At 35.6% G+C, this 72,089-nt stretch overlaps 3 protein-coding genes and 3 long non-coding RNA genes across 7 annotated transcripts; all 6 read left to right on the top strand.

Annotated features, from left to right (window-relative positions):
• Window positions 1-817: 817 nt before the first annotated feature.
• LOC146913305 (uncharacterized) lies at window positions 818-2,399 on the top strand. The gene is made up of 2 exons (XR_015013383.1): window positions 818-1,471; window positions 2,146-2,399. It is a non-coding gene; the product is annotated as an uncharacterized LOC146913305 (long non-coding RNA).
• Window positions 2,400-19,246: 16,847 nt separating this feature from the next.
• LOC146913306 (uncharacterized) lies at window positions 19,247-19,993 on the top strand. Its single transcript, XR_015015552.1, has 2 exons — window positions 19,247-19,352; window positions 19,586-19,993. It is a non-coding gene; the product is annotated as an uncharacterized LOC146913306 (long non-coding RNA).
• Window positions 19,994-21,570: 1,577 nt separating this feature from the next.
• Window positions 21,571-23,790, top strand: LOC146913307 (uncharacterized). 2 transcript variants are annotated; one of them, XR_015013385.1, is made up of 4 exons: window positions 21,571-21,613; window positions 22,288-22,347; window positions 23,113-23,243; window positions 23,696-23,790. It is a non-coding gene; the product is annotated as an uncharacterized LOC146913307 (long non-coding RNA). The 2 variants fall into 2 exon arrangements; XR_015013384.1 differs by lacking the exons at window positions 21,571-21,613; window positions 22,288-22,347 and having other exon boundaries at window positions 22,723-23,243.
• Window positions 23,791-25,546: 1,756 nt separating this feature from the next.
• Window positions 25,547-26,332, top strand: LOC146913308 (uncharacterized). Its single transcript, XM_085720908.1, has one exon. It carries the CDS (start codon window positions 25,547-25,549, stop codon window positions 26,330-26,332), a length of 786 nt encoding a protein of 261 aa, XP_085577034.1.
• A 412-nt stretch (window positions 26,333-26,744) lies between these two features.
• Window positions 26,745-27,599, top strand: LOC146913309 (uncharacterized). The gene has a single exon (XM_085720909.1). The coding sequence runs from the start codon at window positions 26,745-26,747 to the stop codon at window positions 27,597-27,599; it is 855 nt and encodes a 284-aa protein (XP_085577035.1).
• An 84-nt stretch (window positions 27,600-27,683) lies between these two features.
• LOC146913310 (uncharacterized) lies at window positions 27,684-29,301 on the top strand. The gene is made up of 2 exons (XM_085720910.1): window positions 27,684-28,175; window positions 28,714-29,301. The coding sequence occupies exons 1-2, from the start codon at window positions 27,684-27,686 to the stop codon at window positions 29,299-29,301; spliced, it is 1,080 nt and encodes a 359-aa protein (XP_085577036.1).
• Window positions 29,302-72,089: the final 42,788 nt, after the last annotated feature.

The following is a 72,089-nucleotide window of genomic DNA, read 5'->3' on the forward strand; positions in this document are numbered from 1 at the left end:
TTTTCTCTTCCGTGAGCTCCCTTCTTTCTCTACTTCAATTTTTCTTATTTTCCTATAAGTAATTATAAAGAAAATTAAGTGGTGGTGTTTGGGAGTTAGAAACTATTATATTTTATGGTGACTAGAAGCTTAAATAAGGTAACAATTTCCTTCCTTTTATTTTACCTCCTCTATGATCAAACCTTTTTGTTGTCCATAGAAAAACGTTTTCATGTTTTATTCTTAAAAACAAATTGATCTAATAATAGTTTATAGTAGTAGTAGGCTCTTAAAGGAACAAAGTCCTTTCCGTGTTGGTCGAACCATATGGTTCTTTTTGACAAAAATATATTCTTTGACTTTATCATGAGTTGGCTTAAAAGTTAAAACATATTAGATTATGAATAGTTTATTTAAAAGATCAATAATTTTCTTTCATTTGGTTTAGTTGTATGAAGGCCGAACCATTTGAAATTGTTAAAAAGAATATGATTAATTTTTAAGGCTTAATTCTTTCATGAATATCATAGTTTGTGTATAGGTACTAATGGATCCAAAAGAAAAGTTTGATTTTGAAGAAAAATAATTTTGTAAAAGAATTGAGTTTTAATTATTTTGCTTTGATGATTTAACTAAGTATATGATGTAGCTGTGTGTGAGTGAGTGTGGGGAGGGTTATTTTAGAAATCATTATCTTTGAAAATGAAAAATTAAATAAAAAGAATGTAAAATAATTAAGCTCCGGATATACTTTTAAGCCAACACCCTTTCGCCATATATGGAACCTTCCCCGGAAACATTGGACATACTGGACTTTTAACGTGTATATATATATATATATATATATATATATATATATATATATATATATATATATATATATATATATATATATATGGACGATGCAAAGAAAAATGAATATATGGACATTTGGACTTTGATTTTCCTCCGAATCATGACTAACAAAGTATAACTGTGAGCACTGTATAAAACAAAAGTGTTAAGTTAATTTAGTAGACTTAAGAGTTGTTTAAAATAAGATAACTTTAATTAAAACTAGAAAAGTTTGCTTGATCAAAGATTATTTTGAAGTGTTGGTTAATTTTAGAAAAGAAAAACTTCTAATAGTGTTAACTTTCATCAAAAGAAATAAAATAAATAATAGTTATAAATCTCGATCTTATTCTTAATCTTCAAAGGGATAATCTCTTTGGTAGAAAATTGTCAAGTCGTAGTTTCTTATTTTCTCTCTCTCAGGTCTGATCATCTCTCTCTATTTGCTTCAGTTTCTTTTCCCTTATCTTAAGTGTCAGTGTCTTGAACTTTGAGAGATAAGTGAGGTTTGAGTGAAAGTAAAGTGAGATTGTGAGAGTTTGAGTGAGAGTTTAGAGAAATGAGTAAAAAGATAATTAAAAGCATTCAAATGGATTGGCTATGGATTCTTGAGGGTCTTTCATGACTAAAAGAAATAAAAAGGAAATGCTTTGCTCAGGTAAGGGCATTCTCTCGAAACACTATAATTACTTAAATGCGTGGTTGGTGTATGTGCTTATATATGTGTTGTTTGTGAATAAACATCTTGAGTAAATGTGTTTGCCCAGTTGGGGATTATATGCTATCAATATGATCTATTGATGTGCTTTGCTTTCAAAATAATTGAAATGCTTGATGAATTTATGCTTTTATGCATAAGATGAATTGTTTACATATGCTTTTGAGATATGTAAGTTGTTGCATTAGCATATAAGGGTAATCGTATGCTCATGCATTTCATAGTAAACGTGGCCACCAGAGAGGAGTCACGAGGTGCACACCGGAGAGGTGGCACGGGGTGCGTTGAAGACCACCTTATCCCGTAGTGGATCACTGAGTCTGATAGATGGGTAGATACTCATCTCCTTATGTGGAGTTGCCACAACCCTCTGCGGAGGTGTATTAATTCCGGAATCATTTGCATCTGATGTCCTGTGATAGGCTTCACACTCATGTAGAGTCTGCATTTTTAGGCTAAATGTGCATTGTTATAGTTTATATGTTGAATGTTTATTTTAATGCCATTTACAATGCCTACATGCAATGCATGTTGTATTTCTGTAATTATGTTGTTTTTAGATCGTGACCCTCTACATTAATTCGTGGATCGGGCTTTGCCCCACATCCAAATAGGGAGTCGTTAAGCGGGAGTGACAAAGACTTTGGAGGAGTAGCAGTTTGGGAAGTAAAGCTTGGGTCATCAGTAGGTCTCAAACCAATTCAGTCCAGTTTAGAGTTAAGGATCTGCTTTAGGATTCTTTTTAATTTTTAGTTAATACTTTTGATAGAAAATTCTCCCTCTGCGCAGGGATGTAATTGTGTCTTGTAAATTATTCTGTTGTCAAACAAAGCTCTATATAACTCTGACGTTCATTTTGAAAAGGAAACTTCACTTTATTTTTTTAATAAAAGTCTATGACTTGAGTATATAAAGGTTTTATTTCGTCTTCGTTAAAAAAAAAACAGACGCACAATTTTTGGTGTTAAAAAACGGGGCGTTACACCCTTGGGTAGCATCATTGCAAAATTGGTGAGTTGGTGCGCAATTTTAACTGCCATGCTTATTGCCTCCCCAGTTGGATTACCATCTAGACTTTTCCCTCTCTCGTGATGGATAACGCTTCTTACATTCCCATTGCCCTTTTTTGAAACTTTTTCATCTTGTATCCGACTATTTTTCTTATTGATAAAGATAGAATGAGACAACTGTACTTTGAAATTTGAAACCGCTCCTCATCTATTTGGCTATATGCTTACATTAGAGCTGTGTTATTTTGACGAAATGAGACAACAATTTGAATGGTTAACTTAGTTTAAATATATTATTGTTAATTATGTTTAATTGATGATTAATGCACATAACAAGGTGTTGCAACTCACTAATCGTCTATCGAACACAATTATCCATTATTTTCAAGTATATCCATTATGCATTATTTTCAGATTTATTTCTACTAAATTTTTGTGATGATATACAGGCATGCATTATTGAATTTATCCATAAATGCATTATTGTACACTTTCACGTCTATTTCTCTCTCTTAGATAGCTTGTTTAGTATATTTAACATGTGTTTATTATGTATATAATAATATTTGTCTTAGTTTGTCGGAAGATTAAGGAGTGAAGTGATACGAAAGTTGAGTATTCGATCACCACCCTCGACATAATGCTAATTAAAAATGTTTATATTTGTAGTTAAAAAATGGTTTTTCATCTTATAAGGTGAATTCTAGCCACTAGGCTATCTGACCAAAAAAAATTGTTTTTCATAGAGATCTATGCCGAGTGAGGCCAACCTTTGAACATTGATTTTCCCATAAGTTTGTTAGGTGGATTTCTACTGATTATGTACAAAATCGTTAAAACTACTTCTCCCAAGAATCTATGACGCGTATTCTTCCGTTTGAGCATACTTCTAACAATATTGACTGTGGTTCAGTTTTTCCTTAAGGCTATCACATTGTGTTGAGGTTTGTCAGTAACATTCGCATCATTACTCCTTTTTCACAAAATTGTGCAAATTCTGAGAAAATATACACGTGGTTTGGCATTTTTAGTTAAATATGCTTCTAAAATATTAATACAACAAAATGAGTAATGATATTTATATAACTATTTTTTAAACATCTTTTTTCTTCTTCATTTAGGACAAAATCAATTGAGAGGGAGAAAGAAAGAGAAAGAGAGAAACTAAAAACCCAATATAACTATGCCAGCTGTACAAAAAAATTGTCTCACAAATATTATTTTTCTGTGCTACAAACTTACACAATACACGAGGGGAAATACTTGGGTGACATAATGTCACCGTGACATTAAATCTGGGTCACACAAATGTGTTGTGTTGTGTGGCCCAGATGTGTTGTATGTGTTGTGTGGCCCAGATGTTGTGTGGCAATGTGTGTTGTGTGGCCCAGATTTAATGTCACGGTGACATTATGTCACCCAAGTGCTTCCCATACACGAGAGTGTTTGAAACAAAAAGTTAAGGAACAGATTGGATCGCAACGAACTCAGTTGTTTGTTTCATCCTCTCTTAACATGTGAAGTTAGGTTTCGTACCACTTGTCTCACATTACTCCCACTGTTGATAATATTTCATTCAAAGGCTAAGATCTGTGTGATCTCTTTTCAACCAATAACCACTCCCCTTTTTCATCTATAAATAATCTCTTTCCACCCAATTCTTCATCAATCATTTCATCAACTCATCCCTTTCACACCACTTCTTTTACTAAATTACAATCACATTTTCACCCATCTATCACATGCCAATAACACCACTTTTTGTGTCAAGTAGTCTTTGTACTCTTTCATATGAATGCTATACGTGACATTGGATTGGATTAGACCATAAAAAGTTAAGTTAAAAGTTTATAATAGTTGAAGTTTATTGTAATTATTGTTTAATTGATTTTACCATTGGCTTGTAAGTCTCTAGGGTCTTTATCCATTATCACGGTATATGTAATATATTTTAGGTATTACATATAGTGGTGATAATAGATAGTGTCTTAAATAGATCTAAAAAGCTGATTTGAAAATCAATTAAACAATAACATAACTAAATTAGAAGTTAACTATTATAACTTTGTCCAAACAAAAAAAAACTTAAAAAATCTAAAATAACTCTTAATATTTGATCCAACACTTGTTTTCATCTTGAAAGATGCAATTTTAAAGTTGAAAGTGTTGATCATCACGATACTAGGCAGTTTTACCATGAATGTTGTAAGCAAGTGACCACTAGAATGGAAGTAACGTTTTGTTGTATCTATCTACATCATTTCTGTTACCACTTATTTGAATCAACTTGTTCTCAAAGCTTTTGTTATTAGTAGTTTTTTTTGGATTTAGTTACTTGAGAAATTACATTTAAAATTCACCTTAACCCATGCATCTATACTATGGTATGGGATTCTATATCCAAGGATTTCGTTACTTGAGAAATGGTAACCTTTCTATTTAATATTTTATTTTCATTGTAATTATAACAATGGTGAAAATTATTGTTTTAGGAAACTAGTTGTTTTCTCATATTATTTTTTCTAAAATTCAGTTTAGTTTTGAAAATTATATTATTATTTTTTTTTGGAAAAGTTGACCGTACCTCCTTTGGTCTCAAATATAAACAAAAAATACGTTAAATAAAGTTGATGTATCTAGTTTAAAATTTAAATTATATACATAAATTCAATTTGACTTTTCTATGTTTATAGTTGGGATCGGATGGAGTTTATTATATGAGCTGGTGTGGTTAGAATAGCAGTGGCGCGCAACACTCAAGAGTAGGTAGGTCGATTTCATTGAATCATCACCTAATTTTTGTACTAAAATTATTCTCTAAACAATGAAGTTGTTCATGTTTTTTTAAAGAAAGTTCTTATTTTTATGTGGTTTATTGTTGTGAAATCTCGATTGAGGAGCTTTTTGGACATTCTCTTTAACACTCATGCTGGGTGAAAATCATGTGGATGTCACACATTGAAAATATATCTCACATAAAATGATGAGACCTACATGATTTTCACTTGATAAGAGATTGAGTTTTAGAGAGTATTAGAAAGAGAGTGTTTATAGTATTTCTCAATCTTGATATTGTGTTAGTTGGTGAGAAAAATAAAATTTGGTAGTGGAGTTATGAGTCAAAAACACGGGTTTTAAATAATGGTCTTTGACTCCGATATAGGCCGTGACGTAACGGTTTTGATGTTGCTGAAACCACAACGCAACTGGGATTAAGACCACATTGACCGCATTTGAATACAATTTTTTTTGTAACATAAGGTTGATGACATGACCGCAACTGATACTCCAACGGAATTTAACTATCTACTGAAAAATTTAACCCGAAATGGTTGTTTCATTAATTTTTTAATGATCTTTGTAAATTGGTGATTTCATTATGTATTGAAAGTTGAGGTCAATGCTCTATTGAACATTTCGGCAATTGGTGTAGTTGGGTCAATTGGAGTTATAAGTGTCCCCGTGAGCTTAACTTAGTGGGTAGGAAACATTGCATAATATATGCAAGGTTCGAGGTTCAAACCTCGATCACCACCAAAAAAAAAAGTTGGAGTTATATATAAACAGACTTGGTTTAATTTCGAATTTAACTTATTGTGGTAAATTAGCTTGGAATAGGACTACAACAAGAATTTAATTATTTTTTACTGCATCAGATCCGTAGTCTTGTACAAAAGTATCAAAATATCATACGAAGCATTGATACAAACATGGACACTGAAAGCGTTGACATCGATAATAATTTGAGAACATAAAAGTAAATGAATATAATCACATATATCATTGTCCGACACCGATATATGTAAGACATTGGATACACCTTTAAACTTGAATAAAATATATCTATTCTACAATCAATTTTGTTAACCAATCATTTTCTTTATGTGGAGTTAAAATATAAACACCGTTACATATAATTCAACTGTCATTGGTGGCCATATAGAAGGACTTTTTGCAGCAATTTTGCAGAAACCAAGAGTCTTAAAGAATGGAAAATCAATTTTGCAGCCATAACTAGTCCTTATTCCTAAACTTGTAGTTAACTCTGCAGGTTTAAGTGCCTCTGCACTTGCAAAAGAGTTATTCCTTCCATTGTATTACACACGCAGTTGCTACTTCATGTTGTCCAATACTAAAGCCGCTCCTTTCAGACGTTTGATATATCCAATACCGGAGGATGGTGGACTTGAACTGCATGTCACCATTCTAATGCTAACAATGTCCTAAAAGAGTAAAAGGTGCCTCTGTTTGATTCAGTTATTATTGTTGAGTGTTATATGCTTCTTCAAACCAAAGAGTATGAAGCATAGATACGGACACGGACACGGGACATGACACGGACACTGACACGCCGACACAGCTAATAATTTGAAAAAATCACATAATTCAGCGTAATTACAAGTGTCGGTGTCGAACACGACACGTGTCCGACACAGGGACACCCCCAATCCGAGGAGTGTCCGTGCTTACTAAATTACAATGAGTAAAATGTTAGACGTTAAAAAAATGTAGCCGTTTGTTAACTGCCTAGAATTAAGGTTGTCAAAATCAGGATTTTGTTTCAAGTCGAAAGAGAATAGCAAAATCGGCAATCGTAAAATCGCAGCCAAAATCGAATGATTTTACTCAACTACTTTTGTAGAATTGATATAAGCAATTGTAAAATCGCAATTCAAATCGATGGATTTTACAAAAAAAAATACAAAAAAAACTAAAATATATGCTATAAATGGTATATATATATATATATATATATATATATATATAGATGACTTAGGCCCCGTTTGGATAAATAGCTTATAGATATGCTTATAGCATTAGAGCTTATAGATTAGAGCTTACATCATAAGCCCTTATACTCGATAAGCTATTTATGTTTGGATATGTACACTAAAAGGTACTTACATAAATTGAAGTGTTTGGATATGTGTCATTACATAACCAATTATAAAATATAAAAAATATTTTTAATTTAAAAAATTAAAGAAACAAACCACGACTAAAAAGCAATAAAAAAACTATTAAATAATTTTAATATAAATAAAAAATTATCAATACTTGAATAGAAGAAATTAACATTAAACAATCAAAACATCACAATTCACAAGAATTATATATGTATATAATATATATATATATATATATATATATATATATATATATATATATATATAAAAATCAAACGTATGTAAAAGTTTAATAGTCATAGTTCATTGTTGAAAAAAATATCATGTAATTTTTTTAAATTGTGAGTTAAGTACTCTTTATACTTCTCTCGTTTCTAATAAATTTGTTTGTAAAAAAAAATATCAGCAAAAGGTAAAAAAAATATAAGAAATAATGTACAAGAGAAGAAACAAAACAACTATAAAAAATTTACCTAGTATTTGTATTTGTATTGTGTCAACTCTCTGTGTAAACTATTTTGAGAAATATTGTTGTATAAATTGAAGAGCAATGATATTTGAACAACCATTTGGTACAACCTATTTGACAACCTTCCTTTTCTTTCTTTTTATTCGTCGAAAACAATGGAGAGAGTATCGAAGGAGGCTTCACAACCTATATTTTTTTATTTTATTTATTATATACATGTCTTTTCTAGGTATTCTACTCATCATCACCAACGTATAAAAGACATGTATATAATAAATAAAATTAAAAAATATAGGCTTTGAAGAAAAATGGTAAAGCGAGTATCGAAGGAGGTCATATATATAATTGGCATAAGCTCCGTATAAGTTATGTGGTAAGCTCAAAATTTTGGCTTATTAAAATATGGTATAAGCGGCTTATGAAATTGTTATAAGCTATTTTTATTATTTATCCAAACACATTTGAAAGGGCTTATGTTAGTAGATAAACTCACATAAGCTCAAAATAAGCCAATCCAAACGGGGCCTTAGTTTATAAGAAATCGTAAAATCACAATAAAAATCGATGAATTTTGCCTATTTTGAGAATCTACTATGGATTTAAGTCGAAGGTGAAGAAAGTCATCGAAAAATCCTGAATTTCAAGATTTAAATCGGGATTTTGAGAACAATGCCTAGAATGATTATTTTCCATCTTATCACCATATTTCAGTTCTACTGTTTTTTGTGAAAAGTGGAGAAAGTAAAACGATCCAAAGACTTTCGGGTATCATAATCATATTTTGCTGGAATTCTGCCAGAATTAGTACTTATTCCTAAACCTGTAGTAAACTCTGCAAGTTTAAGTGCCTCTTCCCTTGCAAAAAAATAAATCTCGCTACATTTTTTTCCATTATCAAGCAAGTCACGTTTCTCTTTTTTAGTTGCTTTGTAACAATGCTATAATTTTTAAAGTAACATAATAACTTTCTACAAGCACAGCAGTATGCAGTGGCGGATCCAAAACCTTGAGGGTACAATTACTTTTAATTCATTAATGATTATTATATTTTGTAAAAAAAATAGTATTAAAATTATATTAATTTTGTTTAAGTAGCATAGTGCCTAATTATACTAATTTAGATGGTTAAAATGATCATAATCACTAAACAAAAGAAAAGGAATTGAAATCAAAATATAAAGACGCAAAATGAGAAAATAAGAAAAGAAATGTACGATGCAATATAGATAGAATTACACAAGCAGTGGAATGGTGTAGTGGTTGAGTCAATTGTTAAAGAGGTAGGATTGATTCATGCTTTCTTCATTTTTCTCATTTAGGTGGAAAACAAGCTTCTAGTACAAAACAAAATACTAACGTGAAAAACAAGCTTCTCGTAAAAAGAAAAATACTAACATTATTAATTAAAAAACAAAAGTCAGAGATGGTCAAATACAAATCAATCTTTAAAAACTAGTAGTAAAAAGGAACGAGTAGTAAACCCTAAAATCAAGAGTCAAGGATAGAGTCAGCCTGGGTGTTGTTAGAGTCTTGGGTTAGCAAAGGTGCTAGGTTAAAAGTTGAGGATATGCAAATTATGAATAAACTATGAAATGTGGTGTAAATTTCAAAAAATCGATTGGCACACCCTCACATATATGTGGGTTACGATTACCGCAAAGTCAACAAAGACACGTGCAAATTTTTTGAAATCATGGAATAACTCATTTAACGCAGTCGTGTGATCTAGACTATCTAATTAAAGACTAGAGAATACATTCAAACATCTGTAAATCAAATTTAAAATACAAAGTTGGAACAAGATAATGTTATTTTTAATCCAACGATTTAGATTGATGGCTGCATGATTGCGTAAAAATAGACAAACCAATCCATTTATGACTCTATCTTACAATGCAAACTACATTAGAGTGGCTCCCATTCCCTCCAAGTGCTTCCAATATTTAGACCAACAAGCCAAATTGAATTGACTTGGTTAATAAAGATTGTTTTAATCTCAAATTTTGTGTTTCATGAGAGACTCTCTATCTTTATACAACGTCCACATGGTTCCCCTCCCCATAAAATTTCGTACGTAAATGAACGTCCACATTGGTAGGAACATCCCAATTTCTGTTGATCATGAGTCAAGCGTATAATAACACTTTTCCAATCTTTAGAGAGAAATTTAGACAAATTCAATATTTATAACAATTAAGAAAACATGGAAGTAATTGTAGCTTGATCAGTAATAACCACCTTTGTATTGAGACAAAAACAATAGTAAAACGGGTATTGGAAGTAACACAACAAATTGAGTCATAAACAATAATCGAATATGCTAAGATTTTGTGTGTGATCAATCGTAATGCATGATATTGTCACTGAATAGGGGCGGTTTCACCGCCCGGCGACCCCGGACGGTCGCCCGGGCTCGATTGATAAGTTTTGCACATTAGACCCAAACCCAAAAGCCCACTAACACACTTACAAAAAGAAAAATTTGGGCAAAACCTGAAAATTCTCACACACAAATAAGCTCGGTAATTTTATTTAGCACACTATTGACGGGTTCGTCTCTCTTATTTTAACGGATTAATTGTTCAAATTGACCCTGTAATATACATTATGTCAAAAAATGACCCTGTAAAATACAAAACATATATTCTAGCATTGTAACTTGAATTTCTTCTTATTTTTGACCACCCTATAATATACGCGTAGTCTAAAAATGTGACCTACATGTGAATTTTTTCACTATTTTTTTCATACATGTTTAGCACGTTAAAATATAGCTTTACACAAAAAATTAAATTTCTTCGACCAGGGATAAATTAATTATGATTTTTTATTCCCTCATAATTATGAATTTCTTAAACAATTTATAATTAATTTGTATCTCGTTTAAAAACTACAAAATTTCATTGTGAAGGTTCTTATCATGTGAGTATACGCTTATGCGGAACTAAATTTGACTTGTGAGTATACGCTTATGCGAAACAAAATTTCAATTTTGCACGTTTTGGTTGAAAAATCAAAATAAATTTAAACGACTTCGAAATGCTATGAAACTTTACCGATCCTTTTTATGTATTTTTATAGATCTCTCTGCAAATAATGAGTTCAAAATTCGATTTATAGGTCGGGATTTCCGCTGTTTTGTTTTTTGAGTTTTTGACACTTTAAAAATTCATAATTAATTTGTCTTTTGTCGACAATTTAAAAAAAATTCTGTATAAAGCCATATTTTAACGTTCTTAATTCGCCTCTAAGAAATCATGAAAATATTCAATCTTTTGGTTGTTTTTTTGGACTTCGTGTATATTAGAGGGTTATAAATAATAAAAATCTCGAATTACATGTTCAGAATACATGTTATTTAATTACAGGTTAATTTCTCAGACTTCACTTATATTACGTGGTCAATTTTAATTAATAACCCTATTTTAAATTGTACTCTTTGTTGACAAAATGAGGAACCTCTTTTATTTCGATTTATGACTGTTTATATATTATGTCACATGTGAATTTGCCATAAATTTTTTGCCCGGGCTCCATAAATTTCCAGGCTCCACCACCGCTGAATATGTGTTCAAATAACCTGAGTTTGGAAGTTAAATTCTGTGAAATATGAAACTTATTGGTTCCTTAAAAAAAAAAAACTTATTCATTGTCAAGTTCAATAGAGAATACAAACTTTTGTAAATAAAAAAAATAAAAATGAACGGTTCATTATTGTGTTAATAACTCAATTTCCTAAATCCATGGAATCACTCATTTAACGCAGTCATGTGATCTAGACTATCTAATTAAAGACTAGAGAATACATTCAAACATCTGTAAATCAAATTTAAAGTGGCTCCCATTAGAGTGGCTCCCATTCGCTCCAAGTGCTTCCAATTGACTTGGTTAATAAAGATTGTTTTAATCTCAAATTTTGTGTTTCATGAGAGACTCTCTATCTTTATACAACGTCCACATGGTTCCCCTTCCCATAAAATTTTGTACGTAAAGGAACGTCCACATTGGTAGGAACATCCCAATTTCTGTTGATCATGAGTCAAGCGTATAATAACACTTTTCCAATCTTTAGAGAGAAATTTAGATAAATTCAATATTTATAACAATTAAGAAACTGAATAATGCTTACATTAACATGGAAGTAATTGTAGCTTGATCAGTAATAACCACCTTTGTATTGAGACAAAAACAATAGTAAAACGGGTATTGGAAGTAACACAACAAATTGAGCGATAAACAATAATCGAATATGCTAAGATTTTGTGTGTGATCAATCGTAATGCATGAAAGTGTCACTGAATATGTGTTCAAATAACCTGAGTTTGGAAGTTAAATTCTGTGAAATATGAAACTTATTGGTTCCTTAAAGAAAAAAACTTATTCATTCACTACAAGAAAAACTGCAAATTGCGACACTTCATCTGCGACCTTTACCTTGTAACTGCCTCAAAATGCACATTTGCAACGGTTGTTGCGACTGTTTGGAGCAACTATCGCAGATTTTCTTTGTTAATTGCGACTGTTGGAGCAACTGTCGCAGATTTTCTTTGTTAAATGAATTAAAATGTCACGCATTCTACCCAAAATTTCATTCCCCTCTTTGCCAAATTAGAAGGCGGGTTGTATATTTTCATTCCCCTCTTTGCCAAATATTTGTTCCCCCCCTTTCTCACTTTCCCAAAACCCCACTCTCAAATCTCACTCTCAAATCACTCTCACTCAGAATCTCCATCTCACTCTCACTCTCACTCTCACTCTCAATCAATCGGAACCCAAAACCTAACCCCCAAATTCGAAACTCAATCGGAACTCATGACAAAAACTAACCCCCAAAACCTAGATCCAAATTTGAAATTCAGAATTTCAATTTTAGGGTTTTTATACGGTGAATTGTGAACGGTGGCTCCTTCGTCGGAGGGAGTTGGCCGTGAAATGGAAGGTGGTGGTGGTGGGAGGAGAGTTAGTTCAAGTCCAAGACCTTGTTGTGGCCGGCGTGTGGTGGCGAAGAAGAAGCAAGGTCGTGGTGGTGCCGGTGATGGGTTTATCAACAGTGTTAGGAAGCTTCAAAGACGTGAAATTTCTACCAAAAGTGTTCGTGGGTTTAGTATCACTGATGCTCAAGAACGATTCCGCAATATCCATTTGAAGGTTCCTTTTCTCAATCTCAATTCTTTGTAAATTCATATTTTGAATCAAAAAAATCGTTTTTTAAATCTAAATCTATGATGTTTTTTATATGCATGTGGAATTTTGATTAATATGTTATCATTAATAATTGTCATAAGATGGGACATTATGTTTTATATTTGAATTTTTTTTATTAGGGTTTGATTGTTTAGTTTGGAGAGTTCATATTTATGTTGAAGTTTTGCTGGGTTGCCCTAGTAGAATTTCAATTGTGAATTTTTTTTGCTTGCAGAGGATTTTGTGTCTAGATTGTATGAGTAATGTTATTGGTTTATAGATTAATCTGTATATGATGACTTTTTGTATGTTAAAGGACGAGTCGGCTACATTCTTATACCTTGATGATTTCGAGCGTGATTTTAAATTGCACTCTGTAATAATTTTTCAGGTCTTCGTGTCAATGACAAAGGTTATTGTGATCTTACTGGCTGCATTTTTTGTGTAAAATGTAAATATAATCTTAATGTGATTGCAATTTAAATCTTTGCTTTAGGAGTTCCACATTTGCACATGAGACTTTGGGAATAGAAAGCTTGTTTAATGTGGATCTGTAATTGCTTAGGTGTGAATTAGTGTTGCTGAGTTCGACCTAACCTAATCCCGTACTTTGATTGCAGTACCTGATCCCTCTGAAGATAAGAATAGTGGGTGAGATTCACAGTGCTCACTCATAATCACAAAACCTAACCCTCAAAATCACAATCGGTTCTCACCCAAAACCCTCAGAATTCAAATTCAATTTTGACCTAACCTAAATTTAGGGTTTTTCTTACTTTCAATTTTGACTTTTTTTTCAATTTTGACTTTTTTGAATTTGACGTTGTGTACTAATGTTTGGTTGTTTTGTTGTTGTTGTTGGGTTTCTTTGTGTTTTTTAAGGTTTTGAAGAAGTGTAGGAGGAAGAAGTGTCATTGGTGTCAGAGTAGTGATTCTTTGAATTTGATCAAGTGTAACAACTGCCAGAAAGAGTTTTTCTGCATGGATTGCATTAAACAACGGGTGGAACTTAATTTGTTGTGTTTATTTACTCTTAATTTTGAGTATGAATTAGATTTTCTGGACATTATTGTCTGTTGTGCATATATGGTTATTTTGTTGCTTGATTTTGTGCTTAGAGTACATGTTGCATTATTATCAACATTGTAGAGTGTAGATTATACTATATTTTGGCAAACTGTGATGCTTGAATATTTATTAAGTGTGTTTTGATTTGTAAGTGTTTTATCTTGGTTTTTCGGGTGTCAAACATGGATTAAGTTTGAACCTTTTTAACCGGTGATATCTTATTTTTTCTTGGGAAGGGAAAAAGTAAGCAAAACCCTTGAGAATCGAGGTCCGGGAGTTGTTTTCGCTACGGGAAGGTGTTAGGCACCCATAACGACTATAGTATCCTATAGGAACCGTCTTTACTTTCTACGCGCGCGCTTTATTTTTAAATGATATTTACACCTAAAAGTTTACTAGGTCAAGAATTGGAGGGAGAAGAAAGTGTTTGAATTTTTATTTTATTTGAATTGAAGGAATTTTGATTCCTTGCCTACGTACCCGTTTAAGGGATCAAATCCACCGTAGTTCTCTTCCAAAAATGTTTTTTTGTTTTTTGTTGATTGATTTTAAGTTTGAAAACTGGAATTTTGAAGAATGGAGATTGAGGCCTTAAAGGCACGAGACTTAAGAAAAAGTGAGGTTTGATTAGTTATTTTGAAAAAAGGGTCAAGTATGATTAAAATTCATTGAAATTTTGATTAAGAAAATAAAGAGAAAATTACAATGGGATTTTGATCCCAAGGTTTATTTGGAAAATGGTTTGAATGATATTGTTCAAGTTTTTTGGAAAAAAGAATTTTGGCTAAGTTTTAAAGCTCCTAGACATACATCTAAACATACATTCCCTAAACATACATCTAAGGCATCCATGTGATGTGTGTGCATGTGTCGGTGCTTGTGTCGGTGTACATTATTAGAGTCCATTGTCCTTTACATCATTGGCCTAGATACATTCTATGGTCTTGCAAGAAATTAAAAAGCATGAGAAAAATATTACAAAATTCCTAAGTTTTACATTCTAACCTTTGCATGAATTTAAATGGCAAGAAATTAAAGTGCAAGAAATAAGAGATAAAATATGATGTGAAATGCTATGGGAATGAGACATGAAACAAGAAAGGTTAGTAGCATGGGTGAAATAGAAACAACATACTAAAGGCATAGTAAAAGAAATGTGACTTGAATGTGAAGTAACAAGCAAAATTAACCAAAAGTGATAAAAGAAACTTGACATTTTAACACAATTCTAAAGCAAGGTTAAAGGCCTAAATCCTCATGATATTAGAGAAGTTTTGAGTGACTTAGTTCAAGAAGAAAAAAAAACATGAGAATTGAGGTCATTAACTATACCAAAGATCATAAAGGTTGCAAGTTCTTTATACACCTTATTTCACAAGATAGCTTCACATTATTTACTAACATAAAATTCACAAAAGACTATACCAAGACAGCAAGCACACACCACATTTTAATAGGTAAATTCACTCCAAAGACTACATGGTCAAGGCCACATTTATGCACCAAATTTCAAGAATAAAATCCCATCACAACTTCCACAAGAAACATAACAAAAAGTACACGAATTAACGAGACACGAACACATATATTTTGAAGCAAGTTTCAACATGTAAAACAAACATTCAATGCCAATAATTGATCACAACAACTCCACGCAAAAGCTTTAGAAATTTTATCATGATTTGAACAAAAATTGACATAAAGCATTAATCAAGAATTAAAATATTCTTCACATGTTGTGACCAAGATTTAGCATACAAGATACACCAAAATTCATCAAAGGGACACAAGAAAATTATAGGAATTTTTGTGGAATTTTCAAGAGGCTTTGAACATGAGCAAAGGTGTGAAAATCAGTTTGCAGCGTACGAATAGCAAGAAAATTCACAAAAAATGAAATCAACAACACACAAAAGGCCCAAGCCCATACCTGAGAGGGAAAACCGGGTCATATGGAATTGATAGTCATGGTAGCAGCTTCAGTTCTACATTTGGCTGAACCATCATCACCACGTGAGGAAATTTCATTCCCAATCTCCATGAATTTTTCAATTTCTTGTTTGAAGTGCATCCTGCGAAAGCTCAAGGTTATGAATAGACTTCAGTAGAGGATCATCAACATCGAGCTTCAATTCTGAGTCACGCGCATCACTAAACGAATCTTGATCTCTATCTTGATCGTTTTTCACTTTCTGGTTCGGATCCGCTCAAGTACGATTCATTCTTTTCTTTCTTGAAGCTTCCAAACTGATGTTGAAATGGCGCCAATTGGTACTGTGAGATGAAAAGAGTGGTTCCGATCTTCTTCCTCCCTTGCTGCAATCTGGTTCGTCTTTCCCTCCATGAATCCGATCGGTTTGTTTCTTGGCTTGTTCCTCTACGTTTTGGTTATGGTGACAGATTCAAAGCCGGACTAGATTGATTTCGTATTCGAGTTGGTTTGAACGTTTGGTGAATGCAATTCGGTTTTGACAGTGGTGAATTGATTGTGGTTGTTGATTCACTGTGTTGTGTTGATCCGAAAATGTGGGTGTTATGAGATGGGTTGTGAATTGAATTTTGATGATGATTGTAGTGGTTATGGAGGTTGGAGAGAGGTTGAAGATGAAATTGGATTGGAGCTTTTGGTTATGGAGGTTTTTGGTGGTGAATGTGGTGGTTAGGGATGAAGATTGAAGGTGGTTAAAGGTGGTTAGAGTGGTGGAGAAAGTTAGTTACGGTGGCTTTTTAGAGGTTGTTGAAGATGAGAGAAAAATGGGAGGAAAAAGAAAATAAAAAAACTTTTGTGAATTTTTTGTGAAAATAATTAGTGAAAAATGATTAGTTCCTTGACCTTGACCATGACTCATCTATTTATAGGTGATGTGGGAATGCTTGGACCAATGATGTGATGCCATGTGGCACTTGACTTGTAACAAACCTTGACTTTGACTTTAACAAACTTAAAAAGGGATTAAAGTGCAAATAACAAAAGTACAAGGACCAAAATGAAAATTAAAACTAAAATTGAATTGAAAAAGTAAATTGAAAATTAACGTAAAGCGAGACGATTAAAAGCAACAAAGCAGATTAAAATGAATCAGAAATTTTATGTGAAATGACCAAAATGCCCCCAGGGACTAAAACGACTCAAAATGACTCAGATGCAATTTTAAAATGATTTTTTAACAGAGAACTAAAGCAAGAACTTATACAAGCAAATTAATAGACTCAGAGACAATTTTCAAAGATTAAACAGAGATTTGACCCTGGAAATGACTAAAATGCCCCTAGGGGCTAAACTGGCTCAATAATGACTCCAAATGCAATTTTTGACATGGATTTTGACATGGCATTAAAAAAACTCATTTAAACCAATTGAAATGACCCAGGGACAATTTCTCAAGGATTGAAGGAAATTTTAGCATGGGAAATGACTAAAATGCCCCTAGGGGCTAAACTGACTCAGAATGACTTCAAATGCAATTTTTGAAATGGATTTTGACGTAGAATTGAAATAAGGACTTATACAGACCAAATGAAAAGACTCAAACAATTTTTAAAGACTAAAATGAGCTTGAATGCAGGAAATGACTAAAATACACTTTTTCCATGAATTTTGCAAGTAATATTGAAATAAGATGCAGAGAAAGATGCAATTGATCAAAGACAAATTCAAATGACTTAAAATGCAAGAAAAGAAGAATTGAGCTAGTATTTTTGGGTCCAAAATTCGGGTATAACAGTAAGCACGGACACTTCTCGGATTTATAGTATCTAATAAATCGCACTACTGTTATCCCTTCTCTCCTCCTTCCCATCAGATTCAAACTCCCTATTTTTCCCAAAATTGTCAAAATCATCCAATCTCTTCTCTTAGATCTCTTCTCTTAGATCTAATATATCGTACTATCGGCCACAACTAACTAGCTAGCTACAATACAAATACAACATAGTTGGTTGGTTTCTAGGTTCGTAGAGGCTCGCAGCTGATGCCTCATTTGATAAGCTCACTTCTCACAGAAACACAATCGTGTCTATAGTCCACAGTTTTAGTCATCTCAATTTGATTGATTTGGGTTTTTTAATCATCGCAGCTTAGCTTAGCTTATTAGTATGGAATATTCTGAGGCCAAACCTGTGCTTCTGCTGCAAATCACCAAACTCAACAAGAAGGTACTTGCATTATTATGTTCCTCTGCATTTTATTTTATTTTTGTACTGTTAATTTACTTACTTACTACGTGTTTGTTTGTTTGTATGTTGTTCTTCAGTGTGTGGTTTGTTTAAGAAGGTTGTCAACAAGAATAACAAGAGTAAGAAGAATTTCATAGATGTTTAAATTGAATTTTATAAAAATTGACTTATAATTGGCACGCTATATTGTTTATCTACCACTCAGTTTTATATGACTAAAGAACTGGATTTCAATTTAGACTTCAGGTCAATGTTCAATTGCAATGCACATGCTAGAGATTTATTTAAGATTCCTTGAGCTAACACTAATTGACCTTCAAATTAGATTAAGCCATGAGAATATGAGACCATGCAGTTGGGGACAATATCAGTGAACCTTTAGGCCAAAACAATGACACTTTCAATTTTCAAGCTTATGTCTATTAGTCATCTCTATTTTTGTGATGGATGTGTTTGTGGCTTACTGATCCAACAATTTTGTATCTTGCGCTGAATAATTGAAGGACATGTCTAAGAGGCTACCTGTTGGGGAAGCTAGGAGTGTCAAATCACCTTCTATTGCTTCTTTTAGTTCCAATAAACTTAGCTTTGCTGTTGTTGATCGATTAAATATTTAAGCAACAAGGCCCACCCAGAAGCAGATTCTGTTGTTGATCGATTAAATATTTAAGCAACAAGGCCCACCCAGAAGCAGATTCAATTGATCAAATAACCAGTTACCTGCAAATGGATCAAGCACGTTCAGTAATCGCAGCATAGATCAGCTTTCCTTTTTTTTTGCTGTTGTTTTGGCGTGGAAATAGGTAATTGCAGATCAGCTTTCCTTGTTTTGTCTATTATTGTATGGCTGCTTGTTATGGGACTCTTAACAACTCAAGTTCTTGTCTTTATTTCATCACAGCTTTTACTTGTGGCTGCTTGCTAAGACTGTGTTTGAAGCTATTATATTTGTTTTTGTGATGCATCCGTTCGATGTCGGTGATCGATGTGTCATTGATGGTGTTCAGGTAGTTTTCAATTGTTAATGACATGGTTTTAAATTGTGGTTGCAATTACATTACAATCCTTTATATTGCGGGAAAATATAGTCGAAATTGCAATTGTGATGCCGTTGTAGAGACCTCAAAATCCTTTACACTGCAGACTGCGATTTAAAACCATGGCTAGTCGATATAACCTTTATATCATTAATATAGCAGATCAAGAAGTACCTAATACATTTATTATATGTATTTCACAGATGATTGTCGAAGAGATGAACATATTGACTACGATCTTTTTGAGATATGACAATGAAAACATATTCTATCCAAATTCAGTTCTTGCAACTAAGCCAATCAGTAACTTCTACTGGAGTCCCAAAATGAGCGATTCTGTTGAATTTGCTGTTGATGTTTCTACTTCAATAGAAAGTATTGGAGCCTTGAAGAGTAGATTAAAAGCGTAAACTTTTACTATGCTCTAGCTCTAAATTTTGATATTAGAATTCTTTAGTTGGATCTATTATGAATTTCTTTCGCTTGCAAAGTGACATATAGCGACTGTGCTTGTATAAACAACATAATGAATTATTTTAGCACTTATCGAATATGTTTTTCGTATAAACACTGATCTGCTATGTACTATAGAGATGACAAATTACTTTGTGCATTATGTCCTTATTCATTGTGTATTTCAACTTAATGTTTATATTTTTATACATCATTCAGATACTTGGAGAGTATATTTTAAGTCTTTAGTCATATATTTTGAGATTGTCTTCAAATTGTAGAGAAAAAAAATTCTAAATCAGGGCATATCAATTTCAAAAATAAATAAATTTGTGATTTTAAAAAAAAAAACATTTGCGGCTGTTCAAACAGTCGCATTTGTGATTTTAAAAAAAAAATATATACATTTGCGTCTGTTCAAACAGTCGCAGCCATAATAAAATAAATTTTTAATTAGACATTTGCGACTGTTCGCAAATGTCGCAAGTCCCTTAAATTCCATATAAATCTCCTCATTTGCGACTGTTAGCAACTGTCGCAGCACCTTTGCGGCTGTTGGTGCGTCTGTTCCACGAAGGGTCGCAAAAGACAGTTGCAACCCCAACAAATGTGACTGTTGGGGAACAGTCGCAAATGTACATTTGCGACCCTTCTAACAGTCGCAATCAGCGTTTTTAAAAGTCGCAAAATGCAGTTTTTCTTGTAGTGATTGTCAAGTTCAATAGAGAATACAAACTTTTGTAAATAAAATAAAAATAAAAATGAATGGTTCATTATTGTGTTAATAACTCAATTTCCTAAATCCATAAGAAATATGTCCCTCCTCCAAATATAAATAAATGCTGGTAATATAATGTTGTTTCACTCCTAATAGATTCCTAAGAGTTGTTTGTTTTATCCTCTTTTAACATGTGATGTTGGGATCCATGCCTCTTGAGTCAGGTTATCCACCGTTGATAATGTTTCATCCAAAGGCGAAGATCCTTTCTTCACATGTAAAAGATGGTGATCCATGTGATCTCTTTTCAACCAATACCCATTCACATTTTTCATCTATAAATAATCTCTTCCAACCACTTCCTCATCAGACATCAAATCATCTTATTAAATCTTCCCTTTCTCACCATTTTTTTTACTAAATTGAAGAGCCACATTTTCACCACACTATCACCTGACAGTAACGTCATTGTGTTGTATCAAGCTGTCTTTGTTGCTAAGTTATTGTGAATACTACAAGTGCCAACGTCCTAATCTTCAAAACATTGAACCTTAAATCTGTTTTCATTCTTGAAAGTGTAAGTCTAAGGTTAAAAATGTTGATGATAACGATAGTATACCACTTGCAACATTCAAAACTTTGCCGCAAAGAGAGTATTATATAAGGCGGTTTTACGATGTTGCAAGCAAGTGGTTCACAGTTCTATTTTGTTGTGATCGATGGATTTAGAATGGAAGAGTAGTTTTTGTCACCCTTTGTTTCACTACAAGAGAATATCGGATATGCTAAGATAACTTTGCTATCAAAGCTGTTTCTAGTGAATCTGAAGTTAATTAGTTGCCATTTGACTAAAACTCATTTTTTATTGGTTACTTTAACTAAACGCTCCCAAACTATAAAAAAAAAAGAGAGAGGAAAAACACGTTCACTAAACAAACGCGATTTCAAAACAGGATCGATTTGTGACCCCCCCCCCCCCCCCCCCCCCCCCCCCCCGCTCTCTCATCGCTCAGCGATTTCAAATCCAAACTCACCGATTCGTCGCACTCTTCTCTCAAAGGTAATTCAATTCGATTTGATCCATTCTAATTCCTATTTCAATCAATTTTGTAATTCAATTCGTTTTTTTAGGGTTTCGTAATTGTTACTTACTCGCTTTGTTTGGATCTGTTTTGAATCTGAATTCGTGATTTGTGAAACATGTTAATTGAATGCTTGTTCATATTTTTTTGATTAATTTTTAGGTTGACTTTAGTTTCCATTTGAAGGTTGATCTATTTTTGTTTAGTGATTTTTTAGGTTTTTTTGTTAATGCCTGTTAAGTGATTTATGCTTGTTAAGTGAATGTGATTTTTCAACTCTGTTTGTTTTGATGAATATTGTGAAGTTTAGTTTATGGTTAATCTGAATCTGAGATTGTCATTATTTTTTGAATTTTTCAAGTTTAGTGAATAATATTTTGATGTTAAATTGATTTCATTTGATTTACTTGATGTTTATTTATTTACTTATTTAGATTTAATTTAATTTAATTGTAATTAGTGGAGGATAATGATGATTTCGTTAAGCATTTATGTGAGAAATAGTTTTTATTGAAAACGCAATACTTTCCAGGTTTTTGAAAGAATCAAAACTTTGGTTGTTGTTTCGATTTCTTCTAAAGAGACCTAATTAATTATCTATTGACATTTTTAACCGCGAAGCGGCTAATTGCTTGCTTTTTGGTTGTGTTAGATGAAGCATACGGAGGACATGGGGAGAAAGGTATTGCGGAACTACTCGATGACTCGAAAGGTAGTTTGTTTATGTGTATAGAAACAATGTTATTATTAAAAAATAGCGGCTATTGCATAGTAGAATTTGAACAATCCGTTATTGTTCTGTGACACGCTATTTGGTACAAATTACTGTGAAATAGCAGATTCAGCGGCACTATAGCACTGCGTAGCAGAAGTTGAACTAATCAATGTTTTCTGCTATCTGCAATTGACAACACGCTGTATAGAGATGATGTTGAAACTAAAATTTAGTTGGATTTTCCTCATTTTTGCATATATTGTGACTGTTAGTTGATGAAACTGTTTTTATTTTCAGCATACCGTTATCCCCTCAGTGGCTTTATTCCAAACCTGTTGATGCAAAGCCAACTGGAAATCCAGTGGGGGGTATGTAACTCTCGCAATTTTGTTACGCTTCTTGCATCTTCATAGTGTTTGTTTACTTTTGAAGAAATCAATCTATATGTCTGTTTGGGCGCTCTGTTGCTATTTATTATTTTAGAGAGTGTAGTATTTAACATTGTTTTGATGATATTCATGTGCTCATTATCTTATTTGGTGCTTTGATTTGACAATAATGCATTCATCTTCCTTTTGAAGTGTGCTCTGTGGCTTTTCTTTATTATTTTGGAGATGGTAGTCTTTAACATGGTTCTGATGATATTCCTGTGCTTATAATCTTATCTGGTGTTTCGATTTTACAAAAATGCATTCATCTTCTTTTTTGAAGCAAGTGATAGAAAGTCATAGGACACTAACCCTGTTTGAGTATTATTTGCAGTTTAAGATTGTGGTTTATGTTTGCAATTTGTCAAGGAGGCTATGGTTATAATTCAAAGCAGTGACGTGTGTCACGTTACCCTGTCCGAATTCAAAGCTGATTCCTAGTCACCTAAAGTAATGTCGAGAAAGGTATGTAATTACTAGTCATTAGCTGTGAACTTAAAGTAATGTCACCTAAACACAGATTATACATAAGATTTTAAAGTACAACAATTAATGCATTACTCTAATGACTGATGTCTTTGGTAAATGTAATTATGTGGTTCAGAAGGTAATTCTGTTCTTGACTTTGAACTTTATAGTGTTATCAGTATACAGTTCAATGACTCTCTCTGTTATGCTATAATGTTGCTAATTTTCATTTCTGTTGTCAATTTTCCTACTTTGTTATTTAAACACTGACATAAGTCAAATAACTGAGTTGCATACTTTTATTACTAGTTTGCAGCTTCACTGCTTTCATGAATTTATTGAGTATATAAGACTTAATTTGAACAAGTCATGTGTATGTCTTATTGAGTATAAAAAAAATTAATTTCAAGACTAATCAATATGAAATTCATCTCTATTGCCAAACGCAGATTCATTGAATGTTCTTGAGAATATAGAGGAAGATTCATAGACAAATTGAACTTCTTCCTCCGATCCCAAAACCACCGTCAGAAGAAGAGAAAAATTGAAGAAAAAGAGAAGCCTAAGCCAGAGGAGGAGAACAAAGAAGAGGTTAATTTCTTTTCTTAATTTCTCTTTTCTTTCCTTTTGTTTCGAATATTTTTGTTGATTTGATGATCTGAGAGTGTTGATTTTTTGTTGAGCCATTTTCTTGTGGTTAAGATAATCGATTAGGAATCATTGGATTAGGTTTTTTTAACTAAAATTTGAGTTACTAATTTGTTTGTAACTATGTTATTTTATTTATGAGTTGAGATGTTTACGATTTTGTTTCAATTGATTTTTTTTTTATTTGATGTTGTGAGGAGCAACAGTAATTGTTTACGCCGTCGTAGGCTGACGAAGAAGCATATCCGTTGTCTTATCTGCAAAAGCACTTGGTCGGTGGAGGGGGGAAGTGAAGAATCTCTGGTTTGTTTGTTTACTGTGTGGCTTCCACGAGTTTCTGACTTTGGCCACATTACTTTATGTTTTTCGTATTATATTATTTATAATGTGTGTATAGATTCATATATATGTACAAATTTTTAATTTTTGGAGAAGAGTTGGTTAAAATAAAACCCTAAGGACATTGTGGAGTTATCCAATAGGTTAAGTAGAAGTATGATACAAAAATCTATCTTAGTTGATTGAGATTAGTAAACAAATTAAAAAACCAAAAAGTAATTTTTACATCACATGAAAAGTCTTAGTTATGCTGCTATGGATTTGTTGCAATTTTGCTATGAAAAGTCTTAGTTATGCTGCTATGGATTTGTTGCGAAGTTGCTATGGATTTGTTGCGTAGTTGCTAAGATATCATAGTTTTTTTTTTGAGAGAAATGGATATGTCATAGTTATGTTGCTATGGAAAATGCGTTTTCAATGCTTATTTGCTATAGATTAACTAAATCTTTGCTAGGATTTTAATTCTTTTTACTACGGATTTACTAAGAAATATTTCCTTAGCAAATTTGTCTCTCAATCCATGCTACGGCCAAATCAATAGGTATTTCTTAGTATATCTCTAGCTAAACTCGTTTGCTAGGAATTAGCTGCGAATTAGCTGTGAGAATGGGCGTAGCAGATCACATATTTTCTTGTAGTGATATCCAAGGATTTAGTTACTTGAGACATGGTAATCTTTATTTTTAATATTTTATTTTCATTGTATTTTAAGAACGGTGAAAATTATTGTTTTAAGAAACTAGTTATTTTCCATATTATTTTTCTTCGAAAATTTCCGTTTTGTAGATTGCAATTTTCCTTTTTTGTGTTTTTCTTTCTTAGGCTTGTAACAATGAAAAAAAATGTCATGATTTACACCTCTCATCCGTCAAACTTATCGGATATTCTAGCAGTTGATTCTATGAGAACTTGGTTTTGTAGATTGTAATTTTCATTTTTGTGTTTTTCTTTCTTAGGCTTGTAGCAATGAAAAAAATGTAAGTATTGTAGGCTTGAAAAACTTTTTTTATGGTATGTGACATTGCATTTTTAATTAAATAGACTTCTAAAAATGTCGTAAGTTTATTTATTAAAAAAATCTAATATGGTTCAAATTACAACACAAGCTATGTTGTAGATCCATGTAGGTCGACCTAACCTATTCGGATTTGGATTCTCTTCGTTGAAAATTTTCTCAATTTTTTTCTACTTTTCAATATCAACCAATTTCCTTTTTAAGTTAACTCTCATTTTCTATTCTCTCCCAATTTTGGTGAGAAGCTTCTGTCTCTTATTCTCTCCCTGTGAGAAGATCAGTACATTCTTGAATTTTTATGGCTTCCATAACAGAACTGTCCTTTAGTGATGAAGAGGAGGAACTCGAGATCACCATCGACGGACCTTCTAACCAGGCTATTGATACTAGTGCACGTCTAGTCGGCAGGTTTCTCACGGATAAAGCAATTCGTGGATACATGATGACTGAAATAATTGTAAAATTTTGGCACCCAGGCCGAGGGGTTAAAATTACAGAGATTGAACCTAACCTTTTCACTTTCAAATTCTTCCACTTCCGGGATATGCAAACCATTCTCAAAAAAGGTCCGTGGTACTTTGATATCAATCTCCTCATCCTAAACATCCTTCCAGACAATACACCCCCACAACATATTCCCTTGCAATATGTACCATTATGGGTACACATACATGACCTCCCAATAGATTTCATGGCTGAAAAGGTGGGGAAAGACCTTGGAAATTTTATTGGTGATTTCCTAGAGTATGATGTCAAGAACGGTTCAAATCATCTCAGGGCATACATGCGCATTCGTGTTCTCATTGACGCCACCAAACCTCTCAAGAAACAGAAGAAAATCAAGCGACCAGGGGGAGACTCAAGCACTGTTCATTTCAAATATGAAAGGCTGGGAACTTTTGCTATTATTGTGGTATGTTGGGGCATGTTGAAGATTACTGTGACAAGCTTTATTCTGTTGTTTCCGATGATGGGATACGACACTGGGGACCGAAGCTACGCGTTATCAAACAACGTAACACAGGAAGGGGATCACGTTGGCTTCGAGAAGAGGGACAGGAATGGACGTTGCCTTCAGCCATGAGGAAACCGGCAGTCAGAAACGTTACAGATGAGTCTGGGACAAGTAGCGGTCAATCATTAACCATGAAATCAATGCCTGCCAAATCAGTTTCACTTGCAGAATTACTCAAGAATCCTCATTTAATTCGTCCATCATTGAATACTAATGAGCCAACAACAGAATTATCCCTTCATGAATTAACATTAATGGAGGAGGAAAATGATACTATTCTCAAAGCCAATCTGAAACGGTCAAGGACAGACTTAACTGCGCCGAACCATCAGACTGCATCTGCTTCCTCATCCATTACACCACCTCCTCCAACAACTGCAGTTCACCACACTCCAACTGACACAAATCAGCAGAGTACTCATGACTCAGACATTGGTCATTTTTTATCGGCAGAGCCTGGCAAACAGGCCTGCTGGGAATTATGAATATTATAGCCTGGAACTGCCGAGGCCTTGGAAATGTTAAGGCAGTTCCCTGTATCAAAGACCTCGTCCGCGTCTATAAACCAGATGTTGTCATTCTCATTGAAACTCTTTGTAACAATAATAAAATTTCCAATTTGAAGTACTCTATTGGCTTTGATCAACACTTTTCCGTTGATTGTATCGGTAGAAGTGGAGGTTTAGCCGTCCTATGGCGTAACTCCGCAAAGTGTTCTATTGTGAATTACACTCAAAACTTTATTAATTTGATGATTCAAGACCCTGTCAAAGGTAATTGGCGCTTAACTGCTTTTTATGGCTTCCCTGAACACGGTCGAAGAAGAGATTCTTGGGATATGCTTCGGTCCCTTAGTAACATGACAGACGATCCATGGTGTGTCATTGGTGATTTTAATGACCACTTATCTGCAGCTGACAAACGCAGTGGCCCGAAACGTCCGTCTTGGCTGATTCGTGGTTTTCAAGAGGCGGTAGATGACTGTAACTTATGTGACCTCCCTCTCAATGGCTATCAATTCACTTGGTTCAAAAGTGTAGGTACTAATCAAGCAAAAGAAGCCCGCATTGACAGAGCTATGTGCACCGTTCCTTGGCAAACTATTTTTCCACAAGCTACTCTTCAAACACTAGTGGCTCCCATGTCTGATCACACGCCACTTCTCCTCCAACTTGAACCTGCCCCTTGGAGATCCCATCACATAAGCTTTTGCTTCAATAGCAATTGGTTGCTCGAGCCAGACCTTGCGCATTCAGTAAAAAATGGTTGGCATTTTTATCCCTCAAATAATATTATCACAAAACTTGGATACTGCATTGAGGATATGAAAACTTAGAGAAAGTCCAATCTTCCACAATTTAATCAACGCAAACAGCAACTAAGAAGCCAAATTGAAGCTTTTCGTTCTGCCTCTGAAGATATGGAGAATCCGCACCTGCTGAACTTGCAAAACAATCTTGCATCGCTACTCCTCCAAGAAGACATCTACTGGAAACATCGTTCTAAGATTTTTTGGCTAAAGGAGGGAGACACAAATAGCAAGTTCTTCCATGCCGCAGCTTCCACACGACGGCGTAAAAATACCATCACAAAGTTACGCCTTCCATCTGGTGCGTGGCTAACATCACATGATGATATGAGTACACATATTCATGAATATTTCTTAACTCTTTTCCAAGCAAGACATGGGAACCCACAACCCGTTATTGACTTCCTCCATCATCGAGTGACAACAGATGATAACATGCTCCTCACTAAACCTTTCACGGTGGATGAATTTAAAGTAGCCATCTTCAGTATGCATCCTGATAAGTCCGCAGGTCCAGACGGTCTTAATCCCGGATTCTATCAATATTTTTGGGACGACATAGGTGACGAGGTTTTAATTCGGCTTGTCAATGGCTTGAAACGGGTACTCCCCCCTCACAACTCAATGACACTAACATTGTCTTTGCCCCCAAAGGTGATCATCCGAAAACTATCAAAGACCTTCGACCAATATCTTTATGTAATATCCTTTACAAAATTATTTCTAAAGTATTGGCGAACCGGCTTCGTCCGTTGATAGGAAAATTTGTATCCCCGGAACAGGCAACCTTTATACCGTCCAGATCCTTCATGGATAACGCTCTCTCCGCCTTTGAAATTCTTCACTACATGCGGTGCAAACATAAAGGCCAAAAAGGTGAAGTGGATCTGAAACTAGATATCTCAAAGGCTTTCGATAGTGTCAATTGGAGTTACTTAAGAGCGGTTATGGAAAAAATGGGATTCAACTCACAATGGATAACATGGATGATGATGTGTTACCTCAGTTGATTACCATGTCCTCTTCAATGGTGATCGCATTGGGCCCATTTCCCCAGCAAGGGGTCTCAGGCAAGGTTGTCCCCTTTCACCTTACCTCTACATTTTGTGTGCTGAAGGCCTTTCAGCTTTAATAAAAAAAGTATGAACGCGCTGGTGAACTACATGGTACACGTGTATGTCATTTGGCACCTCCCATCAGCCGTCTTCTATTTTCAGATGATAGCTTCCTATTTTGTAAAGCAACCTTAGCTGAAGCGCACAAACTCAAGGAAATTCTTCTGTGCTATGAAAACGTATTTGGCCAAGCTTTGAATTTCGGTAAGTCAGCTATAGCCTTTAGTCGCAATTCTGCCCCTGATATAATAGATGCTATCTCAACTTGTCTCGGTGTAACAAAGAATATTGGCAGCGGTAACTATTTGGGCTTGCCTTCAATGATTGGCCGAAACAAGAAATCCATTGTCAACTACATCAAAGACAGGATTTGGAAGAAATGTCAATCGTGGAGTGCCAAATCGCTTTCCCGGGCCGGTAAAGAGGTACTAATTAAATATGTGGCTCAAGCAATACCTTCTTACTGCATGGGTGCTTTTCTTATACCGTCCTCTTTGAATGATGAGATTGAAAAAAATTATGAACTCCTTTTATTGGGGCTCAAAAAAGAACGGACAACGCGGGATAAATTGGATGAGATGGGAAAAATTATCTCGTCACAAAACTCAAGGTGATGGCCTAGGTTTTCGCCACATGGAATCCTTTAATCTCTCTATGCTTGGTAAGCAAGGTTGGAAACTCTTAATCGATCCCAACTCCCTACTCACTCGCATCCTCAAAGCCAAATATTTCCCTAGAAAGGGTTTCTTGGAAGCCGATATTGGTCATAATCCAAGTTTTACATGGAGGAGTATGTTGGAACAAAATATGTTTAACAATGAACCTTAAAGAGTTTTGATGATAACAAGGTATTAAAAATTGTAAAATTGGACTAGCTAATATTTGTTCAAGTGTACAGGACCACAGTTAAAAAGTTACATCATTGATTGGTTCTAAATGAGCAAATAAAGAGCAAAAGAAAATGAAGCTTAGATGATTCTGAAGGCAATACGCTCCTGAAAGTAAAAGCGCTCCTGAAGTCAAGCTGCTCCTGAAGAAATAGCGCTCCTGAAGTCAAGCTGCTCCTGAAGATAGTAAAAGCGCTCCTGAAGACAAGAGGTCCAGAAGCCACAATTATCAAAAGCTGCACCATCAGAAGCTGCAGTAGTTGCTTCATCAGAAGCTGCATCATCAGAAGCTGCCTCATCAGAAGTCATTTCACCAGAAGCTGAAGATCAACTGGATTTGCAAAAGATTCAAAGATTGAAGAATCTACATTGCAAAAGCTGTCTATTGGATTCGAAAACATAGCAGAAAATTAGTGGAACATTGCAACGGTCATTTCAAAGGTGTTTGAAGGCATGTGCTTGCAATTTGGACGAAAGCGTTGACATTGTACTATTGTACGAACTGTACAACCACCTTCTCCACTACTCTGTTTTGTGTCCACGCTACAAGACAAGAAAACAGCTTCAGAATACGGCTTCGCCTGCAAAGATGTTCCTTTGGATAAGGAATGGATTTCAAATTGGTTCTTCATAGGACAACAACCAAATCAGGCAAAAGATCATTGGTGAAAGATCAAGCTTCAACAACGACTCTTTGGTGTGCTGGCAATTTCACAACGTCTCTTTCACACCTCTATATAAAGGAGTGAAGACCTAGAGATTTGGCAATGCAAGAACGCTGAACGAAAGACTCACAACATTTTTACAAGTGCCAAACCTCTGCTGAAATTGTTCTGCATTCACTTAGAATTTCTGTGTCTCAAAGTCATATCTTAGAAATTCGTAAGTCCATTGAGTCTGTATCTGATTTGTATTGTGAGCACCTCTGATTGTATATCAAGTGTTCAACCTTAAACAATTTTTTGTGTAATTTTGTTTAGTTAGGAAGTCTCTTGCAATTGTGCTTGAGCAGGAAGTCTCTTGATTGTGTTCTTGAGCAAAGGAAGTCTCTAGCATGTGTGCTTGAGCAAAGGAAGTCTCTTGCTTGTGTGCTTGAGCAATTGTAATCAGATATTACTCTTAGTGAAATCTCCTTGGAAGTGCAAGGGGGACTGGACTACTTCCGGATTGTGGAAGGAACCAATATAATTGCTTTGTGTCGTTCTTCTTCTCTCTCTCTGTTTTATTCCGCTGCATTTAGATTCTGATCATCACTTCAGAAGCTGTCTCACTTAGCTTCTGATAAGTGTGTTCAGTTGTTTAGGAGAAACAAAGAATTTTTTAAAAACACAATTCAACCCCCCTTCTTGTGTTTTTCTCACCTTCAATTGGTATCAGAGCCTTGGTCTGTTGTGTAACACTTAACCGTGCAACAGTCAAAGATCTGAGAAAAACATGTCTACTCCTCCTCCTACTGGTTCTGGTGATACTAGCTATAAAAATGTCTCACATGATTATAGTGATAGTAAGAAAACCAGTATTGGAAAAGTTCCAAAGTTCAATGGAGATGCTGAAGAGTTCTCTTGGTGGAAGACCAACTTTTACAGTTACATCATGAGCCTAGATGAAGAATTATGGGATATTCTGGAAGATGGTGTTGGTGATTTAGTCCTTGATGAAGAAGGAGCTTCTGTGGATAGAAAGAAACATACTCCAGAACTGAGGAAACTCTACAAGAAGCATCATATTATCAGAGGAGCTCTTGTCACTGCCATACCCAAAGCAGAGTACATGAAGATGAGTGACAAATCCACTGCTAAAGCTATGTTTGCTTCTCTCTGTTCAAATTATGAAGGGAGCAAGAAGGTCAAAGAAGCAAAGGCTCTCCTGCTGGTACATCAGTATGAGTTATTCAAGATGAAGGATGATGAAACTATTGAGGAGATGTACTCAAGGTTTCAAACCTTAGTTTCTGGGCTACAGATTCTAAAGAAGAGCTATGTTGCTTCTGATCATGTAAGCAAGATACTCAGAAGCTTACCTGCCAGATGGAGACCAAAGGTGACTGCCATTGAGGAAGCTAAAGATTTAAACACTTTAAGTGTCGAAGATCTTGTTAGTTCTCTCAAAGTTCATGAGTTAAGTCTTAATGAACATGAGTCTACTAAGAAGAGTAAATCAATAGCTCTTCCATCCAAAGGCAAGTCATCAAAAGCTCTCAAAGTGGTTGAATCTGAAGAGGAAGAACAGTCAAGTTCAGATTCTGAACCAGATGCTGCTGAAATGGCCATGCTCTCAAACAGACTTCAATATCTGGCCAAGAAGAACAGAAAGTTTCTCGCCAAAAGGGGTAACTCCAGAAGCTCAAGGAAAGAAGATCAGAAGGGATGCTTCAACTGTAAGAAGCCGGGACACTTCATTGCTGAATGCCCTGATCTTCAAAGAGAAAAGTCAAAGGACAAGTCAAAGAGGTCTACATTCAAACCAAGCAAATTCAAGAAGCAGATTAAGCAGAGTTTAATGGCAACCTGGGATGATTTGGGTAGTGAATCTGGATCTGATAAAGAGGAAGCTGATGAAGATGCAAAGGTAGTTGTTGGGTTGGTAGCAACAGCAACTTCAGAAGCTGGATCAGATTCAGACTCAGAAGATGAAAACGAGGTATATTCCAAAATTCCCAGAGATGAACTTGTTGAGTCACTTAAAGAACTTCTTACCCATTTTGAAGTAAGAACCAATGAGTTGAAGGATTTAAAAAAAAAATATGCTGATTTGGTACAACAGCAAAAATCAACTCTATTGGATCTAAAAGCTTCTGAACAAGGACTTAGGGGATTTGACTTCATGTGTAAAACATATGAAGATCAGCTCAGGTTCTTATCTCAGAAGCTACAAGAAAAGTGTAATGAAAAACCTTTAGGTAATCATGAAATTGCTCTTGAAGATTTTATTATATCTGGCATTGACAGAAGCAGAGTAGCTTCTATGATTTATAGCATTTACAAGAACAATGGCAGAGGAATTGGTTTTCCAGAAGTGAAACTTGAGAAAACCAATCTAAAGTCTTGTTGTGAATGCATCAAGGAAGGTCTGAAAACATTCTTTGTACCAGAAGGGGCTGAGTTGGAAACTGTTGTTCAATCAGAACCTGAAGCTTCTAGTTCTAAGGCTAAGATTACTTCAAAGCCAAAGAACTCTAAGTCAAAGGCTATGATCAAATCTGATTCCAAGACTTCAAAGGTTAGGATCCTGAAAAGATCAGAACCTATTCCTCAGAGTCTGGTGAAACCAAAATCTGGGGTTCTGAAGTCTAAATTTTAGAAGAAGTCAGTTACTGCTTCTGAAGTACCAAAACCTAAGGTGATGGTTAATCAGAAGCAACCCAACTCACAGCACAAGGTACAAGAAGTGAAGAGTAAAGCCTTAAGTACTAACCTTCCAGGACCCATAGGACAATGGGTACCTAAATCTAAAAATGTCAATGATGCAGGTATGTCTAAGAGCAGTGCCAAAGCAAAGATCATGGTACCTAGACAGCGGTTGCTCAAGACACATGACAGGAGACAAGTCCATGTTCCTCAGCCTAACAATGAAAGAGGGAGGAAATGTGAAGTTTGGAGGAAACCAGACAGGCAAGATCATAGGTACAGGAACTATTGGTAACTCCTCTACCTTAATTAATAATGTATGGTTGGTAGATGGTCTTGAACATAACCTTTTGAGCATTAGTCAATTTTGTGATAATGGTTATGATGTGCTTTTTGAAAAACCCAACTGTACAGTAATCAACAAGGAAGACAAATCCATTGTGTTCAAGGGAAAGAGAGTTGACAATGTCTATAAAATCAATTTTTCTGAACTGGCTGATCAGAAGGTGATTTGCCTACTATCAGTGAATGATAAGAAATGGATGTGGCACAGAAGGTTGGGACATGCTAACTGGAGGTTAATCTCTAAGCTTAGTAAGTTACAACTTGTGAAAGGGCTACTAGACATTGACTATCATTCAGATGCACTCTGTGGTGCATGTCAGAGAGGGAAAATTGTGAAATCATCTTTTAAAACCAAAGACATTGTTTCAACCTCAAGACCTATAGAATTACTCCATATTGATTTATTTGGACCAGTGAGTACTGCATCCTTATATGGAAGTAAATATGGATTAGTCATTGTTGATGATTACAGCAGATGGACTTGGGTGAAATTCATAAAGAGTAAAGATGTTGCGTGTGATGTATTCAGTAGCTTCTGCACTCAAATTCAATCTGAAAAAGAATCAAAAATTTTGAAAGTCAGAAGTGATCATGGTGGAGAATTTGAAAATGAGCCATTTGAAACTTTTTGTGACAAACATGGAATTTTCCATGAATTCTCTTCTCCTAGAACACCACAACAAAATGGGGTTGTAGAGAGAAAGAATAGAACTTTACAAGAAATGGCCAGAACCATGATTCATGAAAACAATTTACCAAAACATTTTTGGGCAGAAGCAGTGAATTCATCATGCTATGTTCAAAACAGGATCTATATTAGACCTATTTTGGAGAAAACAGCATATGAACTCTTTAAAGGAAGAAAACCCAATATCTCTTACTTTCATCAGTTTGGATGTACATGTTACATTCTGAACAACAAGCTCTACCTAAAGAAATTTGATGCCAAGGCCCAAAGAGGAATCTTTTTAGGTTACTCTGAAAGGTCAAAGGCATACAGAGTGTATAATTCAGAAACACTCTGTGTTGAAGAATCTATGCACGTTAAATTTGATGACAAGGAGCTTGAAGATAAAACTTCAAAGCAAGGTGAAAGTTTTGCAGAGATACAGGTTCCTGAAGCTACTCCAGAACCTGATCAGATAGCTGAGTCTGAAGATAGTCCAGAAGCTGAACCCACATCAGAAGCGCAAGATGAAGCTACTTCTGATGAAGCACAAGATGGCTCACTTCAAGCAGATCCTCCCAGAAACACATTCAAACACAAGTCTTCACATCCTGAGGAGCTAATCATTGGAAACAAAGATAGTCCAAGAAGAACAAGATCACATTTCAGACAAATGGAGTCAATGATTGGACTAATCTCAATGATTGAACCTACAACAATTGATGAAGCACTTTCAGATGATGGATGGATCCTAGCTATGCAAGAAGAGTTGAATCAATTTCAAAGAAATGATGTGTGGGATCTGGTACCCAAACCTCAGCACAAGAACATTATTGGAACAAAATGGGTATTCAGAAACAAGCTGAATGAGCAAGGTGAAGTAACAAGAAACAAAGCCAGGCTTGTTGCACAAGGGTATAGTCAACAAGAAGGCATTGATTACACTGAAACGTTTGCTCCAGTTGCAAGATTGGAAGCAATCAGGTTACTTCTTTCCTATGCAGTTAATCATGGCATAATATTATATCAAATGGATGTCAAGAGTGCATTTCTAAATGGTGTCATAGAAGAAGAAGTGTATGTCAAGCAACCTCCTGGATTAGAGGATATTAAATATCCTGACCATGTTTTTAAACTGAAGAAATCACTATATGGCTTGAAACAAGCTCCCAGAGCTTGGTATGATAGACTAAGTAATTTCTTAATCAAGAATGATTTTAAAAGAGGACAGGTTGATACTACACTCTTCAGAAGGACCCTTGGGAAAGATATTCTTGTTGTGCAAATATATGTTGATGATATAATATTTGGTTCTACTAATGCATCTCTTTGCAAGGAATTTTCTGAGTTAATGCAGGATGAATTTGAAATGAGCATGATGGGAGAGCTGAAGTTCTTCCTTGGCATTCAAATCAATCAATGCAAAGATGGAGTCTATGTTCATCAATCAAAGTACTCAAAGGAGCTTCTGAAGAAGTTCAAACTTGAAGATTGTAAAGTGATGAACACTCCAATGCATCCTACGTGCACCTTAAGCAAAGAAGATGAAGGAGCTAAAGTAGATCAGAAGCTGTATAGAGGTATGATTGGTTCTTTGTTATACCTCACTGCATCAAGGCCAGATATTTTATTCAGTGTATGCTTGTGTGCAAGATTCCAATCAGATCCTAGAGAATCTCATATGACTGTTGTCAAGAGAATCTTCAGGTATTTGAAAGGAACAACTAATCTTGGACTCCTTTATAGGAAATCCTTAGATTATAAGCTAATTGGATTCTGTGATGCTGATTATGCTGGTGATAGGATTGAAAGAAAGTCAACCAGTGGCAATTGTCAATTTCTGGGTGATAATCTTATATCCTGGGCTAGCAAAAGACAAACAACCATTGCTATGTTTACAGCAGAAGCAGAATACATTTCAGCTGCAAGTTGTTGTACACAACTACTTTGGATGAAACATCAGTTGGAAGACTATCAGATAACTGCTAACAGTATTCCCATTTATTGTGATAATACTGCTGCTATTTGTTTGTCTAAAAATCCAATTTTGCATTCAAGAGCTAAGCACATTGAAATCAAACACCATTTTATCAGAGATTATGTTCAAAAAGGAATTTTAGATATACAATTCATTGATACTGAAAATCAATGGGCTGATATATTTACTAAGCCTTTAACTGTTGAAAGATTTGATTTTATAAAGAAAAATTTGAACATGCATTACGTGTCTGATTAGATGTTTGCTTGCTCCTGAATAGGATTTTAGGTTCTGAAGTTAGTTCAGAAGCAGTAGTCCATCAGAAGCTCTTTATTGAGGTTCTGAGGAAAACTCGCTTCTGATGATGACGTCAGCATCTGAAGTCCAGAAGCTGGATTTATTGCTTTCAAATAGTTGAATTAGTGGAAACGTTGGGAGTTACTTTTTAAAAGTAACTTCTGACCCACTAACTTGGTAGTTACTCTGTGAACTTCTTACGTGGCCTGTATGTGTTGGTGTATAACTAAAAGGACAATGATGATTTAATAGCTTTGAAAGTACTTTTCACGCGCCCCCAATTTTGTCATTAATGTTATGTTTGTTTGTCTCTTTTGAATTGCAATCGTTTTACTTTTAACACTTTGTCAAATCACACACTACTCACTCACAACAAACACATTTTGCTCTCAAACCTCCTGCGAAGTAAGCGCAAAAACCTTAGAACCCTAAATTCTCTAAATCTTCTTCAATCATTATCAAATGGCATCATCAAGTTCTAAAGTTTCAGAATCTACTTCAAGCAAGCAAGGCGCAACAGAATCTGGGTCAGTCTACAAAGAAAAGACTATGGATATTCCATGGAATTCCTTAATCGTCCAAATAGAATCGCCAGTGGACTTCACTTCACTTAAGAAGTACGAAGTGGACATGGAAGGTTATGTAGAAACTCAGAAACTGTCCGGTTACTTCAAGATGCTAAATGGGCCAACGTATGTGAACTTGGTCAAAGATTTCTGGTTAAGGGCTGAAATCGTCAATGGAAAGCCTGTGAAGGTAGCAGGTAAACAAGCTGGGTCGAAGAAAGGAAAGAAGGAGATTGAGTTGAATCCCACTTCCTTCAGTAGCCTTGAGATAAGGTCTGAAGTGATGGGTATTCCCGTAATCATCACAGAGGAGATAATTGCTAAAGCTTGTAGAATGAATGCAGAAGGAAGGTTTCAAGAAATAGTTAAGAAGGATGATGTCCTGCTGCAAAACTACTACAACACTCTTCTGGGTGGTAACAAAGATGCTAAGCTTTCTGAAATGGAGATTCACAACAGAATGTTGGTGAAATTCAGTAACGATTGCTTATTTCAAAGAGCAGGTGGGTCTGATCAACCCAACAACCAACAGAAGCTAGCAATTTACTTCATGACCAATCTGGAAAAGATAAACTTCCCAAGATATGTATTGGATCATCTCTGCTGGGCTATTAATGAAGGCACAGTCAAAGGAAGGAAACAAGTGCCCTATGGAAGATTGCTCTCTGAGATCTTCTATCAAGGGAGAGTGCTGGATTTATTGAGAAAGACAAGGGATGCTTCTGATAAATGCTTCGAAGTTTCTAATGCAGAGAAGACTATCAGTAGAAAGACATTGCATTCTATGCACATATTCAAGACAGCCCCTAAAGATGAGAAGTGGTTGGAGATGACCACAGAAGAATCTGAGATGATCAGGGACTTTCCTTCCATTGTTAAGGAAAATAATCCTGAACACTTAGCTAAATTAGTAGCTGAGTACGTCTTGGAGGAAGATGCGAGTTCTCAGGAGGAAGCTGCTCTTGCTAAAGGGAAAGGAAAGAAGGCCAAGGCAGTTGCTGTGTCAGAAGCTGCTGTTTCTGATGCACCAAAGGGAAAGAGAGCCAGAACTAGTTCAGAATCTGATGCTGCTCCTACTAAAGGAAAGAGGGCCAGAACTAGTACTGTGTCAGAAGCTGCTGTTGCTAAAACTGAGAAGCAAAAAGTTGCTAAGTCTGAAGCTAAATCTGTTTCTGCCAAGGATAAAGGAAAGATGCAGACGGTTGGTGCTGCTTCTATTCCTCAGAAAAGAAGAAAAGGTAAGGCAGACTTGGTAATCACCAAAGAGCAGCTGAAGGAAGCTCTTGAAGAAATAGAGAAAGAAGAGGCTGAGCCCAAGCTGAAGAAGAAGAAGGCTCCCCTTCAACTTGTGAGTCCTATGGTTGAGATGACTCCAAGAAAGAAAAGGATGGCAGATGAACGTGCTTCTGATATTTTATCAAGCAAAAAGGAACTAAAAGCACAATACATTCAACAAAGAGATGACAAGCTCAAGACTTTGGGTATGGAAGACTGTGATAGGTTCTTCAAAGAGAAATTGGCCGAAGTAAGAACAATTGCTGGTAAGACTGATGAAGACAACGAGGAAGAAGAAATGATGATCATTTTTGAAGATGCTCCAGAAGATGGAACTTCAGAAGCAGTAGATAACTCTGCAATGTTATCTAAGGTACCTCAAGTTTCTCACACATCCTGTACCACATCTTCTATTCCTTCTGAAGACACATCCCTTTTAGATCACCTAGAAAGTCATTATCTAGGTGAACTACCCCAATCTGGCTTTAACACAACCTCAGAAAAAGCCTCTGAGACAACTCCAGAAGCAGTTGCTTCTGATAACGTTGTTTCAGAAGACCCCCCACAACAAAAACCTTCATCAGACAAAGCCTTTTCACCCCCTCAATCTTCACCCCCTACAACTTCATCACCCCCAACTGTTCCTGAACTATCAGTTCCTGAACAAATCTCTCCTCAAAAGACCGTTCCTGAACATTCTGTTCCTGAACAACCAGTTACTAAACCCACTCCTGAACCTGAACCTGAAACTGCCGCTCCTGAACACATTGTTCCTGAGCTAACCTTTGAGGATGATCAAAATGATCATTCCTCTGATATGGTAGTTGACCCAACTCCTGACCAACCATCAACCAGCCAATCCGTAACTACAAATGACCAATCATCACCAAACCTACCAATTATTCCCTTAGTCCCTCCAAAACCCTCTAAACAACCTTCACCTCCCACCATTTACCTGGATTCTCAAGTTCTAAAGGATGTGTGGGAAGATATTGCTTCTGAAGTTCTCAGACTGATAGCAAGTAGAAATGACCTGGGTCATACAATAAGCTATCAGAAGCAATGGAGAAGGATCAAGGAAAGGGTCATCAACCTGATTTCAGCTCTGCATGATTCCTGCATTGAGGCTCAAGAGCAAGCCAAGCAGAAGCTGGAAGATTGGTTGAATGGAATTGAAGAGAATGCTGGAGATGTGGAAGTTCTTGGTACTTGGGTGAAGAATCCACTCAGTATCAGAGGCAGAGCACCTGATGAATTCCTGCCTAAGGAACTGCATCTGAGTATTCCTTCTGAGATCCTAGAAAAGATTGATGCACCTAACCTGGCTCTAGCTCAGGAGAACAAGGTGCTCAAAGAAGAAAATGAGAGGCTGGAAACAGAGCTAATAGAGCAGAAGCTGAAGATATCAAAGTTGGAAGCTGACATGCAAGAAGCCAAGATTAGAGAAGACAACTACAGAAGAGATATGGACAAAAAGTATGCTGATGTTCAAGAGCTTCTGAAGAAGATTTTAGAGAAATAAGCCAAACCCATAGATGCACACTTTTAGCTTATTTTTCTGTCTTTTTAGGCTTTTGATACTCTATGTTCATTTCTGCTTCTGATTTCTTTCGCTTCTGATATTAGATGCTTCTGAATTTTTCCTGCTTCTGAAAATCTTTAACTGTTTATACCTTGTATGTTATTATTTGCTATGTCTGTTTATTTAATCTTTGAAGATGGTTAATGTGCTTTAAAATGATTTAAATTATGCTCTGAACCTTTAATCTTATGTTTTTCTCATCTCTTCTTTTTGTTTATGTCTTTTTGCTAATGACAAAAGGGGGAGTATATGTGATAGTATTTAAAGGCTCTGAGCCCCATTAATTAATGTTTGAAAATTTTGAAAATTTCTATCTCTTTTTATCGGTGTATCAAAAAGGGGGAGTATCAAATTTCAAATAAAAATTAATTGAACCATTCTTCTTATCTATAAGTCAATTCTTTCAATTTTTTTTAAGCTCTGATATTATTGTGCGAAAAATGAATTTAATTAACCTGGATAGAACTTAGGGGGAGCTTACGAACCTCACCTTAAAAACTATCAGACTCAGGGGGAGTTAGAGCTTACAAACCTCAGACTCTGAGCTTACAAACCTCAGAACCCCAAGGTCAACTTGTTAATTAGATTAACAACAATTGATCAATTTTAAATACTATTGTTTGTCATCATCAAAAAGGGGGAGATTGTTGGAACAAAATATGTTTAACAATGAACCTTAAAGAGTTTTGATGATAACAAGGTATTAAAAATTGTAAAATTGGACTAGGTAATATTTGTTCAAGTGTACAGGACCACAGTTAAAAAGTTACATCATTGATTGGTTCTGAATGAGCAAATAAAGAGCAAAAGAAAATGAAGCTTAGATGATTTTGAAGGCAATACGCTCCTGAAAGTAAAAGCGCTCCTGAAGTCAAGCTGCTCCTGAAGAAATAGCGCTCCTGAAGTCAAGCTGCTCCTGAAGATAGTAAAAGCGCTCCTGAAGACAAGAGGTCCAGAAGCCACAATTATCAGAAGCTGCACCATCAGAAGTTGCAGTAGTTGCTTCATCAGAAGCTGCCTCATCAGAAGTCATTTCACCAGAAGCTGAAGATCAACTGGATTTGCAAAAGATTCAAAGATTGAAGAATCTACATTGCAAAAGCTGTCTATTGGATTCGAAAACATAGCAGAAAATTAGTGGAACATTGCAACGGTCATTTCAAAGGTGTTTGAAGGCATGTGCTTGCAATTTGGACGAAAGCGTTGACATTGTACTATTGTACGAACTGTACAACCACCTTCTCCACTACTCTGTTTTGTGTCCACGTTACAAGACAAGAAAACAGCTTCAGAATACGGCTTCGCCTGCAAAGATGTTCCTTTGGATAAGGAATGGATTTCAAATTGGTTCTTCATAGGACAACAACCAAATCAGGCAAAAGATCATTGGTGAAAGATCAAGCTTCAACAACGACTCTTTGGTGTGCTGGCAATTTCACAACGCCTCTTTCACACCTCTATATAAAGGAGTGAAGACCTAGAGATTTGGCAATGCAAGAACGCTGAACAAAAGACTCACAACATTTTTACAAGTGCCAAACCTCTGCTGAAATTGTTCTGCATTCACTTAGAATTTCTGTGTCTCAAAGTCATATCTTAGAAATTCTTAAGTCCATTGAGTCTGTATCTGATTTGTATTGTGAGCACCTCTAATTGTATATCAAGTGTTCAACCTTAAACAATTTTCTGTGTAATTTTGTTTAGTTAAGAAGTCTCTTGCAATTGTGCTTGAGCAGGAAGTCTCTTGATTGTGTTCTTGAGCAAAGGAAGTCTCTAGCTTGTGTGCTTGAGAAAAGGAAGTCTCTTGCTTGTGTGCTTGAGCAATTGTAATCAGATATTACTCTTAGTGAAATCTCCTTGGAAGTGCAAGGGGGACTGGACTACTTCTGGATTGTGGAAGGAACCAGTATAATTGCTTTGTGTCGTTCTTCTTCTCTCTCTCTGTTTTATTCCGCTGCATTTAGATTATGATCATCACTTCAGAAGCTGTCTCACTTAGCTTCTGATAAGTGTGTTCAGTTGTTTAGGAGAAACGAAGAATTTTTTAAAAACACAATTCAACCCCCCTTCTTGTGTTTTTCTCACCTTCAGAGTATATGGAGTTCCCAAAATATTGTCAAACTCGGCTATAGATGGAAGATTGGCAATGGATCACAAATTAATGCTTGGACATCACCTTGGATTTGGTCGCTACCAACTCTCAAACCTTCCACCATTCCGCCACCAACCATAGAGGAGCTGTTTGTGAAAGACCTTCTAAATCCAGATTTTCTCTCTTGGAATTCGGCTTTCATTCATTCCATATTCAACCTTCAGGACGCTACTGCTATTCTTTCTATGCCTCTCCGGGAAATAAATCTAGTAGACACCTTATGTATGGAATCAAACGGTGGACGATACTTACTCAGTCAAATCGGCCTACAACCTTTGTATGAATATGGCAGCTGATCACATTCTTAATGACAATGAAATTAACCGTGACTGGAATCTTATATGGAAGCAAAGTATCCCTCCCAAGGTACGGGCATTTTTATGGCGTGCTGCTCACCGTTGTCTTCCTACACGTCATAGTTTGGCTCAAAAAGGAATACCATGCAAAGATGATTGTGTTCATTGCGACGTCATGGCGGAAACTCACACTCATTTGTTCTTTGTTTGCCCAATAGCTATGGATTGTTGGGCGCGAGTGCAGCTAGATACAACCGTCTGTGATTTGCTCCTTACAACTAATGATTTTTCCACTTTATTATTTGATTTTCTTGACAGGTTAAATCCTGACCATAAATCATTGGTGTCTATGATTCTCTGGTCCATCTGGAAGAACCGGAACAATAAATTGTGGGAAGCAACTGATGCACCACCCTCTCTTATTGTGCAAAGAGGAAAAGAAAATCTTGATGAATGGAGCTGCATTCAAAGAGCAAGGCAGTCACAAATCAGCACCCCACCTGTGTTTCCTTGGACAAAGCCGCCAATAGCATACTTGAAATGCAATGTTGATTGTGCCCTCTTCAATAACAACACAATCACAGGATTTGGTTTTTGTTTTCGTGATTCCTCAGGCCAATTTGTCACGGGTATGTCAAACTATTCGCACTCTGCCACATCTCCTACAGAAGCCGAAGCATTGGGGTTATTTGAAGCCATACAATTTGCTATAAGTAGGGACATGACATCTGTTATCTTTGAAACAGATTGCAAGCTTGTTGCAGACCTTGTATACTCTCCTATAGTGCCCCAAAATGAGATTGGTGATATCATTACTTCATGTAAGCATCTTATGTCAGTTCACAACTCTTACGTTGTGAGACATACTAGGCGGCAAGCAAATAAGGTTGCTCACTCTATTGCTAGAGCATCCTTATCCCACCCTAGCCCCTATATCTTTGATTATGTTCCTGAATATTTGTACTCTCTAATTATCAATGAAATGGCCTACGTCTTTGCTCAAAAAAAAAAAAACTCTCATTTTCTCTCTCATGTTTAATGATTGAGATTACATTTGAGAAACATTGAAAAAAAAAAAAGTTAATAGAGAATCTAAATTCGTCAATTTCACACACATATAAGTTCTCACTTTTATTTTTTTTGACAAAATATAAGTTCTCACTTGTTAGCTCAAAATATTAGAAAATGCAAATTCAATATAAAAGAAAAAGAAAAAAAATAGAAATAACAAAAAATAAATATCGCAAAGAAGTTATAAAAATATAAAACTTGTTTAGTTTATCTATATCATTGTACAAATATAACTTCAAATTTTATTGAAGGGAAGATAAGTTCAATGTTAATTAACTACCGTTTTTTTTTTGATGTATGGGAAAGCAAGAAAAACAAAAACAACAAAAAAAACAAGTTAAACTCGGAGGAAAGTTGTCCCCATGGAGTCAGCAATAAGAGTAGTTGAAAGAGGAGGTGGACACTGTCTCCAAGCGATCGAGTCTCCTTCTAATCTTGCTCCGTATTTCGCTAACCAATCCGCACAACTATTACCTTCCCTCAAGGAATGATGGAAAGTCAATAGCCAAGGATAATCAATAAAGCTCTTAATGAGGTCAATAACAGGTGCATAGGGATGAGTTGTCGGAACTCCTTCCTTAATCAAAGTCAAAGCCGCCTGACAATCTGATTCACATTCAACATGACGAAAGCCATTATTCCATGCCATCTGAAGGCCGTGAAAGATAGCTTGTAGCTTTGCATTCATATTGGTAGTAATACCACAACTGCCAGAGAAACCGAATAACCAATTACCATTAGTGTCTCTAATTAAACCTCCGAATCCAGAGCGACCCGAATTACCAAGAGAGCTACCATCCACATTTAATTTAACAGCTGCACCTACTGGAGGTTTCCAAGCTACCAAACGTGGTTCCTTATGTGTGTTGGCAGAACCAAAGCACCTAACTGTTGCTTCATGTTGCGTGTAAATGAGATTCAAAACTTTCCAATATGCCCAAGAGGTGTCAGAAAAAAGTTCTTCATTGCGAGTTCTCCAAATGAACCAACAAGATATCAAGAAGAGTTGTCCGTCCTTCTCATAAGCAAAGTGTTTAATCCATTCATAACAATCAGACATCTGAAAGTTATGTTTATTAGGAAATTGCAACAAAAACCATATTCTAAATGCTTTCGGACAGTCCCTCAGAGTATGCATAATTGTCTCCTCAACCGCCCCACATCTTGGACAAGAGGCATCATTAGTCATGTGATTGTTGAATCTAGTGGAGTTATTTGGTAATCTGCCATGCATAATCAACCAAACAAAAAACCTTATATTTTCAGCAACCTGTAACTTCCAAATCCATAGCCAACTAGTGTCATGTGATAGCCTATTATCATCCACATCCAAAAGCCACCTATAAGCACTTTTGGTGGAGTAAGTGCCTGCAATATCAGCTTCCCAAATAAGAAGGTCTGCATAAGTATTATTTAAAATAATACTTTGCATTTCAAGTTTAATGTCTGCAGGAATTTGAGTAGCTAAAATATTGAAATTCCAAATGCCAGATTGAACCACATCACAAATTTGGAGATTAGTATCACTTATATGAACAAAAGGAAGTCTATCACACAACCTACCATTATGAAGCCACCTCTCATACCACAAAGATATGTTACCGCAACCGACTCTAGTAATAAAACCGCCATAAAGAATTGCAGCAGCTTTCATTATAGATCTCCATGTGAAGGAAGCTCCAATATAATCACGACCATCAAAAATATGAGAATTTTGAAGATATTTGACAGATAGTAACTGAACCCACAACTTATCAAGGTGATGAAGAATCTCCCATACATGTTTGCCTAGCATAGAAGTATTGATGTAGCGGGCCCTTCGTATCCCGAGACCGCCTTGATTCCTAGGTTGAGAAATATTATTCCGCTTGACCCAATGACAACCTTTTCCCCCCCAAATAAATTGATTGATGCAAGAGTCGATCTTATCACAAATTCCCTCGGGCACCCATAGATTTTGCATTGTGTAAATAGGCATTGAACTCAATACGGACCTAGCAAGAGTCGCTCTACCTGATCTGCTCAACATCTTACCTTTCCAACCTGCTAATCTGGAATTAATACGATCCAAAAGAAAGGAGAAATCAGAATTCTTAACTCTACCAGAAAGAAGAGGGAATCCAAGATACTTTCCAATATTAGTGGTCTGACGAAACTCAAGAATACTTTCTAGATGCGCCACTTTAGTTCTAGACAAATTCCTAGAAGCCAAGAATTTAGACTTTTGAGCATTAATCCTCATCCCTGAAGCTAAACAGAAGGACTGAACCACATCTTTGATTATCCTTGCTTGAGAGGAGGTGGCTTTAGCAAAAAGTAAACAATCATCTGCAAAAAATTATACAAAATTTAAAAGTAACAATCTAAAAGTAACAAAAAAATTAACAATCTTGTCAAAAAAAAATTAACAATCTAATATTTTTTAGAGTAATGATATTTTGACATCCATTTGATGACAACTTTGTTGACAACATTGTTTTTCTCACTTCTTATTGGTCAAAAACAATGGAGAGAGAAAAAGGAAGAGAGAGGATAACAATATCATGTGAGTATGAGAGAGAAAGTTGTTAAAAAGTGGTTGTCAAAATATCATTTCTCTATTTTTTAATACTTTTTTGAATTTAAATTCAAAAACACGTAAAATATTAATACAACGAAATAAGATAGAAAAATTACCGGTTATTATAATTTTGTTTCACTCCTTGTAGATTCATTATAGTAGACTAATTAGATCATATGTTAAAGGGAGTTATGTAGACACCTAACTATGCATTTAACATTCAACCTAGTCCCACATATCCCCACATGTCCAACATATAATCAAACTTTGTCAAATATGGATGTCAAATGGTTGTACAAAAATTAAAGTATGTCTATCAATTTTACTATGTCAGAAGCTTGTATTGTAGTGTTTGAAACAAAGGTAAGGAACGGTATATGTTTTATGCACTCTCTTTTGTCATGATCGAACCGAATTGTTAACAAGAATTTTTTGTTTTATCCTCTTTTAACATGTGATGTTGGGATTCATGTCTCGTGAGTTGGATTATCCACCGTTGATAATGTTTCATTCAAAGGCTAAGATTCCTCTCTTGACATGTAAAAGATGGTGATCCATGTGCTCTCTTTTAAACCAAAAACCATTCACCATTTTCATCTATAAAAAATCTCTTCCCACTACTTCCTCATCAATCATCTTATCAACTCATCCCTTTCTCACCATTTCTTATACTAAATTGCACAACCACATTTTTACCCAACTATCACATGCCAATAAGTCCATTGTCTTGTATCAAGCAATATTTGGTGCTGATGATAAAAAGTTAATCTATAATATTTATAGTAGTTGAGATTTATTTTGATAATGATTTAATTGAATTTCTTTTAATTTTTAGGGTCATTACTTTCCATTTTCCATTATCACGTTATATGTAATGTATTTGAGGCATTACATAAAACGATGATAATGGATAATGATTTAATGGGCCTGAAGATTTAAAAATCAATTAAACTTAACCACCGTAGATTCTCAATCTAAAATATGCTAACTTAATCATTGTCATATTCTTCACCTTCGATCTTAAACGTGTTTTCGTCTTGGAAGATACAATTTTAAGGTTGAAGGTGTTGATGATGATCACGATACAACACCACATGCAGCGTTCATAACTTTTGCTGCAAAGACAACTCGATACTAGGTGATTTTACCATGAATGTTGCAAGCAAGTGGTCACTAGTTCTATTTTGTGGTGACATGATGGATCCAAAATTAAAGTAACGTTTTGCCGCTTCTTCTTACACCATTTTTGTTACACATTCTTTCAATCATGTCCTCATAACTTTCTTTGTATTTTTAAGACCGTTGAAAATTATTAATAATTGCTTTCCCATATTATTTTTTCTTGGAAAAATTCAACTTAGTTTTTAAATAATTGTTTTTGTTAGGAAAGTTGACTGTATAGTGATAGGAGCTGGTAGTAGCAGTGGCAAGAGCACTAGCATTCAAGGCTAGAGAAGTAACTGTCATTGAATCAGCACCTAGTTTTGGTGCTGCAACATTTATTTAACATATCTTTTCTAATGCTCACTCTTTTTTTTGAAACATATAGTGGACACATAGGTGGTGTCACAAAGTTCTCATTTTTATGTTTTTTTTTTTTTTTTTTTTGCCTGTTTGTGAAATCTTTGTATCGTGTTAATTGGTAAGTAAATTAAATTGGGCAGTGGAATTGTGACCTAAACACGGGTTTTATACAAAGGTTTGCAACTGCAATATAGACCGCAATGTAACAATTTTGATGTTACTGAAACCACAATGCAATTGTGGTTGAGATTGGGTCGCTGCATTTGACTGTAATTGTTCGAAATATCAAGGATGGTGACATGATTGCAATTTTTACCGCAATAAATATTTAACACCCTATTGAAAGTACTCTACAACCACCTTTTTTCTAAACCATTTTGAAAGTAACATAATACTTTTCCCCAACCATGGTAGTCTACACAGTGGCGAATCAAGAACCTTAAATCGGTGGGTGCAATTTTTTTTTTTTATTTCACTAATGATTATTATAATTTATAAATAAAAAAACTTGATATTAAAATTATATTAATTTTCCTTTAAAAAAATTGTATTAATTTTATTTAAGTGGTAAAAGTGGTTAATTTAAGGTTCGAATCTCAGAGATGCAATACTAAACTTTGATATACGGCCTCTAAAAATATAAAATTGGTGAACTAATTTAGACGGTTAAAATGATCATAATCTCTAATCAAAAGAAAAAGAATTGAAATCAAAATATAAAGACACAAAATGAGAAAAGTAAGAAAAACAAAAGTACTATCCAATATAGTATAAGTTATATGCGATAGAATTACACAACAAGCAGTGGAATGGTGTAGTGTAGTGGTTGAGTCAATTGTTAAAAAGGTAGGTTTGATTCATGATTTCTGCATTTTTCGCATTTAGGTGTAAAACAAGCTTCTAGTATTAAACAAAACAAAATACTAACGTGAAAAAACAAGATTCTAGTACAAAACAAAATACTAACATTATTAAATTAAAAAAAAAACAAAAGTGAGAGAGATGGTCAAATGTCAATCAATCTTTAAAAACTTGGGACGTATTGTGGTATGGTGAAGTAAGCATCGTGTAGTTTTGACTAAATGTCGGTGTTTACGCTCAGAGAGACCATTATGTTATGCCAAGTTCTTGGAGATCATAGGAACGAAGTTTAATATATTCCCTTTCATTATTAGAATAAGAGCATTGCTATTTATCTAGAGATATCATTTCCCTTAAAATAAAGCGCTTTTATTTTTGAGTTTAACTTGTTTTCAACAAGAGTTTTAAAAGTCAGAAAAATATGAGAATAATTTCATTGGATACAACCACACAAATTTAGAATAGTGATCGATAAAAATAACACAATACGAAAATCCATTAATTGAAAGGAAAGGAGTAGAGGCCTGCATCAGAGAAGATAATGTCTAAAGGACTCTGAATATGACTCCGAAACAGCTTCCGCAACAAGACTGACCTTATTATTATTAACAGGAAATGCCTAGATTGTAACTTCCAATGAAGGGTATTGTAGAGCCCTTATAGAGGATTAAAGGAATAAACAAAAGAAAACTCCTTACCAAGTCATTCTCACTCCTGACATTGACAAAGATGCTTTATTCGCAGGTTATACTTTGTACGACTTAAGATTCAAGTAGCGTTGAAAAGACTAAAGGAACGGGGGGAATTACTACCTGTAATAAAGCACAGGCTAATACGAGCCGACCAGAAGATTACCAGATCCTGGACACAATCTTCCTAGAGATGGAGAGCCCCTTGCCCCGCCTTTTCTAGCCTGACGAACCGAGCGAGCCCAATGCAAAGAACTCCAGTGAGGAGATCTGGTTACCTTTTTTTCTAATATGCAATACGAGGAGGTAATTTGTTGATACCGAGAATGATAGAAGAAGCTTCAAAACCCCTGCTTGAGAATCCGGTCTTTGAGAAGGAGCTACATGTGTTCTTGTTCGAGAATCTGCATCCCGTCGAATCAGCTATGAGGGTGAAAAAGGCTTACGACGAATAGGCTGCCACCGATAGGTGGCCCTTGCTAATCATGTTTGAAGTTATGTGCGCTTTATTTGATCGATCTTTTGCCTCTGCAACAGTGAACTCCGCGCTGGCTATGAATATATTCCACATCCCCTTCCTGAAGAGGAAGAAGGGTGAGGATGTATTACGTAACCCGCGTCGGTGGATCTCTTTTGTAGCGGGGCAGCCCTTAGGCTATAGGTCTTCGTATTAGATAAACTAGACTTATTGAAAGACTACTTATGACTCTTAATTATTAGCTAAGTGATGAATCATAATTTAGTCTATTTTTATGCATTATTTAGTTTCGTTTTAATTAGATTTAGTTTTATTTTATTTAAATATTATTTCCTTTTTGAACTATTTTACTTCAATTGCATATTTTATATTTCAGGAACGAATATATGATGGAAGGTGTCTTGGAGCAAAAGAAAGGAGTCTGGAGCTGATTTGGAGCAAAAATACGAAAGATTCAGAGACAAAAATACTCTCCCCCAAAGTCAGAAGCTTGGCACGGCCGTGCCACCTCCCAGGACTGCTTTTGCTGCTTTTGCTTGAAGGCCAAGTTACCCTGTTTTAGTTTTACCGAAATGCCCTTATAGTTGCTTAGATTTTAAGTCAATTGTAAAGCTATAAATAGAGTAGCTCTCCATCACAAATATTCATCTTTTGTTCTTGGAAATAATATGTGACAATTGTTTCTTTGAATAAAAGTTCATCTTTATCTTCTTGTTATTTATTTTATGTTCTTCTTCCTCTTCTTCTCCATATCTACAATCAACGTTAGTGAGTAGATTTCTTTGTCTTGGGATTGTTGGATAAGTCTAATGACGTAATCTGGATCAAGCCAAGCCTTAAACCTTAATTTTATGTAACCCTAATTTCTAATCTAAATTCACCGCTTTAACATGAATTAACCATTATCAAACTGTGGAAGCGAACGCGGAGGGTTTGATAATTGTTAATCCATTATCTCAAATATCAATTCATAAAGCGAACGCGGAGCTTTGATATTCGAACAAGTGAATTTAGACAAGGATTGCGAAACATGAGAATAGTCTAGCAAACCTTGAGACATACAAAGTTTCGATCTTCAAGGGTCCCAAAGGCAATCACCCATGAGAATAGGTGTGGTTGTTGGAGGGATACACTCACTGACTTCGAGAGAAGCTTTGATACGCTTAAGAGAAACTTGTCTTTAGAAATTGGGACTAACATAAAGTTATAAGTTTAAGGGTTTGCTTGCGAAGGACTTATCATTAGGATGGACCAATAATCCCAAGGCTCCTTTTATTTTATTATTGTTATTTTCTCTTATTTAAAAATCCCCTATTTTATAATCTTTCTTCCCTTCTAATCATTTTCTAAAAGTTAATTGAATTCATAACTCCCTAGCGGAACGATACTCTTTTTACTACTACTTCGATAGACCGTCCCATAAGGGTTTGATGAGTCCAAGTTAGATGAGCAGTTTAGGAAATTTATTGCAATCATTCAAAGCAAATTATCATCTAAACTTAAGGATCCAAAGAGTTTTTCTATACCATATGTCATAGGATCCAAGACTATAGAAAGAGCAACATGTGATTTGGGGGAGAATATTACTTTGATGCCATTGTCCCTTAGTGAGAGATTAGGTATCGGATAGAGAAACCTTTTGATCGTCAAGCTAATGACTTTAAACGAGCACTTCGTGGGAGGCAACCCACGCATTTATTTGCTTTATTTTGTTTGTTTTCCTTTGTTTTAAATGTTTTGTAGGTAATTGTCCGAGTATGATTCGAGAAAAGTTGAAAATTTTGAAGCCCCTATGACCAGAAGGTTGGCACGGCCCGTGCTAAGGCTGGCACGGCCGTGCCAGATGTTGAAAGCCAAAAACCCAACAAACTCCAGAAGGTTGGCACGGCCCGTGCCAAGGTTGGCACGACCGTGCCCGATATCTAACCCACTATATCCTTCAATTTTTTTTCTTTCTCCTTCCTCATTCTCAACCACAAACCTCTTTCATCTTTTAAACCTCTCTCTAAACCTCCATAACCATCCACCTTCAAACCTTCATATCTTCCTCAAAACTTAACCAAATCACTCAATTCTTTCACCCAATCAATTCTAAACTTCATCCTAATCAAAACCCTCCCATCAAAAACATCTTTCATCCACTCAAACCTATAAATCACCAAACCCTTATCTCCATAAACCCTAACCCAAAAAACCACAAAATCTTGACCAATCTCCACACCTAAACTCATAAACCTTACTAAAACATCAACCCCAACCTTAAACCAACCCTTTCCACCAAAAATCTTCCGAAACCCTAAACCTTCAATCCAATCCACACCCAAGGTCAATGGCTTCAAGAAGGAGTGGTAAGGAACCAACAAACTCTTCTGGTCCTCCCTCAAAGAAGCAAGCACAAGTCAAGAATCATGGGATCAAGTTTAAGGACAACTCACAAAGGGACAGGTATAAAATTCTTATTTCTAAACCCTTACATCCTTCTAGATGTCCTGATTCTTATGATTTGAATATGCTAGGGCTTAGAGATGATGTTTATAGGCTGATAGGAAGGCTAGGTTGGACTGATATGTTAGAACCTATGCGGGGTTGTGAGAATTTCACCTATGAATTTTTGAGCTCAATTGTTTTTACCAAAGATAAGTTGAATTTTGAAAACCCTAACCATAGAATCACCTTCCGACTATTGAACATTGATTATAATATGTCTCTTCAGCACTTTTGCGATGCCCTAGGTTTTGCAAACGAGGGATATATCCATGATCATTGGGATCCTAGCCAAAAACCGGATAACTATGAACCAGCTGCCTTTTGGAAACGTATCACCGGCCTTAATGCATATGTCCCTAGGGCAAACAAAGCTAGCAACATTCACAACCCCGTACTTAGGTACCTTCAAAGGGTAATGACTTGCACTATTTGGGGTAGAACCGAACTAGGAAACACTAGAACCAATGAGTTGTTCATGTTATGGGAAATGCTCTACAACCACTGATAGACGTTTGGCAAGTGCACCAAATACTATCGAAGTAGTAAAAATATCGATCCCACGAGGACTGTTTTAACTTCAATAATTCAATCGCGTTATAAGAATAGGATGTGTAAAAGTTTATTTTTGGTTTGCCACTAGGCAGTAGATTTGGTTTGATTTTACGAAATCAAATAAAAGAAATAAAGTTGATTAAGAAAAATGGAGAGAGAGATGAGATCAGGTCTGTCGAATCCTCTATGTTTCCCCTAATTGGTTACTGCACCTATTATTACTAATGATTCTCTAGTTTCACGATAGTTAACAAATTAGCCCTAATCAATCCCTTGAGTTAGGACCCTCTTTTTAAACTACAACCCCTAATTCCTTAGGTGGTCTAATAATCATCAAAGGTTTAAGCACGTTAACCTAATATCACTAACAAACGATTATCCATTCCTAGACTAACCATGTTTATTAGAACAATTCAATTAGGTCTAAGTCGAAAGCTATGGTCAGTAGTCATTCGTTCTCACAAAATCATGTTTATATTTGATCAGGATATAAAAAGCATTAAGAACAATTGAATTGAATGAAAACTAGAATATCATTAATAAGTAATAGAGTTTCACAGCAACATGTATCAATTAGGGTTACATAGATTCATCTCTGACCTAATCTCTGAGAGATTTAGCTACTCATAATCGAGTTTACAAATAGCATAATCAATGAAATAATTAAAACATACATGAATTGGTAAAAGGATGAAGAAATCGCCCTTCTAGCCGTCTCTGATGTCTCAAAATCGCACTTTGCTCTCCAAAATCGTAACCCCTGTTCTTCAGATTGAGTGCAGTATTTATAGAAGTCATGGGCCTGACCCATCAAAATCGTGCCGCGCCATGTATATAGGCGTGCTGCGATTTCCTCTTTACAGGAAGTGTGTAATTTTGCTTCAAAAATCGCAGCACGGCTTGAAATTGGCGTGGCGCGATTTCCTTCGAACAGACTTCAAATTTTAAGCTTTTTGCACTCCAGAACAGTATAAATTGCATGAGAACTCTATCAAAATGTCGCAATAAGTCCCTAATATTACGTAATGACAGGATGTCATCACAACCCCAAACTTAAACCATTCCTTGTCCTCAAGGAATTTGCTTGCAACAGTGACAAACGACAGTAAAATAACAGTTACCTGACAAAACGATAGTACCCAAAAGTTCATTCTCCTTCTAGCTAAAGATGAGCTAGTTTGACTTGTTCGCATCCACCAATTCACAACTCCTCGCATCAAATTGAAACAGGGTTCTACCAGTCGACATGCAGGTCTACATATTACCATACGCTTGAAAAGTTTCTAAACATCAATCAAAGTCAATATCATTACACACTTTTGAGGTCTTTAGGGTTATAACGGGGCTTAGGTGAAAGGTGGGATATATTTGGATAAGTAGGCTACACAAAATTTGAGTTAGGCATTCCTACGGAAGTTAAAGCACAAAATTCAATCTTTCAATCATTCACCTTGTGGAATAACAATCAATGCAAAGGTACTAGAGAATATTTTTAACTTTTAGGGACAATCGAGTTTGAAGTTACTCGGATTTTCAATGTTTTGTCCCTTTTTCAGCATTCATTTTCATTTTTTTTTCATACACCATTTTTGTGTATATTTTGCATGACAATTTCATATTTCTCTTTCATTTTTGTTCTCTTATTCTCTAGTACCCCCACCCCAAACTTAGTTGGTTGCAAATTCCAATAGCAACCCCAAACTTAATCTTTAGCAACATTCTACAATGCCTTAACTCAGAAATTCATTAAGGGACAAGTCCTAAAGTCTTTAGGCTTGTAATGTAGTTTGTCACCGAACAAAAAGTTCTAATCCTACCGGCTCACAATTGGTTAATAAAGGATAAATTCAACAAATTAAAACAGGGTAGGCTTCAAAAAGGCTCACAGGACCAAGCACTTTTGCCTCAGTGTGTAATTGACAAAGACCAATCAATAATAGAGAAACAATGCAAGTTCTAGAAATGTAGTTGCATGGAAAACTAATCTAAGTATAAGTAAATTGAAAAACAAGATTTGGCAATGAACCTTATGGCTGAGATTTCTGGGAGTATGTGACTACCTAGAAACGCCGTACACTTCGCCTTTGAATCAAGTCACCCCTCCTTTAGAACTTTTGGAATACCGTTTCATCAAACAACTGTTACTAAACTGGAATAGGTCACATGAAGCAAAACAAGTTCATTAATCAAACAAGTGCAGGAGCAATTACAATAGGGAAATAAGTTCAATGGACTTCGACAATACATGAATATAAAAACAATACGAAACAGAAACAAAGTACTAAAAAGAAAAGTACAACGAAAACACTAAAACAAGCAAAGCTGAACCCTCAGTGGTCCAGTCCCATGTCCACATCCTCATCACCACCAGTCTCAGGTAACCCATCAAAGAAGGCTGGTGGGATTTGTCAAATCTCTCGAAAGAGCCAGTGATCGGCCTCCTATGCATCTGTGCCTCTGCAGTAAACTCAGTGGAAAACCTTCTCCTCTCTCCATTTGAGGTGGCTGCTGCTGTGGGGGTGCTTCAGGTGCACCACCTCTCTTCCTCATAAACTCCTCATACTTCTTCATAAAGACATCCATGGTCTTGTCGGTGATAGGCTGAACAGTAGGAGTATGCAAATCACCCTCAAACTCTTGCAATAATTGAACCATTCTCTTGTGTCATCAGAAATAAACCGGTTAACATTTGATGGTGGGACAATGTTTCTTTTGCGTTTGTTTTGGCTAGATGAAGGTTGGGTGGTAGTTGTCTTAGGCTTGGGTTGTTGTCTAGTTTTTGGTTTTGAAACATTTTGTGGTTTGGGTGCCATTTGTGTGAAAGTTTGAGAGTGTGTGAGAAAGGGTAGGTTGTTTTGGTTAATTGAAATGGATGAAGATGAAGAATGTTGGATGAATTGGTGTTGGGATATGCTAAGGAGATGAAAAATTGAAGAAAAAGGATTGATTTTTATGGGTTAGGGTTCCTGGAGAAAATTGGGTAGAGTAACTAGGAAAATGGAAAGAGGTTTATACTGAAACTGCTGGTTCTTTAATAGGTTCTTGCAAAATCGCGTTACGATTGGGAAATTGTGGTGCGATGGCAGTTTGTAACGGTTACCTTTTTCAAATTATCACAAGGATCGTATCACGATTGTCACCACCGTGACGCAATTTGGCTGAGGCAGAAAGGGGTGCAAAATTTTTCTAAAATCGTACCACGATCCCCCAATCGTAATACTATTTAAGCGGTCAAGTCCAGGCAGTTTTACTTCAAAATCGTATTATGATTTGACAATTGTAACGCGACTTTGAAGACATAATAAAAAATTTTAAAGTTTGCAATTTTTTCCTGGACTTCCACTTTTAAGAAACAAGAGTTTTTGAAGAGGAGATTGTGACACAACATCAGTATTGTATCACAATCTTCTTGGCAGGGCTTGCACACTAAAACTTTGAAAGAAAAATTCCTGCCTGTTTTGTGTTTCGTTGTTGAATTTTTTTTTTTTTTATATATTGAAAACAATAAAAATAAATACTACCTGAAATTAAATCTAGTGGGTTGCCTCCCACCAAGCGCTTTCTTTTACGTCATTGAGCTTGACACTTCAACCACTGTTAGGGTGGCAAATATGTCAGAAAGAACACATCATCCTTCTTCTTCCTCTTGTTTGGTAGGAATTCCATGAATTTGTAACAAAGAAGTAGATGCTCCCATGCACTCACAGTTAAACCTTTGGAATTTAAGCTCTCCCACCTTAGAGAAGGACAAGCAACCATCTGCACACGAGTGATTTCCTTAACCCCTGTTTGTTCAGACTTCGGGAAAATGTCAGCACTCCTCACTTTTGGATTTTCTTCCACCACAACCTTGTGACACTCAATCTCCATCTGAACCAGCTTCCTCTGAGACTCATGTACTTTCTCAACAAGATCACCACACTGAACATCAAACTTTTCAAATAAAACTTGATTTGACACCAAGAAATCATCTAAAATATTCTGAAGTTGAGTATTGTAATCGATGTTGATCACCTCTTTCTTCCCTTCACCATCACTACCTAGTTGATTCGCCTCATAATGACCACAACTCGAGATTTTGTTGTCCAAAATTTTGATCTTAAAAGATAGCTTATATTTTTCATACTGCAACTTAGCAATCTCTTCTGTGTCATAGAGGAGTAACCTGTCTATCATAGCTGCAAAACTTGGATAAACTTTTCAGTAGCACAATACAATGAGAAGAAAACAAAGAGCATAATATTTTTTCTTTTTTTATAAATATATATACAAAAATATAAATGACAGAAATCCTAAATTATAACGTAATTTCCTTGTTGAAATAAATCAACAGTCCCCGGCAACGGCGCCAAAAACTTGATAGACGTTTGGCAAGTGCACCAAATACTATCGAAGTAGTAAAAATATCGATCCCACGAGGACTGTTTTAACTTCAATAATTCAATAGCGTTATAAGAATAGGATGTGTAAAAGTTTATTTTTGGTTTGCCACTAGGCAGTAGATTTGGTTTGATTTTACGAAATCAAATAAAAGAAATAAAGTTGATTAAGAAAATATGGAGAGAGAGAGATGAGATCAGGTCTGTCGAATCCTCTATGTTTCCCCTAATTGGTTACTGCACCTATTATTACTAATGATTCTCTAGTTTCACGATAGTTAACAAATTAGCCCTAATCAATCCCTTGAGTTAGGACCCTCTTTTTAAACTACAGCCCCTAATTCCTTAGGTGGTCTAATAATCATCAAAGGTTTAAGCACGTCAACCTAATATCACTAACAAACGATTATCCATTCCTAGACTAACCATGTTTATTAGAACAATTCAATTAGGTCTAAGTCGAAAGCTATGGTCAGTAGTCATTCGTTCTCACAAAATCATGTTTATATTTGATCAGGATATAAAAAGCATTAAGAACAATTGAATTGAATGAAAACTAGAATATCATTAATAAGTAATAGAGTTTCACAGCAATATGTATCAATTAGGGTTACATAGATTCATCTCTGACCTAATCTCTGAGAGATTTAGCTACTCATAATCGAGTTTACAAATAGCATAATCAATGAAATAATTAAAACATACATGAATTGGTAAAAGGATGAAGAAATCGCCCTTCTAGCCGTCTCTGATGTCTCAAAATCGCACTTTGCTCTCCAAAATCGTAACCCCTGTTCTTCAGATTGAGTGCAGTATTTATAGAAGTCATGGGCCTGACCCATCAAAATCGTGCCGCGCCATGTATATAGGCGTGCCGCGATTTCCTCTTTACAGGAAGTGTGTAATTTTGCTTCAAAAATCGCAGCACGGCTTGAAATTGGCGTGGCGCGATTTCCTTCGAACAGACTTCAAATTTTAAGCTTTTTGCACTCCAGAACAGTATAAATTGCATGAGAACTCTATCAAAATGTCACAATAAGTCCCTAATATTACGTAATGACAGGATGTCATCAACCACCCAGTCAACACTTGTTTTTATTTGATTGATTACCTAGACTTCATCGGTACTAGACCGGCCGGTAAGGGAGATATAGTGGTGGGTGGCATCATCACATACATAGCTAGGTGTTTTGGAGTGGGTGAGGATGAGGGGATCAAACCAATTGAGGGAAATAATAAGCTTAACCGGGAAACCCTCATTGCTATGAATTTCATTAAATATCTTCCACCACTCCATTACCAACTTAAGCTAAATGTGCCAATAATGTTTTTACTTCCTAACCCATCTCGGACTACCACCGAGGTGGAAGAAAATTTGTTGTATGATGATGATGTGCAGGTTCTTGAAGAGTAAGAGGTTGATGAAGGAGAAGGTGCTCACTTGCACCAAGATGAGGGAGAAAGTGCTAACTTGCACCAAGAGGAACACCATGGCCATGAATCCGGTGAGCTTAATGAAGATCAAAGATAGGCATGGATTCACAATGAAGTTGAAAGAATGAGCACCGAGCAACAAAGACAAGGTGTTGAAATCTCCGGACTAAGGAACGATGTTCAAAGAGGAAACCGCTTAACACAAGAAAACAATGAGATGCTCCGCCGAATGATGCAACACCTACAACTCCAACGTCCTCCTTATGGACTGATGAAGTATATTTGCATCAAACAAGATAAGTATTTGTGTATCGTCTCCATAGGGAATAGTGCGTTATCAATGACAGTTTAACATCAATTATCATTCAAAGTATTAAGAGTACTTGTTTGTTTGAATTGAAATGTAACTAGCTAAACTAATTGCAATAATTAAAAGTTGAGATAAATAAGGATTGAAACTTGTTAGGAGTAGCGTTCCTTAACCAAGCGTCACACATAACCTAATGATCCATACGAATTCTAGCTTTGTAAGCAACATTATCACAATCAATTCTAAACTATCCTTCGTGTCCAAAGTGATATAATTATTTCTAAGTTATCGTTTAAACATTCGTGTCCAAATCCCTTAAACGATAACAAAGTCGATCGGATAACTTAATCGACCGTGTCCAGCCTGATTAAGCATCCGAAAGCATTAAACTCTTGATTATGGTGATTATCACAAGATTAACAAAGATGTCAAAGAAGTTAACCTAAGATATATTGCTACTCTAGCTCTAGATTCAAGAGTTTGTGTCCAAATCATCTTGAATCTTATTGAAAGCATTAACACAAGAATAACAACAATATTGAATATAAATTGCTAGAACCATATATTGCAAGATAAAAAGGATTACATGTTTAGCAAAGATCAAGTACCTCTCATCCCAACAAAGGGTATTTAGCTACTCATCATCATGGAAGCCATGCAAGGATGGATTGAAAAGGAAGGATTCATTACACTTGTGATGTCTCAACAAAGTATTAAGATCCAACTTCCAAAACCAATCTTACTCAATGAAGAACTATCTTACTTCTCCCTATGAAAATATCTAAACTAAAACCTAAGAGAAGCTAAGAAAATATCAAGCTAAGATATGATAAGATATTTACAAAGAATAGCAAGTGGGCTATTTATAGAATTCCCACTATGCTTGAGCTCGCCTCGCGAGCAACCTTACTCGCCATGGCGAGTGCTGTTTCCTGCACCGTTAAGATTCTGCCACGTCACCCTGGGAGGGTCAAACCGCCCTTACTCGCAACGGCGAGTAGATATGCTCGCCTCGCGAGCAAGTGGGTGCTTTCGACTTTTTAGCTTTGAATTGGTGCTCGCCACTGCGAGCTGCTGTGCTCGCCTCGCGAGCTGTGTAGTACCTGCGGCCCTTTTGCACTTTTCTTGGCTTTTTCATGCTTGCTTAGTGTCTTGAGGTCAAATCCTGCACAATTGGGTAAAGTAAGGCAATTAAAGCGTAATAAAGCAATTATCACTTTTATCTCGGCTTTTCCCTAAATTACTTGCAAAACAAGTAACAAAAGTGCTTAAAATATAACATGAAAATATCACTTCCTAGCACTTATCAAACTCTCCCCAACTTAACTCTTTGTTTGTCCTCAAACAAAAGATTGAAAATCAAACAAGTTTAATAGAACAAGACACAAGTACAAAAGGTTTTGAAAACATCTTCAGATGAATGATTTAAAAGTGAACGCGCTGGCAAGTCTAAGTTTCCAACTAATCTAAAATTCTACTACTAACATGAGATGAGTCCTAAGTACAAAGTTCATGTCAAATCTTTCAAAACAATAATACATTTATTTACAAACCACACCTAACACACTTCTTTGAAAGTAGATAAACAATTGAAAACAAATCAATGAGGGTTATGAACACACATCCGGCAATCAAGTTAACATACCAATCAAGTTATGTGTCCATCCAAATATCGTTTCAAAAGGCATAAAAACATGGATCAAAAGGTCTTTGAGGGTTATAACTTGGCTTGGCTACAAAAGAAATGTCATATGTGGGCAATTGAAATCAAAAAGCCTATCAAAGAGGAACATTCCTTGTATCAACCATTAAAATTCACAATCTTTCCTACCAATCATTACAAACTCTTGGTGCTTAAACATGAAGCACTTTGATCTTGACAACTTATTTTCTTTTTGGATTTTTCTTTCTTTTTCTCTTTTTCTATTTTTCTTTTCATGTACACATTGTTTTCTTTTCTTTTTGTATTTACAACAACATGTTGTCTTGATCAAAGATAAAATTACACCATTATACTTGACATAAGATTTACATCTACCTTCTCTCCCCAACTTGAATCAATATACCCTATTTGAATGTTCCTTTACTCTAAGGCAAAAGGGACAATAAAACAATGAAATTTTAGGGTTCAACAATTAAAAACATATCAGAGTCTTAAAGTGCGTCAAAAATGAACTGGATATTGAAAAGTTTAAAGGCAACTTCATCAAGCATTGTGCTTATGAATTGACAGTTCATAATTGATGACTCCGATTCATTTGGCTCAAGTGGGTTAGCAAATACTCGCTCTTCTCACAAGGTAGGCTATTTGTGGTCAAGTAAGTTTCACTCATAAACAAAAATGTGCCTTGATCACTTCCATGCCTTCACACGATTTAAAACAATTATTGGATTTAACATAAAACAACCGAGTTAAACAATGAAAGCCGGTCTCCTTGCATATGTACAAACATTTGAGGTTTCCTCACTTTAGGCTAGTACTACGTGGTTCACAAACAAATAAATTATTGTAAAGAACTAAATGAAATGAAATTTGTACAAAGTGCTCGTTCCATATTCGAGTAAAAACCTAGAAAAACTGGAAACTTGTACCTTGGCTTTGCGCTTTTAATCACTACTATGAATCAATATCAATCATCTGAGAATTAAAATTTAAGCTTTGGCTATTAAAACCACAAGGGTACTTGATCATACAAAAAATATGCTAAACATGAATTTAACTAATCATAATACGAAAATAAACAATACTAAGATAAATAAAAACATCACAATACTAATTAAATTAATTGTGCCAACGAAACACAATACAACATAACACAAAACGATTGTACTAATACAAAAATAAACCGAGTCATTAGTGCCAAATCAAAACACAAAAGAAGTAACATTGTTCAAAAAGTATCATAAGAGAAAGCAAATGAAATATAAGGAAGACAGCAAGAAATGAATGAAAGCTTGATAAAATCACTCTATGAAGAACTGGCTTTCAAGACTTTTCCTCCTCCTTAAGATTGCATGTCATCATCCGAGCCATCGTGAGTAGATGTAGCACTCGGTACATTTGCTGGATCATCTCTATCATCATCCTCATCACCACCTACATCTTCTCCCAAGTTTGTATCCTCATGACTTGCAAAGTCTTCAACCCCTCCATATGGACCTGGCATGCCCTCAGGCCAATTAACATAGGTCTGAAAAGCCTGTGGTGTCATGAACTGATCCATCACCTCCTGTGGGTAGCCTACTTGCTGCTGCATGACATACTGAGATTGTTGGAAGTAGGTGTTTGCACGGTTTTGAGCTGTCAGCATATTCCAAGTGTGCATATTGCTTTGATGCTGCCACTGAACATAGCTAGCAAAATCAAAGGCAGCAGTGGGTTGGAATGGCATGGGTTCTTCTTGTGGGGGAGGTGCCCGAGAAGATGAAGCTTGCTTACCCTTACCTTTATCTTTCTTAGATTCACCCATGATGAAACGGGTGATGAAACTATCATTGATGGGGTTTCGAATTTTCTCATGAACGCCAGAAGGAAGCCTCATACCGGTATCCTTAATGAGTCCCATGATGAGACCGGGGAAGAATAGGCGGGCTGGAGACTCACCCTTCCCTTGTAAAGCGACTTTCCTCAACTCCCAAGCAATGGTTCGAGCTATATCCACGGGTTTGCCCTTAAGAATGTAGTAGATAAGAGGGCACACTTCCACAACACAATCGGACATGTGGCTACTTGGCATGACATTGTAGAGGATAAACTTTTGGATTATTTTGGCCGGGTTAGTCATGAATTTGTATTGGCAGCGGTGTTCTCTCCCGGCTTCACTCTTGTCATAGTTGAAACCCTCAAGCAAAAGAAATCGTTTGATTTCTTCATGAGTTTCATCAACCTTAAAGTGCCCCAAGTTTTGTTTGGTGTGAAATTCATCATATTCATGGTCACGGGGTAGTTGGAAAGGGTTCCCAAGGTATCTGTTGATGGCTCCCCTGTTGAAACTAATGGTGTGACACCGGACAACAGTCTCATATGGAAAGATATCAGTGAGGGGGTTTTCAGGAAGAGCATTGGCGTAAAACTCACGCACAAGCTCAGCATTTAGGTTGGTGATGGGGTTGCACAGTCTATCCCACCCTTGGTCTTTCAAAAGTTTAGCAATCTCCCCGTAAGGTCCATTAGGGCTAATGTTAAACACTCTCTCAGCCCACATGTTTTGGTCGAGCAACTCGACATACCTCTCCTGATGAAAGCGGGATTTAAATCTACCCATATCAAAACTTTGGTTTCGGGAGGGTTGGGGTGCAGAGGCTTCACCCTTCTTTCTCTTTTGAGGATTCTTAGGAGCCATACCTGCAAAACAGCCAGGAAATCCATACACAATACAATATAACAGTCAAAAATCTGTATGGAAACAAATCAGCACAATTGGCATCACTAGAACTTCAAACCAGAACAAAAATTTCAGGATCTGAAGCTACTCGCCTCGCGAGCAGCTTTACTCGCAGCGGCGAGTTAGCAAAAGAATTTCTGGGTTCAGGATGGACACTCGCCTCGCGAGTGATGAAGCTCGCCACGGCGAGTAACCCAGAATTTTTCAAAAATCCATTCTTTTTTCAACAGTTGTTCAGTTTCATGAATTCTAACCCTAACTAAAGCATTTTCGACCCTGGTAATGACCTAAAGATGAATTGAATCATGCCTTTGTTTTGTAATTCGAATTTATGCCACAAAACCCTAATTTTTATTTTTCAAAATTTACAAAAGTGTTAACCAAAAGATGTGGCTTAGAGAGAAAAGCAATACGAAATTGTGCATGATTCTGTTTCATCTTAGGCATTTGGGTGCTAAATCAGAACAACAGTTTCATCAACCTTCAATCTTCTAATCCTAGGGTTTACATGCATTCAAAATTGAAAATAAATCTGAAGCAAGAAGAAATGATTCAAACCTGTTGAAAGATTAAACTGATGCAAGTGCAAAATAAACAGAAAAGAATGAGTGGCCTTGTCTTGACTTTGATTGAAACTTTGAAGATTTAGGGTTAGTGATGGTGTTAGAGAGAATAATGTGAAATTTTTTGATGAGAGAGAGTGTAAAAACGAAAATGATAAGGGAAAGATAAAAATGGGTGGTTAAGGAAAATAATGGGGGAGTTAATGTGAGTTAGTGGCCTTTGGGATGTGTAACTGCCCATCTGAGCTTACTCGCCTCGCGAGCAACACTACTCGCTATGGCGAGTGATTTGGTCGTTGACCATTTTGACTACCTGCATGCTCGCAGTGGCGAGCCGACTTACTCGCCTCGCGAGTGATGACAATTTTGAATTTTTGGCTTTCTTTTTGACTCCTGCTTTAGATGGTTTGATGCATGCACATGATCCTAATAAATAATATGTCTAGAAAGCAGTAAAAAGACTTACAACGTTGGGTTGCCTCCCAAATAGCGCTTGTTTTACGTCGTTAGCTCGACGCCTTTTTGGTTAGGGCGGCCAAAATGAAACGGAAAGCACATCATCTTTTGTACTCCTTCGCTTTGGGAGAAATCCCATGAACTTTAGGAACAAATGATTTGGGGTCCATGACCTCCCTAGCTTTGGTTTATTGAACAAGGTGCAAATTTCATCAATGACTCGATCGATTTCAACCTTGTTCATCTTCTTCCCCTTTTGTTCAAATGTTTCTTCCTTGCTAAGTAACCGTTCCTTTTTCTCAACCACCATTGCTTCTTCAATATCAACAGTTGTAACTACCTCATTGTGAACAACAATTTCTTCAACAATCTCTCCGACTCTCTCAAACATGTTTGGATTATTTTCTTGTTCTCTAAGAGTGGGTTGATTGTTGGCTTGGTTATCCATGATTTGTGCTTGAATCAACCCAATTTGAAGTGATAAAATCTTCAATCTTTGGTTGGTATCTTGCATGTTTATCATGGATTGTTGCATGAAGATTTTCAAAGTATTCTCTATCACCTTGTATCTCTCATCTTCATAAGAATGTTGTTGATACTGCGGATAAGATTCATACTCGGGTGGAGTATAGAAGTTGAAGTAACCATGATCAGCCATGATTTTGGCTAGGTGGTGATCCTAAAACGGACACAACTTACAAGAAACTTTTCTTTGTTTATCAACAAGGGGTTAGTACAAACAACTATCAAATAAAGAAAACTATTTACGGATTATATACAAATACTTAAAACGATAAATCAATCGTACTATCTATGATAACTAAACACCAGTCCCCGGCAGCGGCGCCATTTTGATGAAGTATATTTGCATCAAACAAGATAAGTATTTGTGTATCGTCTCCACAGGGAATAGTGCGTTATCAATGACAGTTTAACATCAATTATCATTCAAAGTATTAAGAGTACTTGTTTGTTTGAATTGAAATGTAACTAGCTAAACTAATTGCAATAATTAAAAGTTGAGATAAATAAGGATTGAAACTTGTTAGGAGTAGCGTTCCTTAACCAAGCGTCACACGTAACCTAATGATCCATACGAATTCTAGCTTTGTAAGCAACATTATCACAATCAATTCTAAACTATCCTTCGTGTCCAAAGTGATATAATTATTTCTAAGTTATCGTTTAAACATTCGTGTCCAAATCCCTTAAACGATAACAAAGTCGATCGGATAACTTAATCGACCGTGTCCAGCCTGATTAAGCATCCGAAAGCATTAAACTCTTGATTATGGTGATTATCACAAGATTAACAAAGATGTCAAAGAAGTTAACCTAAGATATATTGCTACTCTAGCTCTAGATTCAAGAGTTTGTGTCCAAATCATCTTGAATCTTATTGAAAGCATTAACACAAGAATAACAACAATATTGAATATAAATTGCTAGAACCATATATTGCAAGATAAAAAGGATTACATGTTTAGCAAAGATCAAGTACCTCTCATCCCAACAAAGGGTATTTAGCTACTCATCATCATGGAAGCCATGCAAGGATGGATTGAAAAGGAAGGATTCATTACACTTGTGATGTCTCAACAAAGTATTAAGATCCAACTTCCAAAACCAATCTTACTCAATGAAGAACTACCTTACTTCTCCCTATGAAAATATCTAAACTAAAACCTAAGAGAAGCTAAGAAAATATCAAGCTAAGATATGATAAGATATTTACAAAGAATAGCAAGTGGGCTATTTATAGAATTCCCACTATGCTTGAGCTCGCCTCGCGAGCAACCTTACTCGCCATGGCGAGTGCTGTTTCCTGCACCGTTAAGATTCTGCCACGTCACCCTGGGAGGGTCAAACCGCCCTTACTCGCACCTTTCGACTTTTTAGCTTTGAATTGGTGCTCGCCACTGCGAGCTGCTGTGCTCGCCTCGCGAGCTGTGTAGTACCTGCGGCCCTTTTGCACTTTTCTTGGCTTTTTCATGCTTGCTTAGTGTCTTGAGGTCAAATCCTGCACAATTGGGTAAAGTAAGGCAATTAAAGCGTAATAAAGCAATTATCACTTTTATCTCGGCTTTTCCCTAAATTACTTGCAAAACAAGTAACAAAAGTGCTTAAAATATAACATGAAAATATCACTTCCTAGCACTTATCATGGACCTCAATAGACATTGTGAGCTTTCCTCTTCCTCTCTTCCCTTCTCTCTTCTCTCTTTCTTCTTCTTCTTCTTCTACTTCTTCTTCTTCTTCTTTTCTTTTAATTTTCTTTTTCTTTGGGGGGGGGGGAGGGTGGGGGGCTAATAAAGTGTCTAGAGTCATAGTGTTCCAAACTCCCTTGAACTTTATTCTTTTGTTTTGTTTTTATAGCGAAAGGCATGGTTAAGTAGCTTGTTTTTAATGTAAATCATGGCATAAAATTTTTGTTTTGTCTTTTCTTAAAAAGGTTGTTTCTTGTACATGAAAGTAGTTTCTTGTGTTTTTAGTGTTCTTACTATACCCACATCTTGTTTTATTGTGAAAGATCTCCAATGAGAAAAGCACCCAGTTGCAATCTTTGAGCAAGTGTATGAGTAGGTATTTTAAGGAACACGTTCTATCTTTAGTGTTAACTTAGACCCTTAAAAGTCTCTAGAGTAAAAGTAGTATAAGTTTGTGTGGGAAATTAATCAATTGTGCCTTATTGTAATATTCTCTTAATTGTTAAAATTAAAATGGGGCGGGAGAATGGCACCAACATGTGGGGGAAAGGACAATCCCTAACTTCCTAATTGTGGTGGTGACTCCCTAATTTGAACTTAAGTTCCAAATCAATTCATCAATGCTAGGGGAAAATGACAATTACATCCAAAAAGACTTCCTACGCGGAGATGAAATTAAAAAATTTTGCAGCACTGCTTAGGGTGATTTTGAATCTAGGGGGAAAGGACAATTACATCCAAAAAGACTTCCTATGAGGATATATAGCCCCTAAGCATCTGCAGCCCATTTGTGCTTAAATTGTTAATTTAATTTAATTTTAACTAAATTCCCATCACTCTTATATGAAATGAAGAAAGAACTTTTCTCGGTTACTTTAGCATTAAGGATAGAACTTGTTCCTCATAAAATCTGTCTTATACAGGAGCGAGAAAAAGGTTGGACTGCACACACACACTCACTTAAGACTTGATGTTGGGTTGAATAGGTTCACGAGGAATGTTTGAAATTGTGATTAGTGTACTTGAAACAAAACCTTCAAAGAGACATGTTGTTTTCAATTGCATTGCCATAATTAATCTTTTTGTTGATGCTATGTCCATTGCCTTTTGCTTGAGGACAAGCAAAGATTCAAGTATGGGGGAGTTTGATGAGTCATAATTTAGTCTATTTTTATGCATTATTTAGTTTCGTTTTAATTAGATTTAGTTTTATTTTATTTAAATATTATTTCCTTTTTGAACTATTTTACTTCAATTGCATATTTTATATTTCAGGAACGAATATATGATGGAAGGTGTCTTGGAGCAAAAGAAAGGAGTCTGGAGCTGATTTGGAGCAAAAATACGAAAGATTCGGAGACAAAAATACTCTCCCCCAAAGTCAGAAGCTTGGCACGGCCGTGCCACCTCCCAGGACTGCTTTTGCTGCTTTTGCTTGAAGGCCAAGTTACCCTGTTTTAGTTTTACCGGAATGCCCTTATAGTTGCTTAGATTTTAAGTCAATTGTAAAGCTATAAATAGAGTAGCTCTCCATCACAAATATTCATCTTTTGTTCTTGAAATAATATGTGACAATTGTTTCTTTGAATAAAAGTTCATCTTTATCTTCTTGTTATTTATTTTATGTTCTTCTTCCTCTTCTTCTCCATATCTACAATGAACGTTAGTGAGTAGATTTCTTTGTCTTGGGATTGTTGGATAAGTCTAATGACGTAATCCGGATCAAGCCAAGCCTTAAACCTTAATTTTATGTAACCCTAATTTCTAATCTAAATTCACCGCTTTAACATGAATTAACCATTATCAAACTGTGGAAGCGAACGCGGAGGGTTGATGATTGTTAATCCATTATCTCAAATATCAATTCATAAAGCAAACGCGGAGCTTTGATATTGGAACAAGTGAATTTAGACAAGGATTGCGAAACATGAGAATAGTCTAGCAAACCTTGAGACATACAAAGTTTCGATCTTCAAGGGTCCCAAAGGCAATCACCCATGAGAATAGGTGTGGTTGTTGGAGGGATACACTCACTGACTTCGAGAGAAGCTTTGATACGCTTAAGAGAAACTTGTCTTTAGAAATTGGGACTAACATAAAGTTATAAGTTTAAGGGTTTGCTTGCGAAGGACTTGTCATTAGGATGAACCAATAATCCCAAGGCTCCTTTTATTTTATTATTGTTATTTTCTCTTATTTAAAAATCCCCTATTTTATAATTTTTCTTCCCTTCTAATCATTTTCTAAAAGTTAATTGAATTCATAACTCCCTAGCGGAACGATACTCTTTTTACTACTACTTCGATAGACCGTGCACTTGCGGTTTGGCCTATCAAGTTTTTGGCGCCGTTGCCGTGGAGTTGTTGTAATTTGATTAACTTTTTAATAGTGATTAGACAAAAAAAAATAATAAAAATATATATATATATTATTTCCTTTTTCTTTTCCTTTTTTTCTTTCTCTCTCTCTCTCTCTCTCTCTCTCTCTCTCTCTCTCTTTATTTTTTTTCTTTTTCTATTCTATCTCTAACTGTTTTGATTTCAAGCATGGCTCAAAACCTTTATCAATGGACCTTTCCCCCCCTTTCACCACCTTGTAAGGATTATGAAATATTTGGTCATACTAGTGTTCAATGTCAACTAGGTAGTGTTGTTAGAAGTCCCGAGCAAGTAAACTATGCTCAATATAATCAAGGGTTTAGGAATAGTCAAAAAATTTTCCAAACCCCTCAAAATCTTTTTGGACAACAAACATCACCACCCGGTTTTGCAAACAACCCAGGAGTCCCTCAAAAATCCAACTTGGAACTTTTGATAGAAAATTTTGAATTAGATAACATTAGGCATAACCAAGAGTTTAAAGTCAAAGCTGGAATTTTGAATGACTCTCTCAATAGGCTTTCCGCAGAAGTGGATTCTCTTTTTACTCACAACAAAATGTTGAGACTCAAATCTCTCAAATACCCCAACAAGTAACCTCTTCCCCACAACCCTCCGGAGTCTTCCCGATTCAAACTGAAACCAACCACAAAGGTCCGATAAATGCTATTACACTTAGGCCCGATATATATAGAAGCCTATAATGTAGTTTAAGTTGAAACAAACTTAGATTAATAGACTTGTAGATGCTTCTATCTTCTACGAAGATAACCACAATTGCCCATTGCTGACGGTGTACATTGAAATTAAGGGTTCTCCATTAGGAAGAGCGGGTGAGTTGATTAGGGGAGGAGGGAGAGATTAGACAGTTGCCAGAGTTGAGATCGTATGTGGTGAGGTCGTTGAATTGAGGGAGTGGTTTAACGTAGATTGATGATGATGCGACTGTGAAATGAATCAACGGTGAAGACCAAAACGATAATGTTATTGGGGATGGATGGATTCAAGATCATGGTTTATTCCGAGATTGATAAGATTGTGCAATAGTTGAGTGGATGACGCGAGGGATTCCGGGTAGAGGTTTTGTTATCGGAAATTGATTACGTGAAAGTCTATGGAGGATGAGATTTGAAACAGGAGGAAGAGGATGAGATTTGGATGAGTTAACACAAACTAACTAACAAATTGATTACTTGTCTAGTAAATCACTCAACAAACTAACTAACTAATCTCAACACTAACTAACACATGGATTACTTGTCTTGAAAGTCCCTCAACCAGTATGGACTAATGATTCCATCCCTATCAATTTATTCAACTCATCAAATCTGATTATCTTCAAAAAATTTGGTAGTATATCAGCTAATTGTATATTAGTGCTGTGTTACTCGAGCTTCAATTTCTGCTAATGTTCTTGGTCTCAAAGGTAATGAAATTTCTTATGTCGTAATCAAACCAAATTGTTAACAAGAGTTTTGTTTTATCCTCTTTTAACATGTGATGTTTGGGATCCATGTCTGTTGAGTTGGATTATCCATCGTTGATAATATTGTATTCAAAAGCTGAGATTCTTCTCCTCACATGTGAAAGATGTTGATCTATGTGATCTCTTTTCAACCAATAACCATTCACCCTTTTCATTCATCTATAAATAATGTCTTCTAACCAATCCACTTCCTCATCCATCATCTTAACAACTCTTCCCTTTCTCACCATTTCTTTTACTAAATTGCACAGCCACATACCCAACTACCACATGTCAATAACGCCATTGTCTTGTATCAAGTTGTCTTAGTTGCTAGGTTGTGAAATACTGCAAGTGGCTTCGGATCAGATCAAACATTGTCCTAATCCTTTCAACGATCAATTTGTTTTCATTCTTGAAAATGCAAGTTAAAAATGTTGATGAAAAGGATAAGTAGCCACTTGTAAGATTATCAACCTAGTCTTCTGGGACCATTCGATGCTAGGCGATTTTCCATAATGTTGGTAATAATTTGAAGTAAAATACTTGAATGTAAATATGTAATATGTATCGGTGTCATATTGGTGTCAAACAAAAACACAACGCGTCTTCAATTTGAAGTGTTGTGTTATATAGGAACATTTTACCTCGTACTTTTAGGATTGTGGTACATGCTTTAAATGCTTTTTCAAAACTTTCATAATATCTTCTCTAATGTTTATTTTATCAATGGAAATAAAAACTGAAAACACATGAAGTAAACAAACCCCTATCCTAAGGTATCCTCTTTGATTAATTTATCTTGAGTTTGACCCTTATTGCCCTGTTGTTATCAAACAGCGTAGCATGAATTTTGTTTAGCTTCAAAATCTAATGATCTTGAAGCTTATCTTCTTGTATTCACTATTCAGTTTCTCCCTAAAGATAAGCTTCTTGAGTTTCAATTTCTGCTAATGTTCTTGGAAGGATATGATGCAGGACTCCATTCCAGAAGATGTGTTCATGACCTCGATAAATGGAATGCATGTACCATTTTTGATTTGATGTGTGCTATCTCTTTCGAGAATTATCTCTTTCCCTCTCACTGTGACAAAATTTCCTTTAAGTTTATTTTATTTTCAATTTTTAATGGATGCTGAAACTCTGCTTCCATCCCCAAATGGTACTACATAGAGTCGATCAGATCCTATTTAGGTCCGAGGAAGGATCAGTAGATGTATGAACCATTGCATGGATCATAAGGTTCTACCAAGCACGGTGCAATGACTTGCATGAACCATTGAATGCATTTCTCGTTATCACACTACATTAAATCACACTACATTTTTTCCATTATCAAACAAGAAACCAACTCACATTTCTCTTTTTTAGGTGCTTTGTAGCATTGCTGTAATTTTAAAAGTAACGTAATAGCTTTCTAAGAAAAATGCTTTATAGTGCGACAATAAATATGCACGAGATAGCACGAATCACTTACCACCCTTAGATCTTTGTCTATACATTAACTAATTGAATTCTCTCTCCTCCGTGTTTTGCTTTCCATGACCTGAATTCCGCTATTTCCGCTCGTGGGCATTCGTTTCGCACTGTATAGCACTTCTGTTTTTCTAAACCATTTGGAAAGTAACATATAATAACTTTCCAAAACCATAGTAGTCGACACAGTGGCGGATCATGAACCTTAAATAAGTGAGTGACATTTTTTTTTAATTCATTAATGATTATTATAATTTCTAAAAAAAATTAGTACTAAAATTATATTAATTTTTATTTAAGTGGCATAGTTGTTGGAAATTTACCATAAGGTGAAAAGTGATAAATTTGAGGTTTGAACCTCAAAATGCGATACTAAATTTTGATCGACTACCTCTACAAATAATATTGGTGTACTAATTTAGATGGTTAAAATGGTCATAATGTCTAAACAAAAGAAAAAGAAATGAAATCAAAATATAAAGACACAAAAATAAGAAAAGTAAGAAAAACAAACGTACTGTACAATATAGTATAAATTATATGTGATAGAATTACAAAAGCAATTGAATGGTGTAGTGGTTGAGTCAATTCTTAAAAAGGTAGGTTTGATTCATGCTTTCTGCATTTTCCGCATTTAGGTGGAAAACAAGCTTCTAATACAAAACAAAATCTAGTACAAAGCAAATTACTAACGTGAAAAACAAGCTTCTAGTACAAAGCAAAATACTAACATTA

This window comes from Medicago sativa, chromosome 6 (assembly GCF_051527215.1).
Source record: "Medicago sativa cultivar Bolivia chromosome 6, Bolivia_mono, whole genome shotgun sequence".
NCBI classification, from domain to species: domain Eukaryota; kingdom Viridiplantae; phylum Streptophyta; class Magnoliopsida; order Fabales; family Fabaceae; genus Medicago; species Medicago sativa.

Bases quoted from the DNA above. Each gene is read 5' to 3' on its own strand.
- LOC146913308 (XM_085720908.1), top strand. From the start codon at position 25,547: ATGGCTTCCATAACAGAACTGTCCTTTAGTGATGAAGAGGAGGAACTC.
- LOC146913310 (XM_085720910.1), top strand. From the start codon at position 27,684: ATGGAGAATCCGCACCTGCTGAACTTGCAAAACAATCTTGCATCGCTA. The intron at 28,176-28,713 runs GTACTCCCCCCT...TAATAAAAAAAG, and splicing joins TTGTCAATGGCTTGAAACGG to TATGAACGCGCTGGTGAACT.
- LOC146913309 (XM_085720909.1), top strand. From the start codon at position 26,745: ATGAATATTATAGCCTGGAACTGCCGAGGCCTTGGAAATGTTAAGGCA.